We start from the raw sequence: 72,089 nt of genomic DNA on the forward strand, positions 1-72,089 counted from the left end.
ACTTGTCCCAAATATTGACTGATTTAATTTCTTTGTAAACAATTGCATATAGTGACATGGCAACACACTGCTTACCAGCATTCACGCCAAACATTAAGTCATTACCTTGATTAAAATCAGCATGGATTGTACAAGCAGGGTCAACTATATCATTTATAGTCCTAGGACCTGGATTTTCCTCCACATCATTTGAAAGTCTTAGTAATAATGGCACATAAACATTATTATAGTATACCATTTGAACATACCATAAGCATAATTCACTGTTTTTTTGGCTCTTATTCAATTGGCTTTTGAGATAAGGCAAGCAGAATACATTAAGGTAAAACATTAATAGTAATTGATTCCAAAGTATACCTTTAAGACGACACAGACTGTTGCGACAATCTGTAAAATTGTGATGTGAACCAATCCTGGCCCGATAAACTTCAATAGTCACACCCATATTTATGGTCTAGAACTCAGAAACCAAATGTCAATTCTTGACTTTTTAAAGTGTCTTATTTGTCAGTAATTTGCTGCAAGTCGGCAGATAATATTTGGGTATATTATAAGGTCGTCAGTATTTTTGTTAAAAAGTGTTGTAACTGCAAAGTTGGCAGCAATGTCAAATAGTTTGTTTGAGTATACCAGCACAACGGCTGTCGTTTTATATACCCGCACAATGGCTGGGTTCAATTTCAATACCCGCACAATGCCTGGCTGGGTTCAATTTCAATACCTGCACAATGGCTAGGTTTAATTTCAATACCTGCACAATGGCTAGGTTTAGTTTTGATACGTGGCCTTTCACGTAAATAGTACTCTGATCTAAAATGACGACCAGTGCGAGCAACAATGGCTCCAGTTTATTTGATTTTGATACGTGCACCTCCGACACGTAGAGCGCCTGATAAACCGTCAGTGCAGGCAAGTTTGCCCCGAATATATATGTACGCTCCAATAATCCGATTGTGATCGAAATTCCTCGAACACAGTAGAAAAACGAGCGATAAAAATAACAAATGCCACAAAAAATACACAAACTTTAAAGCACTCACCTTCGCTTTAAATTTGACAAACGTCGTCCTTCGAAAAAAACGAAATTTTCCGGAAGTAGAAGAACCATAGGCAATCGTAAAACGAACGTACTGTTCGTCATCTTTCGCATATCCGACGATTGCCGAAGATTGCCACAGACACACACACACAGATCCGGACACTTTTTCGACCACATAGTGGTTAGCCGCGCATGCGCAGGCTACCCACAAAAAGCGTATTTATTAAATGTATTAATTAATTAATTAGTAACAGAATGAACCATTCATAGTCGTGTATTTCTGTGTTAATTAAGATTTAATTACGCAAATTGTAGCTAAGGATTTTATTCAGCTGGCGAACAAATAGGCACAATCATGTTTTGAAATATCTCATAGAGCAGACCGTACAGTATTTTTTAAATTCAATGTGTTGAAACCAATATTTAGGGCATGCAGACTAACATTCAAAAAATCCCGAAACTAGCACCTTTTTGGCTCTCGTAAACTCAAAGTTAAAAAATGAAATTAATTAATGTTTTGCCGTCATGCATATCAAAGCCGATATGCATATTAATTATTATTTGGAACAGCAAAGGTGACGTACTCTGTACTCCTTAGCCAAAACGACTAAAACAATCCAACACAGAGTATATTAGCTGAATATTGACCTGAGCGCGAGGTTTGTAGCTACTGTGAAATATCAGACCGCGAAGCAAGCTTTTTAACATGGCAGGTTTATTATGCTCGTCTACAGTAGTGCCTTTTTAGCCCAATTTACACAACCAAGCCTATTTTCATACACTTCAATGATGCCAGAATTCATACGTCAGGCTCTATCCCAAAGTGAAGACAGACTTCAGACCCTCTGAAAGTATGGTTCGAGATCGTTTTTAACGAAACAAGGAAAAAGTATTTTAAGACAATTTTTGCCGCCTTTTTTGCCGCTTTTTTTCCACAATTATACACCATTTAAAATGTATGTACATGATGACTTACTGTACCTGTTGTAATGGGCACTTTAAACCCAAGAAGAACAATTTTAATAAATTATACATGCAACTTCAACTATCAGTGTTAAAAAACTATAATCTTAAACATGATTGCGTGCTTACTAGCTATATATGCTTCCTTGATATGTATATGTAGTTGTTGAAATAACGCTTGATAGGGAATTGCAGGTGAAAAAATTAAAATGAAATTAAGAAGGATATCACGTATAGTTTATATGATTTCTATATAATAGTAATTACAATATTGAAAACTATAATAATAAGACGTTGTTTTAATTAAAAAGGCTCGTCTAAAAATTAATATTGTTTACAACATCGGCGTATATATTTAATGAAAAATAGAATTGTAATTTTTAAATTTTGCGAACTTTGTCCGTTGAGCAGAGCGATTTGTCAAGTGAGCTTGTGCATTGTGCTTATGAAATGCTATTGGTTGTTTTTTCGCGCCAAAGGGAAAAGGAGTCTAATTGGTTGGAATGATCAGATCAAATGATGTTCGCTTGCGATATCGGGTCCAGTGGCGGATCTAGCGTTAGGCAGAATAAATTAAAAGGTTTGTAAATTAAAGTCTACCAATGCGCGATTACGATTTTGAGCTGTAGTAATTTATTTCGCCTAAGCCAGAATCCGCACTGATTGGATCTAATATGTACTGATGCTTTGGAGCACCAGAACATATGTTTTTTGCCAAAACCGAAGACACACGTTGATCAGTGCGAACATTTCCTCATTAACTTTATTTTATTATTGATATACTAAAACAGCTAAATCTATTCTATTTAAAAATTGATAAAATCAAATGTATTAGTCGCCCTATCTCTTTTGAAGTCTTTGAAAAGTAGCTAGTACTGACTTCATCTTTTTCAAAATCAACCGCAGCCCGCTCAGCAGTTGACAATAATATGTGAGACGTAATAATATTAAATCAATTTACATGTATAAAATAATTAATGGTCATACAGCTCTAAGTTTAAAATATTTATTTCGAAGATGCAATGAGGGCGATTCCCCCTATGATTTTCGAAATCGTAAAACGGATTTAATATTACCAAAATCCAAGTAAGAATTTCTGAAAATAACTTTCAAGTACAATGCATGGAGCTTGCCATTGAAATAATTTACCTTTTGAAGCAAAAACTGCCGATTCTATTCAATCATTTTAAGCGGATAATAAAATCTACTTTGAGGTGAAGCTGACCTGTCCTCATTCTCATTATGTTCTTTGTCTATTGCATGTTTGTTGTATAATCTGTTTGTTATCCCTGTACAGTACGTTCTATGCAATCAATTGTTTGTATATTTTTAATGTAAATACGCCCCTCGAACAAAAACTCGAGCTAGGTCTTGGAGTAATAGCTGCTGATATAAATAACGTGTTTATTTTTTAACCTTGAAGTTGACTGATTTTATTAAACACAACAACATATACAACAAATTTAGTGAGTAAACTATAAAAATTCTAAATTCTGTAGGCCAGATCGTGCAGTTATATCCCTCAGTGGCGGATCTAGGGGTAGTCGGAATAGATTACAAATTAAATTCGGAATCCCATTGGTAGATTTTTGGCTAAAAATATTCTTTTGAAATCCATAACGAATAGCGTTGTTATTAAGGTGTTTTGAATTGAAATTTGGCTAATTTATTTTGACTGCCCCTGGATCCGCCACTGTACACGCCATTATACTTTAGAATTTCAGTGTACGTCCGCAATTCCCTAAAAAGATTTATATCTTAAGGTGTATTTCCACCCAATGTAAAATGTCGTGAGATCGACTATGTGCCATTGTTTTCCTTTGAATTGAATCAAGCTTGAGCTTGATGAGCTTTATTGAACACACCGCAAAAGATAGCGATCGCAAAAAATCAATCGCGCGAAATTTTTAACAATTTAACAGCCTGTCATTGTCATCCGGCAATGAAATAGCAAATATTGTTACCATATATAGCAACAAAATCACGGCAAGTCGGTCGGAAACAGAATGCGGGTCCAATATAGAAAGAATATCCAGATTGTGACGAAATAAAGCAATATTACTGAACGTTTTCATTCGGTTATGTTTATCTTTTGAATATTTTTTATATAATTCATTTTGTTTGAAGATGATATACTTTGAAATTAAAAAGTCGAACATTTACAGTCTCAACATGAATTGATTCATTCCCGTTATGCAAATTTTAAGCCAATTCGTTGCAATCCACACTCGAATCTTCCTCATGACCACAATCGTGATCCGTGACATGTCGGCAATCCCAAATATAAGTCTCGTTTCCAGAACATTGCAGGTCATCCAACAGTATTGGACCATTTCCTTCACCATAACGTGCTTCTTCATAAACCTTTTTAGCTCCACTGTACCCCAGTTGTCGGCAAATTACATCACCATCTTTGATATCGAAATCATCATCACACACTGTCCCCCAACCATTGGACGGATAGTAGACTTCTACACGACCTCTGTTAGCATCACTTGTGCCAACCAATCTTATTGCTTTTGATGAATCTAAAACAGTGAAATTTTGTGTGGGAGCAACAAGAACAATGTCATCACAAACTTGTGCTTCATCAAGGACATAACAATGATACACCCATATTTAGGTTTAGCTAACGTATTAAACTATTAGAAATTGAATGTTCTTACAGTCCACAAACACCTAAATCAGGCGGGTTACAAAAGTTTGGCTAACCTGACGACTTACGCCTGTATTCAAAAAGCTTACTCACACTCACACTCATTGAGTGTGACATATTAATTTTGTTAATGCTGATCAATGAGAAAGTTTTCTCGGAATAGATGGAAAGATATAAGGTAAATTACTGAAAATAGGGCTCCTATTCGGCTTAAAATACCGCCATTCAAACGTTATGAGAAGATTAAGATCGCCCACTCAATGAGTTTGAGTGTGCTTTTAGAATACAGGCGTTAGTCCTACTATATATAGGCAAATTTTAAATTAATATTATTATCCATAGATAGACGGAAACTTAGTGAACAATATAAATTTTCCCGTGAGCAATAATTTTTGCAATCCTAAAAAACAATTCAATATTTCCGTGCAATCATGTATGTTATTCTTTGAGCCCCCCTCCCCTCTCTTTTATCATATTTGAAAAACTCTGTGGATCAGTGGTCATCATTTATCTCGGTATAAACCGAGATTCCACTGTACACTAAGTCTCGAATATTTTCTTAATTAATCACCTTGTGTGTCCTGGGTCAAGACCTTTTGGATGCAGCTTTCATTGTATTCCTATGAAAATAATCATCTTTATTTACAAGATACAGTTGCAAATAGGAATGACCATAATATTTATTCATAAATAATTATCCAGACTGCTTGAAAATAGTAATATGCGTAACCTAGACTGTATAGTTATGTTGGAACCTAAGTATATGTGATGCAGTAAAATACCATACGTACCTTTTGTGGGTTGACGAGGTAAACATAATCATACGCAGAGTTCATTTCTAAAACATCTTTCGAAGAATTGTAAACAACGTCATGTAACATTTCACAATTTGATTCATTCAGGAAACCACAAGTTTTCTTGTAGTTGATTGATCTGCAACATGGCTCGCTGGCACACATTTTTACGCAATATACCCAATCCTCCGCGCTTATATTGTTGAAAACCGTTGCATTCAACCTGAAACCTGGAAACGTGTGAACAACATGAGGCCCTTATGTGAACAACATGCGGCCCTTAAAGATGAGGCCCTTAGAGATGAGGCTCTCACGATGACAACTTTAGGCTGCCTAAATCGCAATCGTACGAAAGGGAGAAACTACGTTTTCCATCAAGGGATAACGAAAAAGAATCACGTAATGTCATCAGGGGAGCAGGCTTTTTGCCAAATCATGCAGCTGAGTTCAGGATTAATATGGCAGAAAGGTTTGCAAGGCTACTGACGATGACGAAACTACAATGCAATCATGCACCACAAAAGCACTGTGCTGGAAAAGGTTCCTATATACAAATAGTCTCACACACTCTAAAAACATCCTGGTTAAATTTAACCAGGAATGGGTCATATCTCGACCCGGAAATTAATCAATATGCCATCGACGCATTCCTGGTTAAATTAACCAGGAAATCCTGGTAGCCTATTTTGACCTGGAAATCCTGGTTGAAGTTAACCAGGTCATGTTGGTCAAACTGTTACGTAAGGTAACCAGGAACCTGGTAAATAGTATGTTTTGCGCTTTCGCATAATATCAATAATATCCAGTTGCGGAATTAATTATGCTGCAAAGCAGTTGCTGCTGCGATCTGCTGCGAGATTATTACATTATGAAAAAATTGCTGGTCAAACTAGAAGCTCTTTTATAAATTGGGCTGAAATTAAATGTCTGGAGCTGACGTACTTATCAAAAGGTGAGCACAATTGTTTCATAATACAAAAAATATATTTTAGTAGCATGATAAAATATCAACAAAAGCATCAAAATGCATACATAAACTTCTTAAAATTGTTCGTTGTTCAAACAATAGAAACAGCATCCTTAGCTTTATAACAGTATAAAGTATTTACAGTGAATAGGTAAGTGTTCTCTATCACGCAACAAATACTTTTACAAATGCAACAAAATGAGTTGGCATGTTAACAAGAAAGTTATTTCATTGCAGCCCTCATAGCAATTACAGCAGGCGAAGTCTTTCCTTTCTGTTTATCCTCAATTCCATACAATACTTTTTGTATGAACTCCCATGTAACAGAACACTGCCATGGGTAGTGTACATCTAAGATGTAGAACAGCTTAAAGCAGACATCAACAGCTTTAACTAGGCTGGTCTGTTCCAAACCTTGTCCATCAACTACAACAAAAACTTGACTGGGAGTGTCTCGAATACCAGTAACCAATATAAACGGTGATCGACTTGCTTCCTCTAGGTACTTCGGCATATTTGTGCCAATCTATATGTAAAAAAATTACTCTTTTGCCACTACTGTAGTACTACTGCGAGTGTAAACAAACTTTATAATTCCTTATGAATGCCATGGAGTGACTGTTTTTTTATGACTGACCACTTAGCAAAAAGCTAGTTAGACTTACAGGTTGAACATCCAAAAAAGATCTCATTGCTTCATCAATGCTGCATCTTCTTTTATTATTTCTTCCAGTGGGAAGAATACATGGCAGGAGATTGATGGCAATGTTCAACTTCTGTTCATCTATATATATAACAATTTGAAAGATTTCTCAAACTTTAAATATACAGGCAGCTTGAGACTGCTGATATGGTTTTTGATAGGTATTGAAATTTGGGACAAACAGTTGATGGTACAAACATCTTCTACTGCTGACCCCAATTCAAAGTAAGAATATGTAAAAATGAAATGTAAAGCAATTAGTGTGGTAGAGAGGGTAAAATATAACCAATTTGATGCTCACCAGATATTAAATTTTCTCTAATGACATTTAGGTATGATATCCACTTTGTTCCAGATTGTAAATCTGCATATGTCAACATCTTTTCAACAAAAGCAGGTACCAACCTAAGAAAAAGGTTCTCTGCCACATCTGGATAGAGACATTTGAAATCCATTTCAACCTAACAAGAAAGATTAAGGTATAATATCAGTAATAACTGATACCACATTTGAATACATTTTGCACTTGCTCATTTATGTTACATAATAATATATAATTATCGTACTACAGTACATGATTTACCATGCCTGGCGTGTCAAACAGTCTGGGATATTCGAGTATAATGCCACGTATAGGTAATTCTGAGTTCTCCCTAATCCACTTAGCTCGATTAAGAACAGTCCTCTTCATGTATGCATTTACAGTTGAGACTGGTTCAGTATGTTGTTTCAGCCACTCTTTCATTCCTAAGTGCTCATTTTCGGTTGTAGTGGATTCTGCTTAAGGTCGAGAATGAGCAATTAGTAAAATAGCAATTTGATCAAATACACAATTGCCAAGTATAGTTGCTAGCATTTATATATTGATGTACCTGGCAATGCTGTTACTGAACTTATTAGATTTGAAGGTGTAGAGATTTTTGGTTGTCTAATTGGGTTGTGTTCATTGCTGCGTTTTCGTACATTTCTTAGCCTTTCTTCCAGCCAACCAGTGGCGGAGTGTATACCTTTCCCAGGTGTGTACCATGCTTCCTAAAAGGCGCATTTAAGAAAAATGTTAATGGTTATTCTCCATTGATATTAAAAATATTAGACTATAGGTTTAAAAAAGTAGCTTTCTTGTTGAACTTGCTACAAATCTGCCTTAATTGCTTCACAAATTTATGTTCTATATTGGTGATTAATAACACAGTAAGATAGATTCACCAGTACGTTTGTGTACAATACATACAAGCAGCAATATATTACAATACTGATCATACAGGTTGTACTGCTATGCATAAAATATGTACATGCAATTATATTGCTGCTGTGGCTTTCAACTCTATACCCCTTCAATAACTTACATAGCCACAACCTTCGTCATCCTTTAAAACAGGGAATTCTGTTATTATTTCTCTTGCCATGCTGATCTTCACCTCTGCTGTTGGCCTATTTTTTAAAAAATACCGCTCCTTTGATTTGACAATATATTTCCTGTTTACATGTTTAAAAAATCTCGTCTACTTGCACTCTGGCCTTATAATTTTTTGGATATCATAAAATATTAACCTGTCTCCATAATTTGCAATAATATCAGCAACAAGTATCTGGACCATTTTGATCCTCTTTTTCCTGCTCAATTCGCCTCTATCAAGTTCTGTCAGGATGGCATCACCTTCTGTACTGCCTTTCAGAATTGATCTGACATTCTTAATGGAATAAACATAGTACATTGTAAAAAATTATGAGCAAATTAGAAGTAAGAGTAATAGTGTAAACTTAAAATGCTAGTTTCCACTTACAAAGTCATGCTTGGATTTTTTAACATGTCGAGCGCAGTTTGTGTCTCCAAGTATTTCGGTATTTAAGGTTACATTTAGAGGTCTCTTGGTGGTTTGCAGTTTCGTGTCATCTCCTCTTTTGGAAGTTGAAGGAGTTGAAGATGCCAAAACAACACATTCTGTGCCCCCCCTTTCAGCAGTCTAAAATGATAAATATATCTATTAGTATATCAAGGGAGCCAGTGTGAATTTCGTCATGCCCATAGAATGTAACAATAATAATTTTTAATGGATGAATAATAATAACAATCCTTTTGAAAATGTTATATTACTAGTGTATCATTTCAATCGGTCAATCACCTCTTCAGTATATATTGTCTTCCATCCTGGGGTATAGTACCTTTGTCATAATTTTTTTAGTTATGCAACGCAACTTCTCTTGTAAAAAATGTTAGCTTTCCTGTCTCAGACCTCTCAAACTACTGCGCAATGCCTAACATGCACGAAATAATGTAATATCCTAGAGGGAACTATATTTTGCTTAAGAAAATTGATGGTTGAGACTCTTAAAAACTTGTGTGACGTACGTCAATTAAGTTGTTTGCAAGAATTTCCAAAACTGACAAGAATGGACCACTTGCATAATAGACCAACTTTTGATTCAGGTGACAAAAAGGGAATTTCCGAAAAGTGCATACAAAACTTGTCAAGTTTGACTGTGGAATATTGTAAAGTGCCGAATATATAGCCATGCAAAGTTGGCGAATTTTGTATACTTTTGTATTACGGCCGGACGTGTGTAGTATTAGTTACACGCTTCCAGTCGTAGTAAAAAAGTATACAGAATTGGCAACTTTGGATGGCTATATATTCCGTACTACTTGAGATTTTGCAACCAAACTTGGCAATTTTACTAATTTTGGTATGCTCTTTTTAGCTGTGGTTATTATTTCCTGCTTGTCACCTGATCTGAAGTTGGCCTATTATGCAAGTGGTCCATTTCCAAAAGAAGTTACGTTTTGGTTAAAATTATGACATAGATACTTCAGTGAATTCTGTGACGAAGAGCAACATAGGAGTGTTGGTCACCCTCGTTGTAAGACTTGGATGCATGATACGGGTAATAATCATATAAGTTGTCAACGGAGACCATAGACCATGAAGTTGCATGTGGTTGGTGAATAACATATGTGTGTGTGTGTCTGTCATATCGGATGGTAAGCCATTCCTCCGTAATTAGCTTAACACTGCTGTTTTCTGTGACCATGACATAAATAATTTTCTGAAATACAGGCAAATAATCAGACTTCCAGTTACAACTAGGAGGTTTTTGCAGTATTTGATACCATGAACTATTGACCATTTGGCAACGTAAACTTCTTCGAATAAACGGATCCCTAATGTTCTGCTTAAAAACTCTGCTCTCTCTAATGAAGCAACAATTTCTATTGATCCAGGACCTATTTCAACATCCCTTTCGACCAGGTCTTTGCCACTGATAATGTTGTAACACAGATACATTTGTTGTCTAGAGCACAATGTTTTCAAAATGTTTCTGTAGTTGCAAACAATATGGCCTAACCGCTTGAAAAAACGGTGTTTGGCCTCAAAACGCATAGTCCAATAGTGTAATAACGGACCAAGCAAACGCATTTGTTCCGGGTAGTGTGTCATAAAGTGGTGTTTAGGTTTAGAGTACGACCTGGGAACAAATCCAAAAAATGCTCATGGTGATCTATGATTAAATGTTTTAAAAAGAATGTCTCTTCAGTGGTGACTTGAGGAGAAAAGATAAAATCCATGCATTCTAATAATAGAAGTAGAAGCTCCAAGTGTTGGTGTCCTTCAGGTACTTTATCACCAATCATCAGCGGCAGGTACCGAATAAGGCACCACATCTGTGACGCCGTCTGTCCCGATGCACTATCTGGGTTTTGCAGTTTGTTGATAGTTATTGACGATGGTTTGTTCTTGAATCTGTAGTGGCATAGTCGAAACTAGTAATTCTACTGTTTAGTAAATCCAAATCGAATAGACCTTCCCCAATTAGATTTGCCAAAACAAGGTGGACCTCTACACCACACACGCCTTCTAACAAATCATGCATGACATCAGGTGCATAGTTTGTAGTAATGTGGAAGTGTTGAATTTCGTTTAAAAGACAAGGTGCTTTCACGCCTGTAACACCTGGATCGTTTATATGTAAGTCTTCTTCATAGTTTTCAACATTCCGAAGCTGGTTAGGACGTGCAGTTGGGCTGGTTTGCATTTCATTTCTATGCATTTTGCAATGTCTACAGTAATGATTGCTGACAAAACTTTCGACAAAACCAAGTATTCCGTTCACCCCTAAGTTGTCACCTGTAAGCTGTGCAACACTAACACGTACAACGCCTTTAAAATCTTCAGAATCAATGTATAGACCTTCTCGCTCGAGTAAGGTGATGTCATCGACAACTGGTTTCAAGATGGGATCAAATCCGTACTGCTTTCACATCAGCAGCATTGTATAATGTAATCAAAAAACAATTACAGAGGGATGAACGAAACCTTGGAGGAATATTGAGTAGGGTACAATATATAACGCCTATTTTATGCAATCCGGCCTTGGAGCCAAGTGGATTTGCAATCTCGCACTCATCTACATACAGCAGCAATCTGATATTCTTTGGATCTGCAAAAAAAATTTGCTCTCTGCAAAAGAGTCCATCATGGAAGTCTCGCATTACACCATCGGTGCTTGGATGATATTGTAAAATTGCCCTCATGAAACCCTTACTTTCCAAGACACATTTCAAGAGCTCATAGATTGGAACGTACTGAAATGTTAAATGCTTGGCAATTTGGTCGACATGGCCTGTTTCAGGGTTGTTTCGAGGATAATATGCAATACCCAATGGGATCTCGCGCGGCTTGACATAATAACCACTCTCACAAAAATATTTTTGTTGTTGGTGTGCAGTTTCCAAGCGTTCAAAAGGATTTTGAAGTTGATCAAATTCATGAAGAAGATTTTCTTTACTAATCTCATCATTGATATTTTGTCCCTGTAAAAATTGCTCAGTTTTTGCTTTCAATGAACCGATAACATCGGAAAACAAACTTGAAGTCTCGGAAACAACATGGTCAACAGTTGACTGCACAGTGCTACTTGATGCTTTCATTTTTGCAAGAAAAATTGCAGCTGTCTTTGTAACATCTTGTGCATAGTCAAGTTGTCTTTGACCTTCGACTGGAGCAGCGGGTATTGGGTTCGGTATTTCAATACCATTAATATTATTATTAAGATTTAGATCAACAGGATCGACATCATCATCGTCATTTGCTCCTCCCTCCATATCTCCATGTTGATTTTCAATATGTTTAGTAAGAGCCGCCGAGTATCGAAATGTTCGCATACAGCCATTTTGGCCACAGGTAATAGGGCACGTAAACATCCGCCCGACCAAAAGGGCATGCTCATTTTTAAGGTGCCAAATCAATCCTCTAGAATTTTCCGAAACAGGCTGGTTGCATTTGGAACACGTGTACCGTGGCATGTCACTATAGAATGACAATATCTTTCGTTATAGAATTTCTCGAAGTAAGTTGTAAAGGACAGAGGTTAACGTTGCCTAATGCGGCATATGACAATGCGTGGACATATGACAGATTTAAATAGTACTGATCACTGATTAGTAAATAGGTAGCGTCCGAAATGATAAACACACTCACCTGATATGAAACAGGTGAGATTTTGTTTGTCGCCTTCCCACCCCATCCCTCCGCCTCTACGCATTAGAAAACCCCTGCCTGTGTATAATGACCACTACCCATTTTTTATTATCTTATTAGTCATGCATCCAATTCATTGAAAAACATCGTTATGCACGTTAATAGTTCTTAGTCACAGAATTCATCAATGCCAAAAATGCTGCTCCCAAAATATTTCTTTCATCTATTATTTTAATAGACAAGTGAGTGAAGTGAAAAAGTCTTTCAAAGATTGCAGAAAATCAGGCTCTCTAGTACACGGTGGTAGTATGGGCTATTTTTTTTTCTACAAAGCGAAGAAAAGAAATCGACCCGGAAAGAGTTCGACAATGGCCCGTTTGATTGGCTAGATTGTGATTGTGCTATGACATACAAGGTTAACTAAAATTCTTCAACTACAGAAATCGATTCCTTAAAACAAAACTTGTCAAATAGCTAATTTCGTTTAATTATGAAATATGCATTGGAAAATATATTGCTAGGGAAAATACCTGAAGTTCTTGTAATTTTTTCTGCAGCTTGATGCGTTGCCCAACTGGCAAGTTCATTTCTTTTAAAACGCTTTCGTTAAGTAACATAAACGCTTCTTCGTCTATCATATTTTCTGCCAAAAAGGTATTTTAAGGCGTTATTAAAAGTCGTGAAGACAACACTGAGATAGCTTTTACGCTTTCGCCGTACAAATATATCAATTTCGTCTGAATGTCAATATTTAAGTTGTTTTTTGGCGACTTGGTACGGTAGAAAGCCATAATATGACGCTTAATATATCTTTAGCTTTGACATTGTTTTCTTTCTAGATATTCTGGCAATTGAAATTGAATATCGACAGAAACAAATCTCTAGACTTCAAATATACCAATTAGTTTCGAAAACGTTCATCCTTCTAGCCTCTTTCGTACAAATATATTTATTACTTTAGGTATTTTTTACAGTGTTAAAACTTCAAAGTTTCGAAAAACGTATCGGGCTTTGTTATTTTTTCGCTTAAAACTCGCTTATACATATGAAATATCGACAGAAACTAAACACTAACCTTCCAATATATCAGTCAATGATGAGAGATTCCATTCCTCGAGCTTTCCTCGTACAAAAATGTCCATTTTATGTCTTTTACGACTACGAATATGATTGATATATCCACTGGCGCTGCGAAGCAGTCGTCAATAGCAAATTGGCGGGAAAAGAAAAAAGGCTATAGGTCCCCCAAGACCTGAATTTTGTATTTGAAAAGCATACCTCATTTCACTGATCTCATTATATTATGATTACATCATTTCAAAACTAAAAGCAGAGCGGAAAATACCGGAAATCAAATCAATCATGTCCATGGCATCATGTCCCATCCCAGTGAACTCAGTTTTTCACCACCCACATTTGTAGCAACTAGCAAGGCAACTAAATAAGCTGCAATATAATGGCTTTAAAAGCGTCATCATTTATAAAAGTTTTCAAAGATCCTATATTGGTGAGAGTATGTTTTGCTTTTGTTACTTTTATAAGTTTCACTATTTTATTTAGTAAATTAGTTGAAGTTTTGAAGGCTTAATATTCGTGCATAAACATGTGGATTTGCAGTCTCAATCACCGTAATTCATTTATTTGTTCAATAGGCCTTTACTGGAAGCTTATTATAATCGGGGAGGGGCGGGGTGCAAAATGTAGGGAGAGTGCTTTCTTAATTATCCGAAACTGGGTACTGTAAATGCACCAATCCACCCATTATGAAAAGCAGAACAGTAATCGATTTCTATCCTGAGATTGTATAGAAATACTCTTTGTATTCATTAAATTTGTAATCCATATACTTATTTATAAAAACAACAAAAGTGCATTTTGTGTAATACAATATTCAATCAGCATTTCATTATCAATTATAGTCCCATGAAAATATTTATATATTGGTTTATATATTGATGCAAAGAATGTATCATCAAATTGATTTTTCACTGACTTTTTCTAAAATGTAAACCCTTGGAATTATTTCCCTTTTATTAGAATTTTTGGAGGTAAATCTGAGAAATGCAGTGCCTGTATGGGATGTATATAGATATATGTAAATATATACATAATATATCTAATTGGACTGCTTATAGGGAATATTGGCCAGGAATAGTAATAGCTGTAGTTAGGCTCAAATACCCCCACTCAATTCTTTCATTGTGGTGGCATCCTTGTTTTAAAAAAATGGCGTGCAGCCTATTAGCATGTTCCCTCTGTCCTGACCAGTACCTCTGCCAGTACCTGCCTTGGCTACCCATATACATTGTCTTTTCAACAAGATGTGCTGTTCTTGAGATCTGCAATATGTAGGCTGACTTGTTTTTTTAATTAAACTATGTACAATTAGTTTCTGGTAATTATCTTGTTATTTTTATTCTAATTATTCAAGATTTTTAATTAATATAAGGCATAGTGTGGCCATTAAGTGTTAAAGTCAGAGGTGTAATCAGATTTAAATGATATCTCCTAAAATTAAGTATGAAAACATGATAATTGATTCAAATGCTATAAGCCTACAAATTCTTGCTGAGCATGATTCTACATGTTATACAAATTAAGTGAATAGTTTATACCCTCACAGAGGAAAGGTCTATTATTCCAAGTTTAATAGCATGAGTATGCTTTAGATAAATATATTGCAGTACAAAAGGAAGGAATATAGCAGTACAAAAGGAGGGAATTGGGCCTTTTTAAAGGTAAAACAGTAGGGAAAAGCCCCTTTCTGTCAAAATTGTAACATTATTATGTAGTGTCCTGGGGGGGAATTATTTGCCACTTTAACCTCTATAACTCTTTCCATCTGTTTCATGATTTCTTAGCAACTTTTTAATGGTTAAGTACAAATGTGCATACAGTTTCTATTGTATGGTAGGCTATACATACAAACTTCACACCTTAAACAATAACCTGTCCTGTAATTTAATAGTTTGTAAGGCTAAAAGCTATATTTTATGTCTTCTATGTTGAGATTCCTTTTCTAATTCAGTTAGGATATTGCTTTTTGGTTGGCTTTTTATTCAACGCAATAAAATGTAAAGTCAGCAAATACAACAGCTATCCCCACGTCTGAGCAGAAATGGTTTAAAACCAAGCAATTAATTTTTCTCATCTATCAACTACCGATATCAACAAATGATGGCGAGATAGCCATGGCTAAATAGACTTATTAAGCGAGAAACTAACTTTTCGCCACTCTTCGCCGGCATTTGAATGCAATATTTTATCAGTATTATCTGGTATTAACGTCAAAGCTGTTTTGTGACACGGAAAAAGTTTCTTCGTGAAAACCTCTCTTCTTTCCTTTGTTTCTAAAGTGAGGTATTCGAAGAAATACAGGCCACTATATCTCTCCATTTAGGCTAAAATTAACAGCCGCCATTTTGTATTTTCGCTTCACCAGGAAACCTGGTCAGTCGGGTTTTTGTTTGTTCTACCAGGAAAATGACCAGAATCCTGGTTGACTGAAATTTATTTGACCCATACGTGGTCAAAAATTTTTGACCAGGATATCTTAACCAGGTTGTTTTTAGAGTGCAGAGTTTGAAATTCCCAAAGGACTTGAATATCGGTTCAAATATTATATCTTACATGCATGCACTTTATTATAAACGTGTTCCTTTATTTTGTCGTCTCTTTGACGATTGGTATGATATAAAAACACCTTTTTTCTGGGACCTCTTGGGGAAGCAGTATGTTTCCGAGCCTTTTAACTTGTGACTATAGTCACATGAGTACAAGATCTTGCGTTCTTGCCAAGCTTTTTCAAAGCAATTATCATACACTTTCAAAATTACTACAATGTATACACATTAGCATTGACTTAAATTTGAGAGGGGTTTGTTTTTTTATACACCCTGTATATTAAGGTTATCAATAATAAATGGTTGAATTCCTGTCGATTAAAAAATAAAATTACGAATTTCTTTCAATGGAGAAAATCCTTTTAACACGTTCATCATTTCGTTAAATTATCTAACATCATCTTCGCATGCTGTCCTATTTCTGTCGACAGGGCGCAATCGCCTGCAGGAGGAACGATAGTGTTATGTCGACATCAACATTAATTTAGACAAAAAAAAGCTGATTAATTTCATATTTAAACAGAGTATTTTAGCTGGGTTTTCGACATTAGAGGTTGTCAAAAGCAGCTAATCCATATTTAATTGATGTCGCATATTCAGTTCTTCAGCATTATTATATCGCAACCGATTTAAATCTATTTTAATTGATATGCAAATAAATATATTTTGATTGATATGCTGCCATCATTCATATCGAATTGTTTCAGCAGCGCTATCATCTTTTTTTATATAATACAATATCATGATTTCAAAGCTATTATTAAAATGAGACATTATAGATAAAAGACATTATGAAAAGAAAGAACTCTGTTAAATTATTTCCTCCATATATTACGGTATATATATATAATGGTCTCATATTGATATAGAGAAGGTCGACTTAATTATTTGTTATTTTATAGCTACTTCATCGAAATAAGTTAAGGCTTACCTTCAAGACTTGAATTGAAGCAAAAGTTCATTTCGTTGTCATTGTGGACAAGTGTAATTACTGATATTTTGAAGTAAATGAAAGCAAAAAAAATGTGATAATAAAATTTCATTTTTGATAAGCTTTTAGATATGTATATGAAAATGCTTGAATTGAAATCTTCTGCCGGCACGTGAATGCATAGAAAGAAAGTTCAACTGCGCCTGAATGATTAGAAAGACAGTTCAACAGCAGCAGCAGCACTTTGATTTTGTTAATTTGTTGATGGCGCAGTGGAGCTCGGTTTATAAAACATATGAAGTTATAGTCGAATACGCCCACAATAATTTTATACACCTTCTGATTCGCTGAAGGATGATTAAATTATAGCCCGGCCCTGCAATAATCTTTTATCATGAAGGAAAAAATATATATTAAAACATGGCTATATTAAAAACGAATCTATCATATATTAGATATATTATATTATTATATGACAAGGGTTCATTCTGGAATTCGATTGGCTGTTGATAGGTCCGGATTTTCCCGCAATGCCCACGGGCATTATACGTAATTCTTATTGCCCTGTGAAAAACAAAGCAAAACTGAAGCAAAAACGTTAAATTTCTGCTAATTGTATGTAGATGAAATAAAAATTGACGAGATGACTGGTGAGAAGCATATTCAAAATGGGAGTTTTATTTGCCTGAAATGCAATGAATATACAGTTGATCGAACAAAATTTTTTAAAACCATTTCAAACTTTACATCCGACTTATCACATTAAATACGGAACTTTTAAGCCAGTTAAAGCATGAAGTTTTATGATTTGTTCAGATCGTTCTTCATAAATATTAAATATGAAGTTTTGATTATATTTTACAAAATAGAGTGTTTTTTCCCTTTTGTTCGCTAATGTCGTCAGGCCGCCTCGAAAAATAATTAAATTACAATATATGCATGAAATATGCCACATAATAAAAAACTTACTAACTTCGACTGTTTGGTCTATATACCGGTGTCGTTATCGCTCGGTCAATACACCAAGACCTTGGTTTGATATTGTATAGACCTCACGCTCAGTTAAGGCTAGTTTCCACTCAGGAAAATTCTCCTTTGGATCGGACAAAACAGGGAAGTTTCCTTTCCTGAGGTTCCTGTCCGTTCCGATCCAAAGGAGAACTTACAGTACTGTCCAGAAATAACCTAACATAACCTCATACTGCGGTTGCAGTTCGGTTAGGTTACGGTTCCTTTGCAGTTCGGTTGTGGTCGACCGATAGAAACCGCAGACGACCGCAAGGGAAAAAATACGTTCGCACAGGCCGTTCGCTTCCGAACGAAATGTTATTAACAATGAGAACGACAACACAATAACCAAATCGAAAAAAATTTAAGAAATGTCTGTCATACCGAGCATGAGGCCGAGGTTTAACCTCCGTCTCACAGCGATTCGACCTCGGTCTGACCTCAGTTCAACCACGATCAGACCTAGGTTTGACCTAGGTTAACCACGGTTTTTGGTAGGTTATTTCTGGTCCACCTTTGGCTTTCGTTCAATTAGCATGTAATCAGTTACGCCAACATTCAAATGTAGCTTAATATTGGCTAAATCAAATTAATTTCCAATTATCTTGAAATAATCTTAGACATGAAACATTAATTTCATCTGTGACTAAGGTCCACATTACACGACACAGGATTAGCTGGTCACGACACTTTCGTTTGCCGTTAACAAGAAATGGTTTGTAGTAAAAGCTCATTGGTTTGATAGATTTGGTGGATTTTTTTGGCTCAGATATAAATATTCACAGCCTTTTAACAGCTTAAAAAATGTGACTGTATTCAATAGCGACCCCGTATAGTGTAATTGGGCCTTACGCGTGAGATTAACTATAGTAATGACATCAGATGACCTAAAATTTAGGTTTTTAATTGATTAATATTTTGCCCTAATTATCGAATGCTAAGAAAAGTATTTGCTCAGGTAACGATCATTTCAATTTTTACGACATTGCTCAGAGTAAACCAAGTTATATATGCAAGAGATCGCAGTAAACAGCCAACTCAAGAAGAAAAAGAAGTGCCAAGCAAGTTAAAACCTTAAACATCAAAATATTTCGTTATAGGTACGCAAAGATTCATGGTCCAGGTGTGTTGTGCATACGCAGACTTATTTACGCGTGCACACATATAATTTTGCATCAAACAATCGGAAAGAAATTGTTTTAGTTGATTTGCGTTTTGACTTTTATATGACCAGTGACGTACCAGAATTATTAAGGAGCACATTTATATATCCATGTATGTTCACTGACCGCTAGAACAATCGATTTGTGTTAGGACTATATGTAGAACATAAATACAGGGGTATCCCCCAACCGAACTAACGACCTGGCGACGTCACATGTATGTGTATGGAAACCGTTTCTTGAATTAGCTGTATATTTGCACGCTTACCATAAGAAACTTCGTAGCAAATATTTGAATCAATCGACTTTTATGCTATAAAGACGATACAAGATTTAGTCAAAAAGCTATTTTTTATTTTATTTAGCAAAATCGGCACAGTTCAAACATTTGGCACATCTTATGATGGTTTTTCCTTGATATTAGGACGTTTATTCAAATTAAGTTCTTGGATATTTTCCGTAAGTTTAATTGCCAATACCTATCTACCTGAACATTTTCTATCAAGAAATAATTTTTTTAGTATTAATTAATGATTCGTGATATTTCCTCATCTAAGACAGAAAGTCGCATTTTCCAGGATCATTACGCTAAGGAAGCGATAAATACTTTTCAAAATTATGAATTTTATAATGTTTGTTACCACTTCTCCCGACGGATAGAAAAGAACAAGTCGATCGCAGGAAAAAACGAAAAAATACATTGGGAGAATGAAAAGGTAGCCGTACGGAAGCTATGATTTTGCCTTCGGACAGCTTAACGAAATGCATCATGTCATCAGTAAAAACACCTACCATTTCGGAATCCATGTAAAAAGCATTCGGAAAAGATTTAAAAGGAAGAGTAAGCACATTTCTCATACCATTTCTTAGAAAGTTCATAGAAAATAAACAAAATTTCCCAAGGTCAGTTAATGCATTCATTTGGGATGACACTAATACTAAACTACGAGTCATATTAGTACCAGTTAAACAGAACCATTTAACTGATTCATTCAACTCTCCCGTTGAACGTACAAACCATCTATTGCCACATTCTATTTCCCACAATTCATAAATTTTCCTGCAACTGCAATGTAACATAACAGCACACCCATCACAACTTATTGCGACAGAAGTGGACTCTTCACCAGGCGCCTCTCCAAGAATCCAAGAAGGTATTTCTTGATGACAAAGATTTTCTCCACAAATTTTCAAAATAGAAATTCTCCCGTCAGTGCTAATTACAAGAACATCTTTTGCAAACTTAACAACACGACTAAAATCTAAAAAAGATTCTTCAGTTTGATTTCCTAAGATATTTGACTTGAAAGGTTCATAAGCATATTTAACAAGCACGCCTTCACAGACCAACCAAAGATACGACTCAGACCACTAACACGCCACTGCTCGTTGTTTCAGTGCAACAGTTTGCAATGTTTCCCCACTGTCGATACTTCTTATTGAAAGAATGCAATTTTCAAAACAGCACGCTACATACAAGGTGTCTGGAGATAATGCACAGCAATCTATTTCGCCGTTGACGACAAAAGAAGCATCAGGAGATTCCAGAGATATAATACATACTAGGCTTGGATCATAATTATGTAAAAAGAATTTTGTCTCTTCTAATTTTGAAATGTGATGGAAATCATATACAGCAGGCAAACAATCAATCTGAAAGACGTCAACGATTTTTTGGTTTAGAAAATCGTATATTATCAGAGCTACAGCACCTTCGGAGGAGTAATCGCGAAATGCTACACACTTTTTTCCCTTCCATGAAAAGGTTTTTGAACATTTTTGATTAGAAAGAAGGACTATCTCACCAGATGGCAAGCAAACATGATCAAAGCTAATCCTACCGGATGGTTCGTCATGATCCAATACATCATCCGGTGAATGTATCTGAATGGAAACTTTACTTGACAAATACGGCGCAACAGAATTCTTTTTAATATACGGCACTTCTTCTAAATTCTTAGAGTGCAAGACATTCCTACACATTGATGAGCCGTAATACCGATTCAAAAGAAGAATGTAGGAGCTGCACAAACTAAACAAACAACAAGACACAGGTCCACAATCCACATTATGAACTTCTGCTAATAGGGTTTTCCTCATTACATCCCACACTTGGATCAATCTCCGCCCTAATGTAGCAAGTTTCATTCCACACGAAGAAAAAGAACAATTCCAAATGTCTTTGGGGCCGTGTGCTATGAAGGGTACTTCCTTTTGTTCTTTAACAAGGACGCATGACTGAATTGAATTTAATAACAAATAGGAGGAATCAGGAGAAAAGGCAATGAAGTAGACAAAATAACCGTGTATGTGTACTTGTATTTTGAAAAGAGTCGCGAGGCTTGGTATTTTAAGCAATTGTAATGTCCGTGTCTCTATATTAAAGAGGGCACACATCGTATTGTCCGGTGAGAGAGAACTGGTATTTGAATCAACTGACAAGGCACAGAAGACATGATTTAAATTATGATTCTCTTCGTTTGTCACACGTTCTATCCAAATCTCATTTATTGTATGCAAGATATTTCTGGCAACATTTTTAGGACAGACTTTATTTTCTGAAAAATCAAAGTATCCGTTTGCAAGATGTTTCAAATAATTGTCACAATACGCTGGAGGGCCTTCTGGCATAAAATATACCTCTTTTATTCTTTCCAAGGAACAATGCAGTTGAATGATGCCATAATAAATATCTTTGGAAAGATCACTACCATACGTGTCAAGGATTTGGTTCAAATCAATATCGGTGGTGCAATTACAAAATTTTAGTCTTAAATAGTTTACGCCAACATGCACCAACCAGTGAAATTCCTCCACCTTACCTGTATTCACCAAATATCCTCTACCATTTTTTAAAGCGTACTTATTCTTGGGTGAAGTTTGAAATTCTAAAACGGACTTAAAACATTCTATCTCACAGAATTCCTTCTCACAAGCATGCCAAAGACGTCTATTTCCATCTTTAACATCTGCAACAAACGCATGTTCCTCATACCCATTCAACGTCATCCAATCCCATAATGACTTATGATAAAGAGTCAGGCAACCATCATAAACTGGAAGAATTTCTGACATAATGTCAATAATCGCCGTGCGTATTTCAAATTCTTTCCAGGGCAGACTCATGCAAGTAAAAAGAATTTTCAGCGGGAGAGGCAGGAACGCAGCGGCAATAACACTGATAAAACTTTTTAAGATAGATGAAAAGGTATCTTGCTTTAAACGTTGGAGGCGGCTTTTCAAACGTTTGAACTGTTTTTCGTAATATCCGGCAATACCATTGGGGATGCAATAACTTAAGTCGGGTTCAATTCCCAAGCCCTTTTTTCTTAATTCATGAACTAAGTGATAAGCGTACAAAAACGATCCCTCACACTTACGAATAACTAACCTTAAACTATCATAATCAAGATTAGGTAAATTACGACGAATAAAAAGCGCAATATCTTGATTGTGATCTTCATCATCAGGACGGATTTCTAACGGCTGTAAATGTTGAAGAACCTTCCGTACTTGTAGCTCCGGTCTGCAGGAAATGAATATCTTAATCCAATCAGGCAGTTCACAAAATTTCTCGGATATCAACTCCAAAAATTCACTCTTCATATCAGTTTTGCTCTCGTCCAAGGCATCAACAATGATCAACATTGGATCATTTCTTCGAAGAGAGTGTAGTGGATCGTTTAAAAGAACACGAAATGCGTCTGACAGCAAGTCCCGAGAATGTTCACGACGAAGGATTTCGGTTAGTTTATCACGGAATCCAACAACATTATCACACATTTGGCTGGCAAGGGACTGGAGGATTCTGTGAGGATTGCTGTAATCAGAATTTCTAAAGTCGCAGAAATGGTGAGCTGCCAGTTGGCCACGTTCTCTATACAGCTCAGAGATCTTTCCAGACAAAACACTTTTTCCAGCGCCTGGACCTGCAGTTAGGATCATAACCTTGGTTTCTTTACTCACAAACCAACTTGAGAGTTTATCAAACAACCATTTTCTAGTTCCTTCATGAAATTTCTTACAAAGGTCGTCAATCTTTCCAGTAAAGTCAAATTTAGCGAGTTTCTCGACATTTGAGTGATGAACATTCTCATCTACAGTTTTTCTTAGCTTGACTACTTCACATTTAACATCACTTAAATCTGATTTTAAATCATCGTTTTGTAGTTTCCATCCAACAGTTGAGTGATGAACATTCTCATCCACTTTTTTTCTTATTTTGACTACTTCATTTCTAACATCAATTAATTCTGATTTTAAATCATCGTCTCGTAGTTTCGATTCGACACTTGAGTGATGAACATTCTCATCTACTGTTTTTCTTAGCTTGACTACTTCACTTTTAACATCAATTAATTCTGATTTCAAGTCATCGTCTTGTTGTTTCCATTCTTTTAATCTTTCAGTATAACTTTCTTCTTCAGAGCTGAGAGGAGCCACTTTCAACTCATCAATATCCTTTTGAGGAATTCCCAAGTTGACCAACGGTACCGAAATTTCTCGCCACAATTTTTCAAACGTTGTGTCGTCTAAACTTGCAGTTGGAATATGACCATACACTTCATTCCTGAACATTTTGACTCTCAAAATGTTTGCTGATATAGATGTATCGCTACCTGGAGGCATAACATTCCACCCAGTCGCTGGTGGAGACAATCCACAAATATTTCGAAGTAAAACAGTCAGTAAGGTGATATCGAAGTTGTTTGAATCTGGTGCACCAGATATTGGAAAGAGTAGATCCCATTGCGGGGCTTTAATTATATTGTATCGTATTCTCTGTAGGGTGGCTCTGTTTGCATTCAATGCGGAGGACAAGGTGGAAGGTGGATGCACCGAATGTAGAGCAAGTCTCAAAGCATCTCCTCCTTTATCTACCAACAGTTGACAAACCCGGGAATAATTAGCTTTGCTTTTTATTGGATCCATTAAACTGATCTTTAACTTGAAAATCCCTGAAACCAGAGAAGCAAATGATTGGGAAATTGTTCTGATAAAAACAAGACACAATATTCAGATAATACTTCCGCTCTACTTTAAAGTCATTGTCAAACGTATTCACAAAATTTACAAGCATGCTACGTTCCTTATACCAGCTACTCAGGGAAAAGGATGACCAAATTCAGTGAGTTAAAATGGAACACCATATCTTCACAAGCATGCGGTCATATATTCGAAGGAAAAACCTTAGTTTGTTTGTTAAGGTGGTTCCCAATACGTGTAAATAGTACAGTTGGTGACACGATCTATAAAGATCAGACGCGCATGGAATAATCGCGATTCGTCAAAAACGGCTTGTATATTCTTATTTATTTTTCGACAATACGTACGGCTAAAATGTGTGACCGACGGCTAGAATGTGTGAAAACGTTTCCGGAAAAGGCTAAAAGACTGTTAAAAATAAAAAACATACCCGATAAACTTCTTAGTTTGGATTATTTACGTTTTTTTCGCCTGGCAATACGTTGTTTTATAATCGAATTGCCGTGACACGTTGCTGTGGTAACAATATTTGCAATTTCATTGGCTGTTTCCCGACTAGGATGTCCTTATAAGGAGTTGTTGACGTATTAAAATTCTAAAATGGCTTGCAGATTTACAGTTTTTATAGTTTATTCCTTAAAATAAATTTGTTGTATTTTTTTGTGTTTGATAAAATCAATAAAGTCAGGGTTAAAAAATACGAGATCTGGGCCTCGCAGCAAATAACATATATATTAATATATATATATATATATATATATATATATATATATATACACCTATTTGCAAAAACGTTGGCCGCAGATAGATAGATAGATAGATACTCGAAGCCTAATTAGAATTGCATATGATTACATTTGCATGGGATTTCAATCATATTACACAACATATGCAATTCTAATTAGATTTCGAGTATCTATCTATATATCTATCTGCGGCCAACGTTTTTGCAAACGGGTGTATATATATATATATATATATATATATATATATATATATATATATATATGGCTCCCAATTAGTACAGTTTGTGATGCGATCTATAAAGATCAGACGCGCATGGAGTAATCGCGATTCGTCAAAAACGGCTCGCTTTGTTTAGACTTTAAAGGCGTTGGTAGAAGTTTTTAATTCGAAGTGTATATTCTTATATACGATCGTCTTATGCTGCACTGATTCCATTTCAAGGCTATTGTTTTTAGGGTAAGTGGATATAAACATATATGAACATACTCCCCCAATGCAATTATTGTTTCAAGCTAAGCGACTGGTTTTTATCGCTAAATACTGGCAGAAAAAGACATGTTTTTCTATTATAATGGCATTAAACAGCTAGTGCTAAACAACTTCCTACGCCTCATCTGGAGCTCCTCAGCCCTTTCACCCCGCAACAAACTCAGAATCTTCAACACAAATGTGAAGTCAGTGCTGCTGTATGGTTCAGAAACATGGAGGAAAAAAAATACCATCACCCACAAACTACAAACTTTCATCAACAGATGTCTCAAAACCATTCTCAATGTTTGCTGGCCAGATGTCATCTCCAACAGAGAACTATGGGAGAGAACGGGACAAAGCCCCATTGACGTTGACATCAAGAAGAGAAAATGGGGATGGATATGTGAAACCCTACGAAAAACTAAATTCCAACAGCACAAAACAGGCCCTAGACTCAAACTCACAGGGGAAAAGACTAGGGATCCAAGGATAGTGCAAAGGCTATGCCCTGTAATACCTAAGCAACCAGACGTTTGTCCCAACATAAACATTTTGACTTATGCCAGTAAAAATATAATGAACTAGCTCAAAGTACTCAAGTTACGTTATAGTCGAAGATATTGTCACTATTAAATTATAATTTTAGTTGCCTATGTAAACCGGGCGCGATTTTCTCAGTTTAGTCTATTTTCTCATCGTCAAACAACTGTGACTACATTCAATGATGGCAACAATTTATCCGTCATTTCATAAGAATAGCCAAAATAGTTGCGTTGTAAATAATGTAAATAAACCGACCGCGGTGCATCTTATATGTCTATGATGTGGATACTTCGACGCGTAAATCTATATAAAACAATACACTTATAATCAATAGTGTAGACCAAAAACCATGACCATGAAAAAGCATGAAAAAGCAAATTTCGAATAAACAAGACATATTGAGAATCAAAATATAATTCAAACAAGACACAGATTGAGACTGTAAATTTTCGACTTTATTACAAAGTCATCTTCATATAGAATACTTTGTAATAAAGTCGAAAATTTACAGTCTCAATCTGTCTTGTTTGAATTATATTTTGATTCTCAAGATGTTTATTCAGAATTTGCTTTTTACTTTACAATACTGTATACCGCCAAAATGATTTGATTACTGCACGAAATGTCCGTTTTGTATAGTTAACAATTATTGGATGAGGTTGAGTGTGATATCGAGAATTATCAAGCCGCAGTTTGCATTATTCGCCGAAGCGAAGCTCAGGCAGATAACGCAAACTGAGGCTTGATAATTCTCGATATCATGCGAAAACCGAATTCAATAATTGTTTTATTATGTATTTCCTTTTTAGAGGCGAAGCCTGCGCCATTATTGACAACAAACTAGCGGCAAAAAATTACGTCACCTACAGATAATTTTCAATGTCGTGTAGGTGGCAAGACATTGAGAATTATCTGTAGGTTTTTAGACAATCACAATCGAGATTGCATTAGTAATGCATAATAATATCATTTATGTACTGTATGCGGAATATCAGGTATCGACTTGCCATCGACATAATATATATTCGTGTTAGGGATCTATCAATACATAAACAACACAGCGTCGTTTCTTTCTAACCACTTAGATCTATTTATGGAATAAACCTTCCAAATTATATTTGTGTTGAATTGAATGCTCCTAATTAATAACATAAGTTGATAAATTGGGTAGATTCTCAAAGAATTGCTCGATTTTTATACGCCCGAAATGTTTTCAAGCAATGCTCGTCGTCTACTAAAAGGTAGACAGACCAAAGCAGACTTGGCGAAGAAGCATAGACATAGACGCAGAAGTGAAGGCCGCCGGGATGACGTGGGCTCAGCCAGGGCGCTGTAAAACAAACCTCGCAAGCCGGGCTCTTTTACCAACGCTCCACGGCCCACGCTGCGGCAAAGACCCTGGTCAAGGCTGGTCATGTGATTCTCTTGTTAGGTTTATCCCGTGTGGGGATGGGTTGGAACACAAGTAGACGCTGGGGTGGAACACAAGTAGACACAAGTATATATAGCACACAACGTTATCCCAACGTTGGCCAAAGGTTGTATTTTGGTTAAGTCATGACTAAACCTTAATACAACGTTCTCACAACGTTGTTTGTCCTAATTCATTTTACATCACGTTAGATCAACGTTAGTTGAACGTTGGATTCAACCTGGCAATCACGTTTATCTGAACGTTATATTCTGACGTTCCTGTAACGTTGGTTTAACGTTGCGTTTAACGTTCGTTCAAGGTGATATTGTTCATTGTATCAACGTTGCATCGCAACGTTGTGACAACGTTGGTTGAAAGTCCAGATTAACGTTCCCTCAAGGTGACAGTTTCGTCGTATCAACGTTACATCGCAACGTTGTGACAACGTTGGTTGAAAGTTGAGAATAACGTTTGATCAGGGTGAAGCTTTCGTCGTATTAACGTTTCATTGCCACGTTGTGGCAACGTTGTTTAAAAGTCGAGAATATCGTTTGATCAGGGTGACATTTTCGTCGTATTAACGTTTTATTGCCACGTTGTGACAACGTTGTTTGAAAGTCGATATTAACGTTCGATCATGGTTACATTTTTGTTGAATGTGTCTATATATGTTTGAATATGGAAATGCTATTAACGTTATTAACGTTCAGTTCGAACATTTCACATTGCGGTTTTTTGAATTTAAAATTCAATTTATCATGAAATCGCTGCGCAATGTACGTCCATCACCCAAACGGTTCAGTTAGCGAGTATCTGTGAGTCTTAGTGAGACAGTTAGGAACATGCAGGTCGCTCATGAATTACCGGTAAACCATACTAATTATTCCATATTGCGATGATGGACGAAATGCTATATTATATAAAAATATATTAATATATACGATTAAGACGACAGAAACATTTCAATACTGAAATCCGAATAGATGCTGCGAGCCTGTGAATGTGTGATGCTGTTATATGTCAATACCATATATGGTCAGTGCTGGGGACCAGTCGATAAAATTCATAGGCTCAGATTGCGATCACACATACACCGCGCGTTCGTTTCCGTTTGAAGCTTTACTTTGCGAGAAACAAATCTCCCTTTATTTCAAACATAATCTACCTTAGTTTTGTTTGAAATTTTCTTTCTGTTGGAAAAACTGAAGTATCAAGGTCATCAACGTAAGTAAATATTGTTTTATAGTTTGTAATAGGAATGAAAATTTGCGTAAATGATGAAAATGTGATATAAGCCAATAAGGTCAAAGGGCACCAAATTCAAATGTGTCTTTGACTAAAGTATTTTTCATTTACCGTTTTACAGCTTATCTGCGTCGATTGTATAAAGAAAAGGTAAATTTGATTCCCGAGTATTCATATACCTGTCGCAAAGGTAAGAAGAGATTCTCGATTGTTCATTATTCACAAAATATATGACATGTTTTTTTCCTTCAAATCCCAAGGGGGGAGATGGCCGAGATGGCATATAATATGATGTCAATAAGTGTACTGCGTTGTATTATTGTATTATTACCTATCTAAATTATAGAATAATTTACATGTTTATAATTTAATAATTTCGTTTTCCGATTTCCTAGGCTTTCAAAGGTCCGTCTTAACGAAGCTAATCAGCTAGACACCCTCATAGATAAACACGAAGAAGCTTTATCCATATTGCGCGTTCTCCTAAGTGCTACCGGCCAAAGGCGTAAATAACGAAAATATCACTGGAGATATCATTCCAAATGGATCGAAAGTAGGAATCAGAGAAGCAATAATTTTGCATGCCAATTCTGTGTTTTAAAGAAATATGTTAGCTTGTAAGGTATTAATTTGAATGAAATAAAATATTGAACTGATGAAACGTATATACTGTGGTGTGTAAATTTAATTGCGACTTCGGAGGCATTGTTCGCCAGCCTGTGAATACATGTAGATTCTATGTCATTGGCATTGATTAAAACATTTCTTCTAGCAAATTGGCGAGACGGCTGATAACTATAAGTTATCTGTATTCGAAAGCTCGCAGAAATTTTCAAATACCTCGAAATAATTAACGTTGTCTCAACCTTGATATCCAACGTTATCTTAACGTTGGTTGAACGTTGTTCAAACGTTGTTCAAACGTTGGCCGAACGTTGGCGCCAAACGTTAGCTGAACGTTGCATTAACGTTGGAAATTAGGTTATATGAACATTGAGTTGAACCTTGTACTGACGTTGTATTAACGTCGCGCTGTAACGTTAATCCTAACGTTGATACCACGTTCCTACGAGTTCACAAAAAAACGTTTACCCAACGTTAATCAATAACGTTATCCAAACGTTCGACGAACGTTAATAGAACGTTCATACAACGTGATTGTGCTAAAAGCTGGATTGAAAGCAATACATTTACAGAGAAACAGTGTGTGAATTATGTAATTAGCACATAGCAAGATATGTCATTTAGTGAGGGAACTGGTAATTTTAGCAACTAAAGTTTCATCAAACGTTGGGTTATTGACTTTCTCACTGACAGACAACAAATTAAGAGTGAAATTAGAAAGAGATTGTTTGTCCGAATGGTTACATGTTCCTTCTGGTGTCCCCAGGGAACCATATTGGGACCGATCTACCCACTTAATTGCTATGCGGATTGCTTAGAAAAATGTGGCATCAAGTCATTAAGTGACAGGCGCGTGAAAACATGCGAAAAACTATTTAAAGAATTAACTACAGAAGCAGTGGAAAACATTTATGTTATACCATCTAGACACTTCCCATACTATAATCTGAGACTTTCTAGAAACTTTGTTGTTCTGAAGACTAAATTAAACAAACAGATTTAGAAACAGTTTTTTTCCCCTCACCTCCAAGCATTTTATTGCATGCTTAATTGTTTTTAACCTCTTTGTAGTTTTGTAGTTCCATATATATTAATACATGCCTGTAAAATAGTTTTGTTTTTTCATTCTAATCAACCATTGATAATGTAAATTAGCGTACGCAATTCAGCCTTTTGGCTGCAACCTGCCCTTTTAATTAAAGGATCTATCTATCTATCTAGTTTAACCAGAAACAGTTCTTTCATTCTCAATTAACACTCATGTATCACCATAGGAAAGATCTCGCCACAATTGTCATGACAATGCAGTGATATGACACCGCGGAAATTGGTATAGGCTTAGCCGCAATTCTCGATACTTAGACTTCAAACTTGGTGAGGAAAAAGATTTATAAATATTCAAGAAAATATGTCTTGCACAAAAGATTTGAAGCTTGCTCACGGTAAAAACGAATCGTCTGAATTAATAACCTTGTGTATACTTTAAGCCTCAAAATGGCCATTTCACAGCGGTCAGATGTGCATGATGAGCTGTCAAAAGATTGCAGAATGCGTATTCAGAAGAAAAATTGAACTTTTTTAAGATATTCAAAAGGTTTCTCTTTGATAGGGCGATACAGAAATGCACAATTGTGAACCAGCGATTAGATTTTCGGGTTGAAACGTCTTAAACACCAATTTCTGCGGTGTCCAGTGATATCCACATGAAAATAGTTTCTGTCAGTCAACTTTACATGTTACAAAACCTCAAAATTTATATTTTGGTCATCAACTTTTTCTAAAACTTCCTCCAAATCTCAGCACTTCCCCAATACAAATTTTAAGCCCTTAGTGGTTAGTGATCTCCCGTATTTGGAATTTTACACTAGTGTTCACTTTTCCACTTCATAAAATGAGAATTTAATATGATAAAGATATTTATATATGCACATCTGCTGATATAGTTATTAAATGAATGAACAGAAACTGGAGATACAAAATGTGTAATAAACCACAATCCCTTACCTTCCCATTCAATAGCAGAGCAAAGATATCATTCAATATTTGGAACATCGTTAACACACACAGTGAAAATGAATCCAGATTCTTAAGGAAAAAGGTAAGAAAATCTGTCAAGTTTTAGATATGAATAGTTTAAAATTTTGATCGCCACTGTGAAAAAATCACATTATTTGCATTCAAATTATGTAAAATGCCATTTTGAATTCCTGCTTGGGGCAGTATATGTGTGCTTGGAAGCCATCTTGGGAGCCAAAAGTTGCACTAGAAATCGATCCTTGAACATAATATGGTTTCAACCAACGCTGAATTGCGAACAAGTGGTCTAGCCAATATATTTTAAAAATTCTGACTATGATTGCAGTTGTGCAGGTGCCCTAGTTGTTACCACGCAGCACTTTGGTGACCCTAGAGACGATGAAAATCCTTAGAAGTTGGCTTCCACAACTTCAGGATAAATGTTTTAATTTATCAGAATTATGTTTTAGCCTGAGAAATTATTTTATACACCTCATGCAGTATGCATGTGTTGGCATATAACCGCTAAGATGTTGGTGTGTAATAAAACAAATCATTCCATTGTCAATGGTTGAAACAGCTAGGGTGCCAAAAATTTAAACAAGCAATCTAGGTGTAACACTCTTATTCATCTTGCTTAATTTCACCAGACATTATCACTACATAATTATATTTGATGATTGCCAAATAATTAAAACATCTTGACATAAAAACATAATACATTTCTAAACCTTCAGCATGGCAATTGCATGGATGTACCCTAGACTGGTATAAGCACTATGTTAATACAAATAGGTAAATTTATGCTATGTACAATAGCTTCCACTTATTTAAGCTGGAGAAATAGATTTGTAAACCCTTTTATTCTGAGTAAAACTTTCAAATTATTATGCATATTTGGGCTGCCTATGATAAAATCAATATTTTGGGGGAATCATATATTCATATGACCATGGCAGTTTACGACCCCAATGACAAGGTTGTTAAGATAACATGATCCTTCTAATGAACTTAAAATAAATACTTACAGCAATAAATATCTTGATATACTCAAATATTGTCGTGAAGCAAATTGACAACAGGGGCGTAATTCGGAATGCTGGCTTGCTGGGCACATAAATTCCTCTTGAAACTAAAATAGAAAATAGTGTTAATATTGTGAAAAAAGGCATGTCTTATTCCCAAATGAACATCTAAAGACAGGTGAAAACTCAAAAATTAAATATCACTACATTCTGCAATAGTACTACAGTTCTCTACAGTAATTTTGCGTCGTTTGCAATTTCTAACACAACACCTACAATGATAAATACCTTGATATTTAATACAATTTTAACAGTAATACCTTTGTTTATTCCTGAATGTTATACTTCGGAGACGAGAATTATGAAAACAGATTCAATATTTAAAAAACATTGGAAGAAAAACATGTCGTGAAGTGTTGCAAACTGTTATATTGCGGTTAAAATATAGGGTTATATAGGGTACCATGGCCATAATATTATGCTTGATCTCCGGTCGGCACGAAGGGCCGAAAGGCCGGTCAAGGGAACTAATTCCGTAATGGTAAAAAATAGGTACTTTTAGCGTTCATGTTGAGAGCCGCAACCGAAAGAAGCCTCACGAACGAAAGGTCTGTTTTTAGGCTACTAGAAGCCAAGAAGATAGCACCAAACTAACGAAGGTTTATGTTTCAAAGAGGCGATAGACTGAGCTATCACCTGAAGGAACTTTGGTTATAATTCAGAACTAGAATTAAAAACATTATATTTCTGTAAATATATTTCATATCCCTTATTTCATATGACATCGGCACTGGAAAACTTCAATTAATTCTATTATTTTTTGTGCAGAAACGCTCTGTTTTTCCCAACTGAAAATTTAAATTATTCGCCCTTTATATAAAATATGAATTTCAAACGGAGGAAGACGTTTCATCAATCAAATTAAAGAGAGTTAAAATATTCATGAAGTCTGTGAGTTCAAACAATGTTTGGAAACGATTAAAAAACAATAATTTGATGTGTTTGCCAGTATTTAAAACTTGTGATAAAGAGTTTTGACAGGCATATACTGTATCTCAAAAACTCGCACCTTCACAGGATATTTTGCTTTTCATCTTTGTTGTTTTTAATTGAATTTCACCAAGAAGTTTTTGCATAAACTTGTACCTCACAATATTTATTGATTTTACAGCTAACTTTTACAAATGATTTTACAAATAACCTTTACAAAAGAAAAGTTATGCAATTTGATAGATATATCAACATACCTGAAATACTATATTCATTGGAATTTCCGAAATTTTAAACGATTTTAAACTTTAAGGCCATGTCACACTGTTGCGTATCGCATTAGCGTATGGCAGCGCATGATAAATATTACGCATACGCCGGAATACGCTGAAATATGCTGGTGGTACGTCGTGCGTAAGTTATACACGTTCCAAGCACGGTCACATACGCTGGTATACGCCGAGGAAGAAAATTTTTTTTAAGCATGCTTAAAAATCTTGTGCGTGTTTGGACGTATGGTTTATACGGTAAAGATAAGCTAGTCATACGCTGAATACGGCAGAAGGACGCTAAATGTACTGTACTAATAGGTTGAGTACGCTAATCATACGCAAATGAGTAAGTGTGCCGTACAACCAACGTGTTGATAGCGCATCAGTAACGAAGGTCTAACTTATGTGTGACGTATGTTTAACGTCTATAGAGGGCTTAGCGTATGACTGACGATTAAGTAACGCATTTACCGTACAATTAGCGTATAGTTAATGCCTGGTCGTCGTATCCTCAGCGTATTGCAAACGTTACGAAAAAGGGTATATAAATATTATAGCATGTCATTTATTGTGTATGATATATATTTATGTTGGATGCCTTCATATCATCTTGTACCGTCGAGGATAAAGGATGGAGTTAGCTGTTCTTGAATACCAGTTTGATCTCATAGCTTTGACGATTCGTCACATAGAAAATAACAGAAGTAAAAGGAGAAAAAGAAAAAGAAAAAGACGTATGGATGGTATGGATGAGATCATGGATCGGAAGGCGAAGGCAGTTTGGCATTTACGACCAACTTCTGGTGGAACTCCGAAGCGAGGATACGCGATGTTTCAAGAACTTTATGCGGATGGTCCCCGAGATGTTTGATGAGCCTTTGGCAAGAGTGAGTCCCAGGATCACCAAGAAACATACCTGGTATAGGCGACCCCTGGAGCCTGGGCTGAAGCTCTCTTTGACTTTGCGACACCTTGCCTCTGGGAGCACGTATTCAGCCATGAAGTACGGATGGAGGGTCCACCACAACACCCAGTCACTTATTGTCAGAGAGGTTTGCCAAGCCATCATCGACGAATACATGTCCGAAGTAATGACCTGCCCTACCACGCCAGAGGGCTGGCGTGCCATATCTGATAAGTTCCTCAAGAGGTGGAACTTCCCCCATACATGTGGTGCTATAGATGGAAAGCACATTGCCTGCAAGTGTCCACCAAAAAGTGGATCCCAATATTTCAACTACAAGGGACTCTACTCTGTTGTACTCATGGGCCTTGTAGACGCAGATTATAAATTCATCTGGGCAGACCTCGGAGGTAAAGAGTCATCATCGGAAGCACAGATCTACAACAACTCTGAAATCAAAGAATTAACAGAAGATGGAACTATAGGATTCCCCGTCCCCGATGCTTTACCAAATGACTATCAGAGTGTCCCCTACTTCTTTGTAGGTGACGATGCCTTTGCCCTCCGAGAGACAATGATGAAGCCATACAGCCGCCGTGGTCTACACTATGAAGAGAGGATATTTAACTACAGGATTTCCCGCGCCAGAAGAGTAGTTGAAAACGCTTTCGGTATCCTGACGAATCGTTTCCAGGTTCTGTTAACTACAATGCAGCATCACCCTGATACAGTGAAGCTCATCGTTAAAGCTTGTATTGTCCTGCACAATCTCATGAGGATACGCTATCCTGAATTACAAAACCAGCATCTAGACCATGCAGAGAACATGAACAACAACTTCATTCCTGGATCATGGAGACAAGACAGAAATTTGCTCGACACACATACAGTTGTTGGGAGAAACACATCCACCAACAAAGGAAAGGGGCTAAGGAATCTGTTGAAGCACTGGGTCAACTCAGAGGCAGGTGCAGTTCCATGGCAAGACAGAATGATTTAGATAAAATTATTGTAAACGAAACTAAACCACAACAAAACTTTTTGTAGGTGTCGAAACACATGTTAATTATATAGTCACTCCAACATTAATACTGCAAGATTTTAGAATATATACAATGTTGTCCTTTAGACAAGGGTGTAAATGCAGTGTGTATTATGAAATTATGAGAAACAAAAAATGAGAATTTAATTTTGACAATTCGATTATCGTGAGAGTTACTACAGTAACAAAATAGTCAATACTTCTTTCACGTTGGTGGTCGAAGGTTGAGAACCTCATCCTGAAATCCAATATCATCAGTTGATTCCATGATTTCTCGAAATCCTGAAAGACTAGTAATGTTCGGGTGACTTTGCTCAAAGGCTGAGCTTGGACTGTGCGGCGTTGGGCTAGACGTTTCCGTTATTAACTCTGTTGCAGAAGCCAAAGAGGCACGAACCGGGCCTTGCTGCAACGGTTGCTGAGCAAGTTGTTGGGAAGGAGGAATCATCTGCTGTTGTTTAGTGGTAGTCTTGTGATGATGTGGATACTGAAATAACTGCATGTACTCCATGGGCTGAGAGCCTCTCACCAACGGTGCCGGAGGCATATTTATAGGCATGTTGCTGGGTTTCGGATAATGCTCAGAGAAGGATGGTGCTGATGCTCTAAATGAACAGAAGGGAATTCTTGTAGTGGGGTGCAAATCGTGGGGTGGTTGATCCCTTGTTGGTTAACTTTGATAGATGGAGCCGCCATTGCACTTAGAAATTCATCATCGCTGTCCTTATCCATGAGTTCAGACAATAACCTATTGATGGAGGACATTGCCTTCTTGTACTTGGACTTGGACATAGTCAAAAGGCTCTCTTTAACATAATTTGCAAAGACACTTCGTGCTGTAATGGGCTGTTGTTTGGCTTTGTAGATGTCTTTGACTATGGTGCCAGACTCAGCAATTCTCTTCTGTAGAGCCTCAAGGACGTCACTCTCTGTGTCCTGTGTCACTTTCTGTCTCTGTCGCTTGTGGGACTTTCCAGCGGTAGATGATGGTATTGGAGTGACTTCATCTAAGACATCCTGCATATCAGCGCAGGCGCTCTCGGCAGCATTAAGATCTCCTCTGTGAAGCTGGATGGTTTCCTTCACCTAGAAAGACCAAAAATATCATGTGGAAATTGTCTCAAATTACTTGGTCATCATGTTGCTAAGGTAATATGGCTGTCTACTTACACTCTGTATGGGCTCCGGTCGGTGGCGACCACAGGCGAGTGACAGTCTTCAGGAAGGCAAACTTTGAGAGGATCCACTGTTCTCTCTCAGTCAGGTTTGGAGCACTATCCCCGCTTTTCTTCTTGTCAAGGCACGTATAGGTGAAGTCATCAATGCTTTCAGATGATAAAGCTGATGAATTATGGGAGTCTTGGGAAGGTTGTGTTGGAGATTTTGAGAACTCAGGAACATGTCGCGCATTATTCAAAGATGTCTTAGGAATAAGTGCATCATCATCAGGTGGTTCAAATACATCTGCAGGTGCACAAACACGTTGTTCGTCAGCTTTGGCAACGGCTGATGATGGAGTCCTCTTTCCTTTTCTTCGTCCGCGGGTAGATGATGTCTTCTTATTTGCCATGGTGTCTTCTTCTTTTTTCACTTGTAGGTTTGACATTTTCTCGAATGGAGCCGTGTGAAAATACTGCCGCTTATATACGATTAAAGTCTGTGAAACGCCAGTGGTATACTTGACATGCGCATTCCAAACGCTTCTCGTAAGCTATTCATACGCTGGCATACGCCAGCGACAGGCTACTCATACGATACTCATACGTTTAATAAGTTAATTTTATGCAAAATGTCCTATTTTTACGGACTTTTTCGTGCGTATAAAAATGAATGAAATGATCTTTATACGCGACTCATACGTTCCTATCATACGCAACAGTGTGACAGTGCCTTTACATCCGACTTTAATCACATTTAATACGGATCTTTTTATAAGCCAGTTAAAGCATGAAGATTTATGATTAGTTCAGATTGTTCGTCATTAATATTAAATATGATGTTGTGTTTATTAGTATTTTACAAAATAGAGTGCTTTTTTTCCTTTTGTTCCCCAATGTCGCCAAGCCGCCTTAAAAAGTATTTAAATTACAAGATATGCATGAATTATGCCATATAATAAAAAACTTACTAACTTCGACTGCTTGGTCTATACGGTATCGGTATCGCTCGGTCAATACAACAATACCTCGGTTTGATATTTACCGTATGGACCTCACGCTCAGTTAGAAAGTAGTTATTACATATTTGATACAACAGTTATGACATAGACGTTGACAAAACAGACGGTTTTAGGTACTAAGAGCATTTGGGAGTTTTTGAACCAGAAGATGAATTTTAGTTGGAATTCTTAAGGTATGGGACGAGTATCATGGTCGACTATACTGACACGCGTTGGAATTGAAGCTGTTGATCACACACAGTTGACACGGATAAAACATTTATTTTATATTAGTATTATCGGTATTTAGCTGTAAGATGTTATCAGAACAGGGATGTTGTTCATTGTACTTTGGTCGCCAAGTTTCCCTTTTGGGTCTCTTCCAAATTACGGGTGTTGATTTGTTTTTCATGCCCATTTGATTTCCATCGTTTACATCTTACAAATTTCGACCAAAAGGATTCATTTGGCATTAAAGAACAATCATGCAGCTGCTGGGATGTTGATCTTTACAGAGAGAATACTTTGCGCTTGCTTTTAAAAAAGAGTAAGTAGGTAGGTTTTACTTTACGCTCTTCCAGACAAGATATCATTTGACTTTCGCTTACCTTGTTGTCGATTCCCGACAAAAATATTTTTTGTTTTTCTTTGCCTCTCTACTCCAATAAATCCATCTGCGCTTACATTTTGGTGACTCTTTATGAAATTGAAGATCTAAGAAAATTCTTTAATGCACGCCGGAATAAAAGAATTTAAAAATCTATCTTTTTTTATCTTTGGAAGTTCAAACTTATTAATGACTTGCAACACGCGATCGATATAAGCTATCAGGAATGTGTAGAACATTCACAGCTGAGAAACAAATTGCCTGATTTTTTTGAGATTTTTTAGACTAATATTTTGTCATTTTAGGCATTATGTATATATATTCAAGAATCATAAACAAGTCGTAAGGTTTATTTATTCGCAATAATCCCGAGAATCCCCGAGTCTGTGCGGAGTACCAGGTGAGGGTACTAATTCCGCCCGGAGATTAGGAATTACACCCGGAACCGGAGTGCATAGCGGAATCCAAAGTTTTCCAAGGCCGCAAAGCCGCAAGAAAAACCTAAAGCATGCCACTACTGTGGGCAAGAGACAAAGGCGTCTGTAATAGAGCATGTTAAGAAGTGCAGCTTCTGTCCTTGCCGACCTTGCGGACACGGGAGAAAGCATTAGTGTGTGTGGAAAGAAAGAGGTCGAACGATGGAATCTCGCACAGAAAATGGTTAACACAAACGTCAAGATCAAACCGTACGACAGCCAGCAATACCAGTGGCAGGTATTGCAAAATATGCTGTAACTTTCGGAAGCTCGACAGTTCCTATGGACTGGCATATAATTAACAGTCCTTGTGAGCCGGTTCTCGCGGGACAAGCAGCAAAACAGTTAGCAGCAAAACCTGCCGTTTCCGGTGAAACTGATACAATCTAACGACAAGTCTGCTCTTCAAGATATATTACAACGGTTTCCACAGAATTTCATTGGCCCAGAAAAGCTCGGAAATCATCAAGTAAAACCGCATGTTGATATATACGTCAGTTAAGCCAGTTGCCAATCCTGCAAGGCCAGCACCTTATCATCTTTTAGGAACGAGTCGCAAAGTTATCGAAGAAATGGTGAGTCAAGACGTAAACGATGAACATCCACCTATAGAACCAGAACCTTGGCGATAATTGCATCCAAACCAGACGGGGCTATACGCATGCATGACTCTGGATGCGCGTAATGTTAACAAGGCCATCCAGGCGTCAAATTTACCTATTCCAAGGCAAGAGAATATTAAAGCAAAGCTCAGCGGGGCAAAAATATTCTCAAAGATGGATTTCAAGTCTGCATTCTGGCAAATTTAGCTTCATCCGGATTCAAGATATCTGACAGTATTCCACGCAAATGGCAAGCTGTAGAGGTACAAGTGTCTTACAATGGGAATGAAACCGACGCAAGGCGAGCTTAACGTAGCCCTTCAACCTTTATTTACAAATATTCCGCAAGTTCGCCTCATACATGACGACCTAATCGTAGCGACAAAGAATAATGTAGAACATAACAAAGCAATTGAAGACGTCATGAGAGCAATATCCAATGCCGGCATAACTCTTAATCCAAGTAAATGCATTTTGGGATCATCAGAAATTGAATTCTGGGGACTGCAAATTAGTTTTATCGGAGTTAGACCGAGTCCTGCTAAAGTGGATGCGCTCAACTATATATATATATATAGTTGGACTTATAGTAAATTTCCTATGTATGATGCAGTCATATGCAGAGTTCATCTCAAATTTCGCAAAGCAAGCAGCGAACGCTACTATAATATTTTGATATGGGTAAACAAACATTTATATTCACCGATGCCCACAAGACAGGCCCTGCAGCGATGTTGGCACAAGGGAATAGCGTTGAGAACGCAAGACCAGTGGCAATAGCATCAAGAGCAACGAACGAGTATCCCGCCATCCTCAGATTGATCTGGAAGCCCTTGGCATCGACTTCGACTTGAGAAGATTCCGCAACTACGTCGTCGGTGTTCCAACAAAAATAAAGTGATAACAGACCATCAAACAACATTCATGCTCAATTTTAAGCGGTAAACGGCACGGTTCACTTCAAACCGAAAGAGTCAAGATGAGACATCAAGACATTCGGTTTATCTTGGTTTACCAACGAGGGAAAATTACCCAGTTGGATTACATATCACGGCATGCAAAACCGCTCCAAAAGCTGCCACAGTCAGAGCAAGAGGAAGCGGACGACTTAAATAATCTATTATACATGCTCCACAACACTTCGGTACTTGACTGCATCGGCTATGCAAGAATTGCACAGTGTAGGAAAGAAGATCCAACTCTTGTAAAGATCGGGAAGCCTATAAATAAAGACTAACCTGGATTCCGAAGACGGAGGCAAGCGATGTGCAGCGTTTTAAGGAGATCCTACCACAGCTTACGGTCACTGGAAATGGTATAATATTGAAAGATGAAAGAATCGTTTTACCGGAGAAGCTTCAAGAGATGACAATTAAAGCCACGTTTACACTACACCGGATTTATTGGCACGGCACGGCTAAAATGGGTACCCGTGCCCATTTCATCTGTGCTCGGCCTTTGTTTCGGTGGCCTGAACGCCAATAAAATTGAGCACGGGTACCAATTTTAGCCGTGCCGTGCCAATAAATTGAGTGTAGTGTAAACGGGGCTTAAAATTGCCCACAGAGGATCGCATCCCGGCCAAAGCGGACTAGAAAGAAGGCTTAGATACCACTTCTTCTTCCTTGATATGAATAGGAAAGTGAAGGAGTTGGTTGAGTCATGCGCGCGACGGCTGTACTATGTTTGTAGATAAGACTAAAGAACCAACCAAGCCAGACAAAGTCCCAGAAAAATGTTGGGACACGGTAGCAGTCGACTTGTTTGGACCGATGCCATCGTCAAAGCACGTTGTAGTCGTGCAAAATCTAGCGTCGCGATTTCCCGCAGCCAAACTGGTCACATCAACGAAAGCAGATAGAGTCATTCCAGCACGGAGTGAAATTCATGAAGTTTATGGACCAAATCAAGAGGTACAGATATCGGATAATGGCCTACCATTTAATAGCGCTCGAATGCAGAGGTTCACTGAAATAGATTAATTAAACTGCGGTACACACCTCCACTACATCCCTCTTCGATCCCTGTAGTTACATTTATGCGGCCTTTGGGTGAAGCCATGAAGAATATGCATCAGAAAGGCGTGGCCGACAACGAAACCTTGAAAAGAGCAACGAAAAATTACCGGCAAACACCTCATCCAGCAACCGGTATGCCTCCAGCAGTCATGCTCTTTCGGGATGGGCAACGTTCACGGTTTCCAAGAAAATATGCAACCCAAGAAGAAGTGAGGAAAGCAAAGGAAACGGATAAAAATAGAAAAGCCAATTACGAGAAGGAGGTCAATATCTCCAAATACAAAAAGAAAACAAACTTTAACGTGAGGGAGAAGGTGCTGATCAGAAAATACCGCCGGTCAGCGAAATTTCATCCGGTTTTCTTTGACCAACCTTTGATCATTGATATTAACGATGTAGGGAACAAGATTATCGTGGAGCAAGGGGAAACCTGACTGACGTTGTGCCGGCTCCCAGTTTTGAAAATAAGAGAGCAGAGTTATGAAGATTAACTTGAGGTTATTGAAGGTACTGAAGAAATTTAATGGCCTTAAGCGAATCCAGAAGAGAACGGACATTGCTGCTTTGAAGAGAAGCAGGCTACACCTTCATTACGGGGTAACGAACGAACCCCTAATAGAAAGTTACTTCATTAACATTCATAGATAGGATTTTAACATATTTAATTTATAAAAACTTTAAAAAATAGGGGATGATGTATGTTAATTTATTTAGACATTCTAATATTAATTTATTCGAATTAGATAGGGAGGATAAATTTGGACGTTGGTGGAACATGGGGGACTTTTTTCCGAGATGGTGAGCAATATAAACATGTAAAACCAGAGAAGGAATAAAATAGAAAAATTACAAATTATATTTCTAACCGACTATTCTTGAGACTTTGCATCATCGTTTTAACTTCAAAACGAGTTTTTGAAAGTGTAATTCGTATTTTTGATATGACAAATATCGCTTTAAAGCTTTTATAGAGTCGACTGCAATCTTTGCATGAATTCAATAATCGAAAAACAACACTCGACGTTTAGTGCTTGAAGAATGAGGCTTTAAACTATTTGTGCTGTTTTGATGTTTTGAAGGCTCCTAAAGGGCCTGTTTACATGGAGCGAGTTATCCAGGGTAGGCGAGGTAAAAAACGCATCACATCAAAGACTTAACCTGATTAGTCTTTCATTATAAGCAGTTTTTACCTCGCCTAGCCGAGATAACTCGCTTCATGTAAACAGACCCTAAGATTCGGGGATCCATTGTAGCACTTTCCGATAGACAAAGCATTTTGTGCACCAGCGACCTCAGACAAAGAGAATCACAGATTCTTAGGACAAGTGTGTACGAGGCCGAAACTGTGAAAGTCTATAAACTGCATTCAACATAGTTAACGCAGCAGGATTTTACTTCACCTTTTATATGACTGTGTTTGCTTCTGAAAAATTTGAAACATTAGCTATATCGGCCTTTATTTTTCAAAAGTCATTTCATAATAAGCTTAGGTTAGGTCTGGTTAACTCAGGAAATATTTAATTTGCTTCGTTTGAAATGGAGAGGGGTTGTGCATACATGTATTTCTATAGTATAAGAAATAAATTGTAACAAAGATACAATTCTTTTCAAACTTTTAACCATGGAACTCTTCTTACGTAAACAATTGTTTTTATAATATAACATTTATAGTACGCGCGTGCTGATTGGTCGAGAAGCGTGTTTCTATAACTCTATAGAAACACGGGAATTTTCCCGCCGAACTTGACAAGCGAAGCGATGTAATGAGAATTTGTAATTGAATCGAATTATAATATTTGTACAAAATCTTTTTATTGAGTTATATTATAAAAGAGATAGAAAACATTTTTTCCTGTGTTTCTATACAGTTATAGAAACACTAGTGGGAGTTTGGGAGAACTCGAAATAACGTGGAAAAACTCGCCCTACGGGATCATTTTCCCACTGATTGTTTCTCGTTCTCCCAAACTCCCACGCGTGTTTTTATAACTGTATAGAAACACGGAAAATGTTTTCTATTTCTTAAATGTTACACTAACTGTTATGCTTTTTGTTACTCACTTGTCTGATGTCAGTGGACTGAATTGTCGCCCTTGACCTTGCTGCTGTCGTCATGCTCCGCGAAGGTTGACGTGGGCGCGCCTTTGAATTCTCGTACTAGGTACAACTAAGTCTGGTAGCAGGCATTTTAAAAGACAAAACTGAAGAACGAGGGCATTGGTTGTGCAGCACTAGACCGAGCTATTTGTATATTGTTGAACATATGATGATCCTAAAAATAGATATTCAACAAGATATATAACTCTAGTAGCAGAATTATCTTGACGTACTGCCGCGATAGTTTGTTCTTCGAAGCATCTTTCCTCTTTGAAATCTTTTTATAACAAACGCAAAGACAATCATTAACGCATTTATTTATTTTATATATTCATTTGTTGCTAACACAAATGCTACACACATATAATCTTAATCATAGTTCTATTCAATTGCCTAAAATCAAAGAGAGTAATAAGACTTATACCATCATAAAAAGGTTGACTCCCGGACTACGACGTGTTTAGACACACATGACAGATGTTGATTTACCAGTAGTAAGAAAAAGGTAAAAAAAAACATTAATAACCAAAATATTAGTCATTATTTAGTATTTCATATTGTTGCTGGTTGAAGCTCTTCTACTAAAAAGAAAAGAATACCAGTTAATTAAATTGACTTAATTCTGGCAAACATTATAACTTTTCAATTGTTTTTTCTTCTATATACCCTCTAAAGCTTCCTTAAGGTCTGTTCTCATGCACGATCCAATTTTGTCGCATCCAATTCACTTCTGATGGATGTTTAATAGTCTGTTAACTTGCAACGTATGTGGACAACAAATGAACTAAAGTCAATGCACTACAGCTTTATCAATAACCAACTACATTCCATACGTCAGAAGTGAATTGGATCCGATATCGTGTAAATGGGCCTTAAGCAGTTTATCTCTGACAGTATCTAGGGAATATTGGTTCAACCAAATCATATTCGACCATCCTCGTTTCGAAGGTTTTTGTCTCTGTCTGTTCAATTTTTATTTTTGCTTTGTTTTTAACTGATTAAATGAATATAGGAATACACGAAAGTCTCTGCAGTTGATCTAATCGCCTTCAACATTATCTCTAACTTCATTTTTTAAATCTGAAGACAAGCATAAAAAATGTTCGAAAAGTAGCCAATAATAAACAATTTTTATTCCTAAAAAATTAATGGACGCAGAAAAACATGCAGGGTTTTGGAACAATAATTTTCAAACAAACACAATTATTAAAATGAGTATACCGAAGGTGGTATAAATTGGCCACTATATGATCTGGGATTAAATATGATCTAGCCTCAAGATCTCCAGGATAAAATCAGAACTGCACAAACTTACAGTACTGTCCAGTAATAACCTAACATAACCTAACACTGCGGTTGCAGTTCGGTTAGGTTACGGTTCGGTCGCAGTTCGGTTGCGGTCGACCGATAGAAACCGCAGACGACCGCAATGGAAAAAATACCTTCGCAGGTAAGAAGCAATACAATAAAACAACACAATAAAAAAATCGAAAAAACCTTAAGAAATCTCTCTCATACCGAGAATGAGGCCGAGGTTTAATCTCCATCTCACAGCGATTCGACCCCCGTCTGACCTCAGTTCAACCACGATCAGACCTAGGTTTGACCTAGGTTAACCGCGGTTTTTGGTAGGGTTTTTTTAGGACAGTACTGTAGGTCCACCTTTGTTATCGTCCAATTAGCATGTAATCAGTTACGCCAACATTCAAATGTAGCTTAATATTGGCTAAATCAAGTTTCCAATTATCTTGAAATAATCTTAGATACACAAGTAACAGTAATTTTATGTGACTAAGGCCCACATTACTCGACACAGGATTAGCTGGTCACGACCTTTCGTTTGTCGTTAACAAGAAATGGTTACTAGTAAAAGCTCATTGGTTTGATAGATTTTTTTGGATCAGACATAAAAAATTTGACTGTATTCAATAGCGACCCCGTATAGTGTAATTGGGCCTTACGCATGAGATTAACTATAGTAATGACATCAGATGAACTAAAATTAAGGTTTTTAATTGATGCATATATTGCACTTAATTATCCAATGCTAAGAAAAGTATTTGCTCAGGTAACGATCATTTCAATTTTTACGACATTGCTCAGAGTAAACCAAATTATATATGCAAGAGATCGCGGTAAACAGCCAACTCAAGAAGAAAAAAAAGTGCCAAGCAAGTTAAAACCTTAAACATCAGAATATTTCGTTATAGGTATGCAAAGACTCATGGTCCAGGTATGTTGTGCATACGCAGACTTATTTACGCGTGCACGTATAATTTTCCATGAAACAATCGGAAAGAAATTGTTTTTGTTAATTTGCGTTTTGACTTTTATATGACCAGTGACGTACCGGCATTATTAAGGAGCACATTTATATATCCATGTATGTTCCCTGACCGCTAGAACAATCGATTTGTGTTTGGACTATATGTAGAATATAAATACACGAGTATTCTCCACCCGAACTAACGAGCTGGCGACGTCACATGTATGTGTATGGAAACCGTTTCTAAAATTAGCTGTATATTTGCACGCTTACCACAAGTACCTTCGTAGCAAATATTTGAATCAATCGACTCTTATGCTATAAAGACGATACAAGATTTAGTGAAAAATGGATTTTTTTATTTCTTTTAACAAAATCGGCACAGTTCAAACATTTGACATATCTGATGGTTTGTCCCTAATATTAGGACGTTTATTCAAATTAAGTTGTTGGATATTATCCGTAAGTTTAATTAGGCAACTTTTATCTACCTGATCATATTCTATCGAGAAATCAATTTTTAGTATTAATGATTCGTGATATTTTCTACTAAGACAGAAAGTCGCATTTTCCAGGATCATTACGCAAAGGAAGCGATAAATACTTTTCAAAATTATGAATTAAAACGTTTGTTACCATTTCCCGACGGATAGAAAAGAACAAGTCGATGGGAGGAAAAAATGAAAATATTCATTGGACAATGAAAATGTAGCCGTACGGAAGCATGATTCTGCCTTCGGACACTTAACGAAATGCATCATAACATCAGTGAAAACACCTACAATTCGGAATCCATGTAAAAAGCCTTCTGAAAAGATGCAATAGGAAGAGTATGCGCAATTCTCACACCATTTCTTAAAACGTCATAGAAAATAAAAAAAATCCTCATCGTAAGGTGATGACATGTGTGGATGACACTAATACTAAACTACGAGTCATATTAGTACCAGTTAAACAGAACCATTCAACTGATTCATTCAACTGTCCCGTTGAACGTACAAACCATCTGTTGCCACATTCTATTTCCCACAATTCATAAATTTTCCTGCAACTGCAATGTAACATAACAGCACACCCATCATAACTTATTGCGACAGAAGTGAACTTTTCACTATGGGCCTCGTCAAAATTCCAAGAAGGTATTTCTTGAAGACTGAGATTTTCACCACAAATTTTCAAAATAGAAATTCTTCCATTAGTGCTAATTACAAGAACACCTTGTAAACTTAACAACACGACTAAAATTTAAAAAAGATTCTTCAGTTTGATTTCCTAAGATATTTGAATTCAAAGGTTCATAAGGATATTTAACAACCACGCTTCACAGACCAACCAAAGATACGACTCAGACCACCAACACGCCACTGCTCGTTGTTTCAGTGCAACAGTTTGCAATGTTTCCCCACTGTCGATACTTCTTATTGAAAGAATGCAATTTTCAAAACAACACGCTACATACAAGGTTCCGGAGATAATGCACAGCAATCTATTTCGCTGTTGTCGACAAAAGAAGCATCAGGAGATTCCAGAGATATGAATACTAAGTTTGGATCAACTAAAAGAATTTCGTCCCTTCTAATTTTGAAATGCTATCGAAAAATATCCAACAGGCAAACAATCAATCTGAAAGACGTCAACGATCTTTTGGTTTACAAAATCGTATATTATCAGAGCTACAGCACCTTCGGAGGAGTAATCGCTAAATGCTACACACTTTTTTCCTTCCATAAAAAGGTTTTTGAACATCATTTATTAGGAAGGAGGACTATCTCACCAGATGGCAAGCAAAATGATCAAAGCTAATTACGGATGGTTCGTCAATCCAATACATCATCCGGTAACATCTGAATGGAAACTTTACTTGACAAACACGGCGCAACAGAATTCTTTTCAATACACACTTCTTCCAAATTCTCTGAGCGAAAGAAACGTACATTCTAATGAGTCCGAGTCAATATCCAAACTAAAAGAGAATGTAGGAGCCACACAAACTAAACAAACAACGACACAAGTTCGACAATAAATGTCAACTTCTGCTAATAGGGTTTTCATCATTACATCCCACACTTGGATCAATTCCGGCCCTAATGTGCAAGTTTCATTCCACAGAAGAAAACGAACAACAAATGTCTTCGGACCGTGTGGAATGAAGGGTACTTCCTTTTGTTCTTTAACAAGGACGCATGACCGAATTGAATTGCATAAAAAATAGGAGGAATCAGGAGAAAAGGCAATGAAGTCATAAATATCACGGTGTCTTATCTACTTGTATTTTGAAAAGAGTCGCGAGGCTTGGTATTTTAAAACTTGTATGTCCTGTTTCATATTAAAGAGGGCAAACATCGTATTGTCCGGTGACAGAGAACTGGTAAATGAACGAACTGACAAGGCACAGGAGACATTGATTATGATTCTTTTCATTTGTCACACGTTCTATCCAAATCTTATCTATTGTATCCAAGATATTTCTAGCAACGTTTTTAGGACAGACATTATTTTGTGAAAAATCAAAGTATCCGTTTGCAAGATCTTTCAAATAATCGTTACAATATGCTGGAGGGTCCTTTACCGTTGAATAAAGCGCTCCATATATACTAAGGAAAATGCAGTTGAATGATGCCGTAATAAATATCTTTGGAAAGAACACTACCGTACGTGTCAAGGATTTGGTTGAAATCAATATCGGTGGTGCGATCACAAATTTTAGTCTTAAATAGTTTACGCCAACATGCACCAACCAGAAATTCCTCCACCTTACCTGTTCCAAATATATTCCACCATTTTTTAAAGCATACTTATTCTCCGGTGAAGTTTGAAATTCTAAAACAGACTTTAAAGATTCTATCTCACAGAATTCTTTCTCACAAGCACGCCAAAGACGTCTATTTCCGTCTTTAACATCTGCAACAAACGCATGTTCCTCATACCCATTCAACGTCATCCAATCCCATAATGACTTATGATAAAGAGTCAGGCAACCATCATAAACTGGAAGAATTTCTGACATAATGTCAATAATCGCCGTGCGTTATTTCAAATTCTCTCCAGGGCACCCATGCATGTAAAAAGAATTTTCAGTGGGAGAGGCATGAATGCGGCGGCAATAACATTGATAAAACTTTTTAAAATAGATGAAAAGGTATCTTGCTTTAAACGTTGGAGGCGGCTTTTCAAACGTTTGAACTGTTTTTCGTAATATCCGGCAATACCATTGGGGATGCGATCACTTAAGTCGGGTTCAATTCCCAAGCCCTTTTCTCTTAATTCACGAACTAAGTGATAAGCGTACAAAAACGATCCCTCACACTTCCAAATAACTAACCTTAAACTATAATCGTCAAGATTAGGTAAATCACGATGAATAAACAGCGCAATATCTTGATTGTGATCTTCATCATCAGGAAGGATTTCTAACGGCTGTAAATGTTGAAGAACCTTCCGTACTTGTAGCTCCGGTCTGCTGGAAATGAATATCTTAATCCAATCAGGCAGTTCACAAAATTTCTCAGATATCAACTCCAAAAATTCGCTCTTCATATCCGTTTTACTCTCGTCCAAGGCATCAACAATGATCAACATTGGATCATTTCTGCGAAGAGAGTGTAGCGGATCGTTTAAAAGAACACGAAATGCGTCTGACAGCGAGTCTCGAGAATGTTCACGACGAAGGATTTCGGTTAGTTTATCACGGAATCCATCAACATTCTCACACATTTGGCTGGCAAGGGACTGGAGGATTCTGTGAGGATTGCTGTAATCAGAATTTCGAAAGTCGCAGAAATGGTGAGCTGCGAGTTGGCCACGTTCTCTATACAATTCAGAGATCTTTCCAGACAAAACACTTTTTCCAACGCCTGGACCTGCAGTTAGGATCATAACTCTGGTTTCTTTACTCACAAACCAACTTGAGAGTTTATCAAACAACCATTTTCTAGTGCCTTCATGAAATTTTTTACAAAGGTCGTCAATCTTTCCAGCGAAGTCAAATTTAGCGAGTTTCTCGACAGTTGAGTGATGAACATTCTCATCTACTGTTTTTCTTAGCTTGACTACTTCACTTTTAATATCACTTAAATCTGATTTCAAATCATCGTTTTGTAGTTTCCATTGAACAGTTGAGTTATGAACATTCTGATCTACTGTTTTTCTTAGCTTGACTACTTCACTTCTAACATCACTTAATTCTGATTTCAAGTCATCGTCTTGTTGTTTCCATTTTTTTAATCTGTTAATATAACTTTCTTCTTCAGGGCTAAGAGGAGTCACTTTCAACTCATCAATATCCTTTTGAGGAATTCCCAAGTTGACCAACGGTACCGAAATCTCTTGCCACAATTTTTCAAACGTTGTGTCGTCCAAACTTGCAGTTGGAATATGACCATACACTTCATTCCTGAACATTTTGACTCTCAAAATGTTTGCTGATATAGATGTATCGCTAGCTGGAGGCATAACATTCCACCCAGTCGCTGGTGGAGACAATCCACAAATATTTCGAAGTAGGACAGTCAGTAAGGTGACATCGAAGTTGTTTGAATCTGGTACACCAGATATTGGGAAGAGTAAATCCCATTGCGGGGCTTTAATTATATTGTATCGTATTCTCTGCAGGGTCATCTTGTTGGCATTCAATGCGGAGGCCAAGGAGGAAGGTGGATGCACCAAATGTAGAGCAAGTCTCAAAGCATCTCCTCCTTTATCTACCAACAGTTGACAAACCCGGGAATAATTAGCTTTGCTTTTTATTGGATCCATTAAACTGATCTTTAAATTGAAAATCCCTGAAACCAAAGAAGGAAATGATTGGAGATTGTTCTGATGAAAACAAGGCACTTACTTTACTTTATTTTAAATCCATAACGTATTCATAAAATTTACAAACATGCTACGTTCCTTATACCAGCTACTCAGGGAAAAGGATGACCAAATTCAGTGAGTTAAAATGGAACAGCACATTTCCACAAGCATGCGGTCATATATTCGAAGGAAAAATAGGATATCCCAACAACGGAAGCTAATATTTAGGACATTTAATTCGAAGTGTATATATTAGGAAGCTAATATTTAGGACATTTAATTCGAAGTGTATATTCTTATATCTGATCCTCTTATGCTGCACTGATTCCATACAACACAAATGTGAAGTCAGTGCTGCTGTATGGTTCAGAAACATAGAGGACATCACCCACAAAGTTTACAACACGGGAAGTTTACAACTTCGGTGTATCGTAAAAACCTACGTTTACTGGTCTCTTCACGAATTTCCATAGCTTTATACCACTCAGTTATAAACGCTGCTTAAAAATATCATGTTTACTCCATCGCATTTTCAATCTCTGCTCGAGTTATGAAAACTTCCACGTCCAACTCGAAATTGTTAGAAAGTTATTCCAGGTCAACGGGTTTCCTTCGCATTTATTCGACCGTCTGGTCCGAAAATTTCTCGATAATACGTTCGTTCCAAAACCGCCTATCCTAACAGCACCTAAGAAAATCATCTATTTTTGTCTCCCTTTTACTGGGTTACGCTCTATTCAGATTCGCACCCAAATCAACCGTCTTTGTAGCGCCGCTTTTCCGCATTTGGATGTTAGATTTGTTTTTCGTTCCACTAGAAGGCTCTCTTCACTCTTTCCGTTTAAAGATAAAGTCCCTAAGTACCTGAGATCTGGTGTAGTTTATTTATTTAAGTGTCGATGCTGTTCCGCGTCGTATGTGGGTCAAACCACGCGTCATTTACACACCAGAATATCCGAGCACTTGGGAATATCACCCATCACTGGTAAACACACCTCAAGCCCTGTTATGTCCAGTATACATTCGCACCTAAAGGCTTGCGGACACCCGGCTAGCTTTGACGAATTTAGAATCCTCTCTTCCTCATCTGACTCTTATGAGCTAATGATACATGAGAGTCTCCTCATCACCAAACTTAAGCCTTCTCTTAATGTTCAAGGCAACTCTATCCCTCTCAATTTATTTTAGTCCTTATTTCGTATTGTCATCGTGTCGTGACGTCTCTGTCCCTTGTCCTCTCATGTACCGCTTGTTCTTACGTTGTCCTTGTTATCACCTTTTGTAAATTGATACCTTGTAAATATATTACTAGTCTACATATTCAAATTATCATGTAATTTATCATTTAGTCTGAAGATGTCTTAAGTTAAGACGAAACGTTACTACCAAATATATTTTTATTATTCTCAAATGGTTTGATTGTCTCTTATGGCTTTACTGAAAGCACTATGTTGGGCTTTAATATTTATACTTCGAATACGCTTCCCGCCCGGCACTATAATGTTCAAGCTCACGGCACATGCGCAGTTGCGACGTACAAGAAAAAATCGGCTGTTCCGGGGAGAAAATCTGGGAAAATTCCTTTAAAACAAAACCCAAACCGCAATGCTTCAAAATTTACAAGGGTCAAAATTCCTCAATATCCTGGTGAACTTAGCAAAAGGGATAGTGCATTAATAAATAAAGCAAGTTAAACTGATTTACAAACTGATCTGAAACTGATCACGTACAAAAAGTTACAATAAGCATAAATCAACCTACCCCTGGAAAGTTTACACTATGACTGACTGACCTCCTCGTTTGAAATTTCGCAACTCATCACAACAAACTTTCTTTGAAAGAAACTTTGCACTAAAAATGTTCGGAGGGTACGCACATCGCACATAGATCAGGGGTGATACAGCCGTTTCCCCGCCCGTGTTTCACAGCGCCCTGGCTCAGCTGAAAAGGAATGCGAGGCAATCCAGAGGCTTAAACACTTGAACAAATGTTGCTAAACAGCTTCCTAGCGTTTAATCAATGTGTTCTTGTTCTGTTAGCATAAATGCTCAACAAAATATAGTTTGAAAACAAAAGATTTGAAGCTTTCACACACGGTAAAAACGAATCGTCTGAATTAATAACCTTGGGCCGGTTGTATGAAAGCTGGATAGCGCTATCCACTGGATAGAGATTTTTTAAACCGTTCTAAAATTGGTCGAAAAGTGATAAAATTCCTCGATTTAGGAACACTAAGATTTAATCGAAGTAAAGAGAATGCCAATGGCTGATTTTAAAGCGATTGAATAAATCACTATCCGGTGGATAGCGCCATCTGGCTTTGATACAAACGGTCCCTTGTGTATAATTTAATCCCCAAAATGGCCATTTCACAGCTGTCAGGTGTGCATGATATGAGCTGTCAAAAGATTGCGGAAGGCGTATTTCGAAATTTAACTTATTCTCCATGATAGTGATACAAAAATGCACAATTCTGAACCAGTGATTAGATTTTCGTGTTAAAACTTCATAAACACCAATTTCTGCCGTGTTTGTTTATCATGTTGTACCTTTGTGAGTTCCTGAAAATCAGGGCGTGGCAAACGAATTAAGGGATGTCATGTGATCTTCACCAACTTTTAGAAATAATAAAAGTATCTAAAATATCCAAAATGGAACATGTTATAGATCTATGTATTCAAAGATTATCCACTATGTGTTGACTATTGTACCAAAGTTTTCATCTCTGCTTTTCTGATGAATAATAACACTTTGATCAACTTCAAACATAGCCCCACACAACTCAGTCCCAAACTCCTTTGCTATATTATAATGATGTATTCCTTAAAAGATTATCGCAGCGAGTAATTTAGATTGATTAAAAGATAGCTGACATTGATTGTCCTATCTATAGTCACTTATGATGTTGCTACATACATGTACTGTACATGAACCATACATACAGACAACTGGTTGTTGACTTTTTCAAGAGTTGGACTGAAAGCAATACATTTACAGAGCAACAGTGTGTGAATTATGTAATTAGCTAGATATTGTCATTCAGTTTAACCAGAAACAGTTCTTGGTCTTGACGATGCAGTCAGGGGCGTAACTAGAACGATAGTTCAGGGAAGCTCGCACACGCTGGTTCTTAATTCAAGGGACTGTATCTTTCGTATTTTCGTTTATTTACGTTTAATTCTCTATCTCATTACATTCAATTTTCGGTTCTAACAACAATCTATTCACGATCAGTTCACAATCTATTGACAATCTACTCACAATCCCCTCATAATCTGCTCACAATCTCTCGCTCATACAATTTAGCTCTCTATTTATAAAAACTGGTGACTCCCTTTTGGCACATACAATTTGCAGTTCCGTTCTCTTTTGCCCACAAGGGAGCATTTCTGCGTTATCTTGTTAGGTCCATCGTCCGTTCCAACATAATGTTGGCAAAAACAATCTTTTACTTCACAAACAAATTTAACATAAAATTCTACTTGGCAATAACAACTATTTCACATAACAAACAAATTTAACATAACATTCTACTTGCCAATAACAACTATTTTACTTTTACGCAACTTTTATGACACATGTTACAAAACCTCAAAATTTATATTTTGATCATCAACTTTTTCTAAAACTTCCTCCAAATCTCGATCAGCACTTTCCCCAATACAAAATTTCAGCCGTTAGTGGTTAGTGATCTCCTGTATTTAGGATTTTACACTAGTGTTTGTTAACATTAACAGTTACACTCATCAACGTTAACATTAACAGTTAACAGTTATACTCATTAACATTAGTATTCAAGTTTATATTATTAGCATAAATTATAGAGAACATTACAGTAATATATAGAGATCATCGGACACGTTGTTTTAACTTTTATAGTCGGCCATTGTTGATAGATATTGTTTGCTTAGCGAGAACAAAAGACACAATTCTTAAATATACTCCATTATTATTCGAAATAAACCAAATAATCTGACAGTGTTCACTTTTTCACTTCATAAAATGAGAATTTAATATGATAAATATATTTATATATGCACATCTGCTGATATAGTTTTTAAATAAATGAACAGAAACTGGAGATACAAAATGTGTAATAAACCACAATCCCTTACCTTCTCATTCCATAGCAGAGCAAAGACATCATTCAATTTGGAACATTGTTAACACAGAGAAAATGAATCCAGATTCTTAAGGAAAAAATCAGAAAAAATCATGAAAAAATGAAAATATCAACTTATTCACTACATGGGGGAGATCATGCATGCATGCTTGGAATCCATGTTGGGAGTCAAAAATTGTGCAAGATATCTGTGAATAAAACATGGTTTCAACTAAAGCTGTATGGTGAACAAAGGGTGTAAGCAGTATACTTTCAAAAAATTACTTCCTCTTAAATCTAACTATAACTGCAGTTGTGCATGTGCACTTACTGTTACCCTGCAGCAACACTTTGGTAACCATGGGGGTGATGGAAATCCTTAAAAGTTGGCTTCTGCAACTTCCGGAATCATCACATTTTAGCCTCAGAAAGTATTTTACACAGCCTTAACTTTTGGTATTAAAAATGCACCTCATACCTTAATTACTATTGATATGAACTTTATTGAAATGAAACCACAGATGTCTTTTATCCTCAATGCTTAAGATAGTCACCAAAAATCCAAACAAGCAATCTAGGTATGCAAATAACACACTTATTGATCTTGCTTAATTTCACCTGACTTTAGTGCTACTATATTACACTTTAATCAAACTTCTCTGCATAAAAAATCTTACATTTAGAAACTTTACACTAGATAAATTTACACTTTGTAAACCTAGTTTCCAGTCAACTAAACTGCAGAAATACAGGGTGAATATAAAAATGCAGCCTTAATAAATAATAATTCCCAGGGGCCTGCAATCTCTTGTTTTTAAATAGAAGCGAACATATATGAATACTAACAATTCTTCTTGCAACTTGCAATGTAATTCTACTTTTGAGAGATTTGGCAACTACAAAACTTTCATGTTCATTACACTCCATGTTCATTTCTTACACTACATTGTGAATACTTGATGCTAGTCTCTAAAAGTAGGATTGCATTACAAGTTGCAAGAAAAAATTGCACAATGTAACATGGCCTTAAGTGGTTGCAGTTATTTTATACACCATAAAGAGTGGAAGAAAACAGATTGAGTCATGAATATTTATAGTGGGTGCCTTTCTTTTATACACCTGGTAGAAGCTGTAAAAAAGTACCCCTATTGCAATTGAAATGAAGCTGTTGATGGAGTTTGAATGCATGATCAGCGCACTGGTGTAAATGACACATTGTGATTAGGTTGAGGCATTCGAATTAAGCGTCTCCCTTAAAATTTTACGCACAATAGGTTTAGCATAATAAATAGCGCATTGAAATTATAACAAAAGCTTGTTTCATAGGGGCACCTTTTATACCCTTTAGATTTGTAAACCTTCTTACCATTATATTCCTCGTAAGTAAATATTAAATGCTAGCAGAAATATTTAAATGTGTAAGCAATAAAAGTGCTCAAAGCATTCGAAGTAACGGAAACAAACAGAACCAATAAATTGTTCTTAAAAGTATGATTAATTCCTCACGGGAGAGGTATAAACAGCTTTTTGTGAAAAAACTTGTCTTATTCCTGAATGAACAATTAAAGGCAGATGAAACAGCTCAAAGTTGAAATATAAACACTAACAATGCACCACAGATATTTCCTACGTCGCACAATGACGTTGTAAAGGCGTTGTAAATTTGTAATTACGTTGTAAAGGCGTTTAGCTTAAACGGTGGATAAGTTCAAAATAGAAAACAAAATTATCTATTTATTGAACGACTGAGCTGAAATATTTCGATTTAAATAGTTAAATTTTCAATGGAAGTATATATTTAATGCATAAAATGTCGTTTCAGTCATTCACAAAATGTATGAGAGTATTTTTAAACTTTTGCTTATCGACCGTTTAGCAGTTTAGCTAAACGCCTTTCGAACAACCGGCCCCTGATGCCCAATAAAGGCACCCACACAGTGGCGTAGCCAGCCTGACGAATTTGTCCCGCTATGTAAATTTCGTGTTATTATAATTATTCCTTTCCTTAGAATTTCATTGTTTTCACAGTCAATAAACACTAAAATATTAGCATAGCGGGACAAATCGTCAGGCTGGCTACGCTACTGCACCCACACCGACAAATACCTTGATATTTACATACAATATGAACACAGTAATACCTTTGTTTATTCCTGAATGTTACACTTCGGAGATCAGAATGAAAATAAGAAATTTTTGTTGAAGAACAGTGTGTACATAACCGAGTAATATAGCTGCTGTATCGTCGTTTACTCATTAAATAGTTCCCTTGCCCATCCCTTCTTGCCGACCGGGGATCAAGCTCATCAAGCACGCAATATTAACAAATGAGTCATTTGTTAATATTGCGTGCTTGATGAGCTTGATCCCCGGTCGGCAAGAAGGGATGGGCAAGGGAACTATTTCCGGCAATGTTAAAAAAATAGGTACATTGTGCGTTCATGTTGGTAGCTCCTGACTGAAGACAGCACCACAACAAAACTTGCAATTTCTAAGAACTAAGAAATTAATATTTATTTTCATAAACCGTAAACGCGCACAAGGCCGATTTTAAGACTTATAGTATATGATCTCCAATTCTCTATCGTACGTCAGGCAAATTGCTGATCTCGAATTAGAAACGCTTTAAAGTGCCTATATCACTTGTGGGATCTTTACGGATTTGAATAGAGCTTGAAAAATTAGTTTATAAGTTCTACAACGCTTTTTGATATAATTAAAATAGTTTCCGTCGTGCTCGGGGCCTGGGACTCAGGAACCGAGTTCTTGTCAAACGTAATATAATCAATTGTAATTTTACTTCGATCTTCCAATAACGTAAATATTTTGAGAAAAACTCGCCCAGTTGCTACAGGCATACACAACGTACCGTTCCCGCATTTTTTTCTTGAAAAGCGCAAACTATATCGCCAGTGAAACTCTTCATGTTTATATTATAAAAGACGGCGTGTTTGCAAATCATTCCTGAGTCCCAATCCCCCAACCGACGTATTTTCGAAACTATTTAATTATATCAAAAAGGGTTGTAGAACTTATAAACTAATTTCTCAAGCTCTATTCAAATCCATAAATATCCCACAAGTGATATAGGCACTTTAACACTTGAAGGACCAAAATTTGTTTGCACCATAATACAACTAATATTTGATAAATGCTTACCATGATATAACTTGGGGGGCAATAAAGAAAATTTTGTATTTCCAAATTTTAAACCCTGATTCCATGGCGAAATTTTCAAGCGAAATTTTGAATTGTGAGAAATTATAAGGAATTAATTTATTCAATGGGTTGAAGTTGTGGAATCGATTGGGTGCGTCGTTGAATTCTCGTACTAGCTCTGGTAGCAGGCATGCTGAAAGACAAAACTGAAGAACGAGGCCATTGGTTGTGCAGCAATAGACCGAGCTATTAAAAAAACGTTGCGTTAATGTTGAAGAGGTAACTGCGATATCGTGCATGTATGCCGTTGAAATATGATGAGCCTAAAAAATAGACATTCAACAAGATATAACTCTAAACAAAGCCAAAAACCTTACAAATAAATTGTATCAAACATCTCTTGTAGCAGATCTATCTTAGCGTACAGTCGCGAAGGTTTTTCTTCGAAGCATCTTTTCTTCTTGATCGTAAAGCCTTTTTATAACAAACACAAAGACAATCATTAACGCATTTTTAAATTTTAATTCATTTGTTGCTAAACTACCCGCTCATAATCTTAACCATAGTTCTAAATTCTCTAAATCAAAGAGTGTAATAAGATTTATACAATCATAAAAAGGTTGACTTTCGGACAACGACGTGTTTACATACATACGACAGATGTGGATTTACAAGTAGCTAATAAGAAAAAGTTAAAAAAAAACATTAATAATCAAATATTAGTCATTATTAAGTATTCGATATTGTTACTGGTTGAAGCTCTTCTACTAATAAGAAGTTAATTAAATGCACATAATTCTGGAAAAACATTACAACTTTTCAATTGTTTTTTCTTCTATATAACCTCTAAAGCTTCCTCAAGGTCTGTTCACACGATCCAATTTTGTCGCATCCAATTCACTTCTGATGGATGTTTTATAGTCTGTTAACTTGCAACGTATCTGGCAACAAATGAACTAAAGTCAATGTACTACTGCTTTATCAATAACCAACTACATTCCATACGTCAGAAGTGAATTGGATCCGACAGTTGGATCGTGTAAATGGGCCTTAAGAAAGTTTATCTCTGACAGTATCCGGGGAAACTTTGTCCAACCAATCATTCGACCATCCTCGTTTCGAAGGTTTTTCTCTTTCTCCGTTCACTTGGTATTTTTACTTTCTTTTTAACTGATTAAATGAATATAGGAATACACGAAAGTCTCTGCAGTTTATATCTAATCGCTTTCAAACTGAACTCTAACTTCATTTTTTAAATCTGAAGACAAGCATAAAAATGTTCGAAAAGTAGCCAATAATAAACAATTTTTTTCTTATAAGAATTTAATGGACGCGGAAAAACATGCAGGGTTTTGGAATAATAATTTTGAAACAAACACAATTATTAAAATGAGTATACCGAAAGTGGTATAATTGGCCACAATATGATCTGGGATTAAATATGATCTAGCCTCAAGATCTCCAGGATAAAACCAGAACTGCACAAACTTGCAGTAGTGTCCAGAAATAGCCTAACGTAACCTAACACTGCGGTTGCAGTTCGGTTAGGTTACGGTTCCGTCGCAGTTCGGTTGCGGTGGACAGATAGAAACCGCAGACGACCGCAAGGGAAAAAAATACCTTCGCAGTCGCCATTCGCTTCCGAAAGAAATGTTATGAACAGAGAGAACGACAACACCATAAGAATATCGAAAAAATCTTAGGAAATGTCTGTCATACCAAGAAAAACCGAGGTTTAACCTCCGTCTCACAACGATTCGATCTCGATCAGACCTAGATTTGACCTGGTTTTTGGTAGGTTATTTCTGGACAGTACTGTAAGTCCACCTTTGTTTTCGTTGAATTAGCATGTAATCAGTTGCGCCAACATTCAAATGTAACTTAATATTGGCTAATTAGCTAAAATCACGTATAAACTTCGTTTTAATCAAATTTCCAATTATCTTGAAATAATCTTAGATATACAAGTAACAGTAATTTTATCTGTGACTAAGGTCCACATTACACGACACAGGATTAGCTGGTCACGACACTTTCGTTTGCCGCTAACAAGATATGGTTGGTAGTAAAATCTCATTGTTTTGATACATTTGGTAGATTTTATTGGATCAGACATAAATATTCAAAGCCTTTTAACAGCTAAAAAATTTAACAGTATTCAATAGAGACCCCGTATAGTGTAATTGGGCCTTACGTGTGAGATTAACTATAGTAATGACATAAGATGACCTAAAATTTAGGTTTTTTATTTATGAATATATTGCGCTTAATTACCCAATGCTGAGAAAAGTATTTGCTCAGGTAACAATCATTTCAATTTTTCGAACATTGCTCAGAGTAAACCAAGTTATTCATGCAAGAGATCGCGGTAAACAGCCAAATCAAGAAGAAAAATAAGTGCCCAGGAAGGTAAAACCTGAAACATCAGAATATTTCGTTATAGGTATGCAAAGACTCATAGTCCAGGTATGTTGTGCATACGCAGACTTATTTACGCGTGCACATATAATTTTCCATGAAACAATCGGAAAAAAATTGTTTTTGTTAATTTGCGTTTTGACTTTTATATGACCAGTAACGTACCAGCATTATTAAGGAGCACATTTATATATCCATGCATGTTCACTGACCGCAAGAACAATCGATTTGTGTTAGGACTATATGTAGAACATAAATACACGAGTATCCCCCACCCGAACTAACGAGCTGGCGACGTCACATGTGTATGGAAACCATTTCTAGAATTGGCTGTGTATTACACGCTTACCACAAGTAACTTCGTAGCAAGTATTTGAATCAATCGACTCGTATATGCTATAAAGACGATGCAAGATTTAGTCAAAAATGGATTTTTTTATTTTATTTAACAAAATCGGAACAGTTCAAACATTTGCCACATCTGATGGTTTTTACCTAATATTAGGACGCTTGTTCAAATTAAGTGGTTGGATATTATCAGTAAGTTTAATTGGCAATACTTATCTACCTGAACATATTTTATCGAGAAATAATTTTTTTAGTATTATTGATTCGTGATATTTTCTCATCTAAGACAGAAAGTCGCATTTTCCAGGATCATTACGCTAAGGAAGCGATAAATAGTTTTCAAAATTATGAATTTTAAAATGTTTGTTACCATTTTTCCCGACGGATAGAAAAGAACAAGTCGATCGCAGGAAAAAATGAAAATATACATTGGGAGAATGAAAAGGTAACCGTACGGAAGCTATGATTCTGCCTTCGGACAGCTTAACGAAATGCATCCTATCATCAGTAAAAACACCTACCATTTCGGAATCCATGTAAAAAGCATTCGGAAAAGATTTAAAAGGAAGAGTAAGCGCATTTCTCATACCATTTCTTAGAAACTTAATAGCAAATAAACAACTTTCCCCAAATTTATTTATTGCAGGGTGGAATGACACTAACACTGAACTACGAGTCATATTAATACCAGTTAAACAGAACCATTCAACTGATTCATTCAACTGTCCCGTTGAACGTACAAACCATCTGTTGCCACATTCTATTTCCCACAATTCATAAATTTTCCTCAAATTGCAATGTAACATAACAGCACACCCATCATAACTTATTGCGACAGAAGTGCACTCTTCCCACTTTTCAAAATTCCAAGAAGGTATTTCTTGAAGACTGAGATTTTCACCACAAATTTTCAAAATAGAAATTCTTCCATTAGTGCTAATTACAAGAACGCCTTTTGTAAACTTAACAACACGACTAAAATTTAAAAAAGATTCTTCAGTTTGATTTTCTAAGATATTTGAATTCAAAGGTTCATAAGGATATTTAACAACCACGCCATCAGAGACCAACCAAAGATACGACTCAGACCACCAACACGCCCCTGCTCGTTGTTTCAGTGCAACAGTTTGCAATGTTTTCCCACTGTCGATACTTCTTATTGAAAGAATGCAATTTTCAAAACAGCACGCTACATACAAGGTGTCCGGAGATAATGCACAGCAATCTATTTCGCTGTTATCGACAAAAGAAGCATCAGGAGATTCCAGAGATATAATGAATACTAAGTTTGGATACAAACTTAGAATGAATTTCGTCCCTTCTAATTTTGAAATGTGATCGAAAACACATCCATCTGGCAAACAATCAATCTGAAAGACGTCAACGATCGTTTGGTTTACAAAATCGTATATTATCAGAGCTACAGCATCTTCGGAGGAGTAATCGCGAAATGCTACACACTTTTTCTCCTTCCATAAAAAGGTTTTTGAACATATCTTGTTAGGAATGAGGACTATCTCACCAGATGGCAAGGGAACATATTCAAAGCTAAGCCTATCATGTGATTTGTCTTCATCCGGTGAACCCATCTGAATGGAAACTTTACTCGACAAACACGGCGCAACAGAATTCTTTTCAAAATACACTTCTTCCAAATTCTCAGGGCGAAAGACATCGGTATATGTTGATTTGCAAAAGTCGTCATCCTCAATCTCATCCCAACTCAAAAGGAGAATGTAGCAATATGTAAAAGGAATTTCGTCCCTTCAAATTTTGAAATGTGATCGAGTTCATATATAGCTGGCAAACAATCAATCTGAAAGACGTCATCGATCTTTTGGTTTACAAAATCATATATTATCAGAGCTACAGCGCTTGTGGAGGAGCAATCGCGAAATGGTACACACTTTTTGCCCTTCCATAAAAGTTTTTTGAACATTTTTTATTAGAAAGGAGGACTATTTCACCAGAAGGCAACCAAACATGACGAAAGCTAATCCTACGGGATGATTCGGCAATATCCGGGGAATACATCTGAATGGAATCTTTACTTGACAAACACGGCGCAACAGAATCCTTTTCGACATACACTTCTTCTAAATTGTCAGAGCGCAAGACAATCCTACATATTGATGAGTCCGAGGCGTCATCCAAACTCAAAAGGAGAATGTAGGAGCCACACAAACTAAACAAACACGAAGAAAAAGAACAACTCGAAAAGTTTTCGGGGGCGTGTGGAATGAAGGGTACTTCCTTTTGTTCCTTAACAAGGACGCATGGCCGAATTGAATTGCATAAAAAATAGGAGGAATCAGGAGAAAAGGCAAAGGAGTTGTTAAAATAATTGTTTATCTGATCTACTTGCATAATGAAAAGAGTCGTGAGGCTTGGTATTTTAAGCACGTGTACTTCCCTTGTATTAGTATTAAAGAGGGCAAAAATCGTATTGTTCGGTGACAACTCAGAACTGGTAGATGAATCAACTGACAAGGCACAGGAGACATGATTTAAATTATTATTCTCTTCGTTTGTCACATGTTCTATCCAAATCTCATTTATTGTATCCAAGATATTTCTAGCAACATTCTTAGGACAGACATTATTTTGTGAAAAATCAAAGCATCCGTTTCCAAGATCCTTCAAATAACTGTCAGAATATACTTGGGGGTCTGATGCCGTTAAATACACCGTTCTTAACTTCCTTAAGGCCGGCGCACACTAGAGCTATGTGCTTAGCAAAAAGTCATTCGTGGCCATTGGCGTAAGCCAGTTGCTCTCGTGTGCGGGCGACCTTTCCGGCGACTTTGGTCATTCGTGCCACTTACGGCAAATATCTAGCATGTTTGATAATTTCTTCCTCGCGTGCCGAAATCTTTCCGTGTGCGGCAAACTAAAAGCTATCTGCTTATGGATTGTCTTAACAGCGCATGCGTAATATACGAAAGTATACATCCAAGATGGCGGACAGATTGCAAAAACAAAATTATGGATGGAAGTGAAGACGAAGAGGTGCTGTTATTTTTGTTGCTGTTGCGTCGGACTAGACTAGACTTCCACTTTAAACACCGTTACCCAAGTGCTATTAATTATATTACCTGTTTGAGAAAGCTTACTAGTTATTTCTGCAATAGCGCATTCCCGTTTCTCTCTTTTTCTAAAATTTGTAGAATTCACATCGTATAAACACCTGTATTCTGGCCAAAGATCAACCAGTTTTTCTTCCAATATGGCCTCAGCCACCAATTCGTTTTGCTTTGTTTGCACCGCTATCTTGGATGTTTACTTTCGTATATTACGCAAGCGCTGTTAAGACAATCCATAAGCAGATAGCTTTCAGTTTGCCGCACACGGAAAGATTTTCGCACGCGAGGCAGAAATTATCAAACATGCTAGATATTTGCCGTAAGTGGCACGAATGACCAAAGTCGCCTCAAAAGGCCCCCAAACACGAAAGCAACTGGCTTACGCCAATTACTCACGAATGACTTTTTGCTAAGCACATAGCTCTAGTGTGCGCCGGCCTTTAAGTAGCAATGCAGTTCAATGATGCCGTAAAATGATTTGGAACAAATAACTATTAATAAAGGAGTTGCGCTCGGAAAATTGTAGTCTTAAATAGTTTACGCCAAAATGCACAAACAACTGAAATTTCTCCATCTTACCTGTTTTCTTAAAATATTCCACACCATTTATCAAAGCGTATATATTCTCGAGTGAAAATTGAAATTCTAAAATAGACTTCTCACAAGCACGCAAAAGACGTCTATTTCCGTCTTTCACATCTGCAACAAACGCATGTTCCTCATACCCATTCAAAGTCATCCAATCCCATAATGACTTATGATAAAGAGACAGGCAACCATCATAAACTGGAAGAATTTCTGACATAATGTCAATAATCGCCGTGCGTATTTCGAATTCTTCCCAGGGCAGACCCATGCATGTAAAAAGAATTTTCAGTGGGAGAGGCATGAATGCGGCGGCAATAACATTGATAAAACTTTTTAAGATAGAAGAAAAGGTATCTCGCTTTAAACGTTGGAGGCGGCTTTTCAAACGTTTGAACTGTTTTTCGTAACATCCGGCAATACCATTGGGGATGAAATCACTTAAGTCGGTTTCAATTCCCAAGCCCTTTTCTCTTAATTCATGAACTAAGTGATAAGCGTACAAAAACGATCCCTCACACTTACGAATAACTAACCTTAAACTACGATCATCAAGATTAGGTAAATCACGACGAATAAAAAGCTCAATATCTTGATTGTGATCTTCATCATCAGGACTGATTTCAAACGGCTGTAAATGTTGAAGAACCTTCCGTACTTGTAGCTCCGGTCTGCTCGAAATGAATATCTTAATCCAATCAGGCAGTTCACAAAATTTCTCGGATATCAACTCCAAAAATTCGCTCTTCATATCAGTTTTGCTCTCGTCCAAGGCATCAACAATGATCAACATTGGATCATTTCTGCGAAGAGAGTGTAGTGGATCGTTTAAAAGAACACGAAATGCATCTGACAGCGAGTCCCGAGAATGTTCACGACAAAGGATTTCGGTTAGTTTATCACGGAATCCATCAACATTATCACACATTTGGCTGGCAAGGGACTGGAGGATTCTGTGAGGATTGCTGTAATCAGAATTTTGAAAGTCGCAGAAATGGTGAGCTGCGAGTTGGCTACGTTCTCTATACAGCTCAGAGATCTTTCCAGACAAAACACTTTTTCCAACGCCTGGACCTGCAGTTAGGATCATAACCCTGGTTTCTTTACTCACAAACCAACTTGAGAGTTTATCAAACAACCATTTTCTAGTTCCTTCATGAAATTTTTTACAAAGGTCGTCAATCTTTCCAGTAAAGTCAAATTTAGCGAGTTTCTCGCCATTTGAGTGATGAACATTCTCATCTACAGTTTTTCTTAGCTTGACTACTTCACATTTAACATCACTTAAATCTGATTTTAAATCATCGTCTTGTTGTTTCCATTCTTTTAATCTTTCAATATAACTTTCTTCTTCAAGGCTGAGAGGAGCCACTTTCAACTCATCAATATCCTTTTGAGGAATTCCCAAGTTGACCAACGGTACCGAAATTTCTCGCCACAATTTTTCAAACGTTGTGTCGTCCAAACTTGCAGTTGGATTATGACCATACACTTCATTCCTCAACATTTTGACTCTCAAAATGTTTGCTGATATAGATGTATCGCTAGCTGGAGGCATAACATCCCACCCAGTCGCTGGTGGAGACAATCCACAAATATTTCGAAGTAGGACAGTTAGTAAGGTAATATCGAAGTTGTTTGAATCTGGTGCACCAGATATTGGGAAGAGTAGATCCCATTGCGGGGCTTTAATTATACTGTATCGTATTCTCTGTAGGGTCGCTCTGTTGGCATTCAATGCGGAGGCCAAGGTGGAAGGTGGACGTATCGAATGTAGAGCATTTTTTAAAGCATCTCTCAAAGCATCTCCTCCTTTATCTACCAACAGTTGACAAACCCGGGAATAATTAGCTTTGCTTTTTATTGAATCCATTAAATTGATCTTTAAATTGAAAATCCCTGAAATCAGAGAAGGAAATGATTGGGAGATTGTTCTGATAAAAACAAGACACAATATTCAGATAATACTTCGGCTCTACTTTAAAGTCATTGTTAAACGTATTCACAAAATTTACAAGCATGGTGCGTTCCTTATATCAGCTACTCAGGGAAAAGGATGACCAAACTCAGTGAGTTAAATGGAACATCATAATTATCTTCACAAGAATGCGGTCATATATTCGAGGGAAAAATCATAGTACGTTTCATAAGGTGGTTCCCAATACGTGTAATTAGTGCAGTTTGTGACGGCTCGTTCTGTTTAGATTTTGGGGCGTTGTTAGAAGTTTTTAATTCGAAGTGTATATTCTTATATATGATCGTCTTATGCCGCACTGATTCCATTTCAAGGCTATTGTTTTTAGGGTAAGTTGATATAAACATATGAATATTCTCCCCCAAGTTCAATGACGGATCTACTTCCCAAATGCAACTATTGTTTTAAGCTGCGCGAGTGTTTTTTATGGCTATTGCTACGGTATTATAATGGCATTAAACAGTGCTTATGTTTCTAAACAACTCGCTACACCTCATCTGAAGCTCCTCAGCCCTTTCAATGGGACAAATCCCCATTGACGTTGACATCAAGAAGAGAAAATGGGGATGGATATGTGAAACCCTACAAAAAACCAGACCAACAGCACAAGACAGGCCTCAAACCCACAGGGGAAAAGACTAGGGATCCAAGGATTGTGCAAACTTTCTATGCCCTGTAATACCTTAGCAACCAGACGTTTGTCCCAACATAGACATTTTGACTTATGCCAGTAAAAATTTAATGAGGTAGCTCAAAGTACTCAAGTTACGTTAGTCGCGGATATTGTCACTATTAAATAATAATTTTAGTTGCCCATGTAAACCGGGCGCGATTTTCTCAGTTAGTCAGTTTAGTCTATTTTCTTCGTCAAGCAACTGTGACTAATAGCCAAAATAGTTGCGTTGTAAATAATGTAAATAAACCGCGGTGCATATTATGTCTATGATGTGGATACTTCAACGCGTAAATCGATACAAAACAATATATTATAATCAATACTGTATACCGCCAAAATTATTTGATTACTGCACAAAATGTCTGTTTTGTATAGTTTTATTTATGTACTGTATGCAGAATATCAGGTATCGACTTGCTATCGACATAATATATACAGTAGAAACGCTTCCTATTTTTGATCTGTTTGCGCAAATACATTCGCCTAGTGGAGAACGGGCTTAACATCTCAGCGTGTTTTAATCATAGGTTACCCGAAAATGTGTTTTTTCATGGCATTAATCTACAATTAGCGTTTTGATCCGTTATAATTTGCATTACATGAAGTAGCGCACGCACTCATAATTAAAAAATATCAATGATTTCTTATGTATAAAATATATACAAGGTTGGCAAGTATATTACTGTATACAAATTATATATCAATAAAAAAATACATCAAAAACACTTCAATCTCTTAAAAAACACAGATCAGTATGAGCACGAGTAAATTTGAAACATGTATCCTGTAATTTTTTGGTCTAAAATCACACCAAAAAGGCTGAATTTATCGAAAATTCGTCAAAATTTTAGTGAAATTTTTTCAAAACTATGCGGGATGATAGCTGCCTGCCTTACGTACAGATATATGCCCTGTGATTGGCTGACTTTAGCGATTCGCTCAAGCAACGCCCACGTGAACCCAGTGGAATACTGTCCACCACGAGAACAAGAAAGAAACATGTCTCAAACTGACTCGGACAGTCAAGAAAGAGATTTCCAAGATGATGTCTCCAGAACTTCCACTCAGCAATCTGGAAATTCGACGGCGACTGAATCAGAATCTGGAGAAGAAATGGATCCCTGGATACCGTTAATACAAGAAGCAAGACAAAGAAGTAACACAGCTTTTCGGGGGGTACGCGCATCGCACATAGATCAGGGGGAGCACTGCCGCTTCCCCGGCCGTGTTTTACAGCGCCCTGTCTCAGATGAAAGGAACGCCCAAAACAGAGCCCGTTGGAGGAGCGCCGTTGAGGCCCGATGTTCCGCAGAGAATCCAGAGGCTTAAACACTTAAACAATGTTGCTAAATATAACAAAATATAATTTAATATAATTAATGAACAAAATATAATTTGAACACAAAAGAATTGAAGCACTGCCCAAATTTAATATATTGTAATGATGTATTCCTTAAAAGATATCGCAGCGAATAATTTCAAAAGATAGCTGACATCAATTGACTGTCCTATCTGGTCTGAGTATATATATTTAGGTTTTGGAATTTTGGAAATATGCCATAAGAACCGACATACTACAAACACTTATGATATTGCTACATACATGTACTGTACATGAGCCATACATACAGACGGTTGGTTGTTGACTTTTTCAAGAGCTGGACTGAAAGCAATACATTTACAGAGCAGCAGTGTGTGAATTATGTAATTAGCAAATAGGAAGATACTGTATGTCATTTAGTGACGGAACTGGTAACGCGATTTTTAAACGAAAGTTTCATCAAATGTTGGGTTATGGACTTTCTCACTGACAGACTACGAGTGAAATTAGCAAGAGATTGTTTGTCCGAATGGTTACATGTTTCTTCTGGTGTCCCCCAGGGAACCATATTGGGACCGTGGCTCTTTATTCTAATGATAAATGACCTCCATTCTCCCCATCACGAACGATGGAAATACATTAATGATACCATCATATCCGAAATTATTTACACCTAGTAATATTCAGGATACAGTAAAATATGTTCAAACTTGGTCAGAAGATAACAAGATGCAATTAAACGCTTCTAAGTGTAAGGAAATTGTTATTAGCTTTACAAAACCTGAGAAAGTTTTTCCTAATCTTAATGTTAACTCAGATCTTATCGAGACAGTGGACCATGCCAGAATGCTAGGATTGACGATATCCAAAGATTTGAAGTGGAATCAACATGTAACCAACACAATTAAGAAAGTTAAGAAGCGTATCTATATTTCATTATTCAGTTGAAACGTGCTCACATAGTCACATTCCTGAAGTGGACATTATAAACTTCTACACTACCTGTGTTAGACCAGTTTTGGAATTTACATCATTTCTCCCTTCCAACTTATGTACCTATCCAATTCCCTTGAACGAGTTCAAAAGCGTGTCCTATCAATTATCTATCCACTTAATTGCTATGCGGATTGCTTAGAAAAATGTGGAATCAGGTCATTAAGTGACAGGTGCGTGAAAACATGCGAAAAACTATTTAAAGAATTAACTACAGAAGCAGTGGAAAACATTTATGTTATACCATCTAGACACTTCCCATACTATAATCTGAGACTTTCTAGAAACTTTGTTGTTCTGCAGACTAAAACGAACTAACAGATTTAGAAACAGTTTTTTTCCCTTCACCTCCAAGCATTTTATTGCATGCTTAATTGTTTTTTAACCTCTTTGTAGTTTTGTAGTTCAATACATATAAATATAAAAATAGTTTTGTTTTTTAATCAACCATTAATAATGTAAATTAGCGTTCGCAATTCAGCCTTTTCTCTGCAACCTGCCCTTTTAATTAAAGGATCTATCTATCTATCTATCTATCTAGTTTAACCGGAAACAGTTCTTTCATTCTCAGTTAACACTCATGTATCACTATAGGAAAGATCTCGCCACAATTGTCATGACAATGTGGTGATATCCACATGAAAATAGTTTCTGTTAGTCAACTTTACATGTTACAATACCTTAAAATTTTGGTCATCTATCTCAAATCTCAGCACTTTCCCAATATAAATATTAAGCTCTTAGTGGTTAGTGATCTCCCATTTTTGGGATTATACAGTAGTGTTCACTTTCCCACTTCATAAAATGAGCATATTATAATATAATAAGGATATTTATATATGCACATCTGCTGATAACTGTAGTCATTAGTAAATGAATGCAGAAACTGGAGATACAAAATGTGTAATAAACCACAATCCTTTACCTTCCCATTCAATAGCAGAGCAAAGACATCATTCAATTTGGAACATCGTTAACACACACAGTGAAAATGAATCCAGATTCCTAAGGAAAAAGGTAAGAAAATCTGTCAAGTTTTAAATATGAATAGTTTAACATTTTTATCGCCACTGTGGTCTAGCCAATATATTTTAAAAATTCTGACTATGATTGCAGTTGTGCAGGTGCCCTAGCTGCAGTTGCCATGCAGCACTTTGGTGACCCTAGGGATGATGAAAATCCTTAGAAGTTGGCTTCCACAACTTCAGGATAAATGTTTTAGTTTATCAGAATTATGTTTTAGCCTGAGAAATTATTTTATACACCTCATGCAGTATGCATGTGTTGGCATATAATCGCTAAGATGTTGGTGTGTAATAAAACAAATCATTCCATTGTCAATGGTTATAAAATGGTCACCAAAAATTTAAACAAGCAATCTAGGTGTAACACTCTTATTCGTCATTCTTAATTTCACCAGACCTTATCACTACATAATTACATTTGATGATTGCCAAAAAATTCAAACATCTTGACATAAAAACATAATACATTTCTAAACCTTCAGCATGGCAATTGCATGGATGTACCCTAGACTGGTATAAGAACTATGTTAATACAAATAAGTAAATTTATGCTATGTACAATAGCTTCCACTTATCTAAGCCGGAGAAATAGATTTGTAAACCCTTTTATTCTGAATAAAACTTTCAAATTATCATGCATATTTGGGCTTCCTATGATAAAATCAATATTTTGGGGGAATCATATATTCATATGACCATGGCAGTTTACGACCCCAATGGCAAGGTTGTTAAGATAACATGATTCTTCTAATGAACTTATAATAAATACCTACAGCGATAAATACCTTGATATGCTCAAATATTGTCGTGAAGCAAATTGACAACAGGGGCGTAAATCGGAATGCTGGCTTGCAGGGCACATAAATTCCTCTTGAAACTAAAATAGAAAATAGTGTTAATATTGTGAAAAAAGGCATGTCTTATTCCCAAATGAACATCTAAAGACAGGTGAACACTCAAAGATGAAATATCACAACATTCTGCAATAGTACTACAGTTCTCTACAGTAATTTTGCGTCGTTTGCAATTTCTAATGAACTATAAATGGGCTATTCCATTTAATATCCGCAACCCCCCTATCGAGGAGCTTGCTTTTGGCCAACTTTACCCCTGAGGAAAATAAGATTTTTTTTCATACCCCTAAAGAATTCCTGACTTAAATATGTCTACCCCAGAAGAATTCCTGACTTAAATATGTCTACTTCTAAAGAATTCCTGACTTAAATATGTCTACCCCTAAAGAATTCCTGACTTAAATATGTCCACCCCAGAAGAATTCCTGACTTAGATATGTCTACCCACTGAGCTATATAATAATTCCTGGAGGACCGGTTCGTCATTTTTCGGTAACTTCGCCGCCATCTTTTTGCACAAAAAAACATGGCGGATTTTGCCTTCTGCGCACTGCGCAGAAGTTTTGCTGACGCCATATGGTCCCCTTTGCCCAGGGTAATTACCACTGACCAGGCTCAAATCTGAGCCCGCTACGAGAGATGCTCCCCCCTGGTTTATCTAAACAACAGTATTTCCCCCCTGGTTTTTTATGAATATTTTTTTTGCCGTGAAACATGAATTGGAAACCTTGCTGTTTTGTATTTTTCGATTTATTTTTGTGCTACAAAGCGTTGCAATAAGGCGTTTATTTCAGTTCTATACAATCGTGGACGCTGTTTTGCGAATGCCAGAGAAAATATTAATATTAAAACGTAAAAAAAATTCTGGACGAAGGATTTTTATACGATTAGCTGACAGGTTATTTTATTTATTTATTTATTTTCAT

The 72,089-nt window shown here is 36.6% G+C and overlaps 4 protein-coding genes and 1 long non-coding RNA gene across 7 annotated transcripts; 1 reads left to right on the forward strand and 4 right to left on the reverse strand.

Moving 5' to 3' along the window:
• Positions 1-6,319: 6,319 nt before the first annotated feature.
• On the forward strand, positions 6,320-13,135 carry LOC114540250. The gene is made up of 3 exons (XR_003689014.1): positions 6,320-6,404; positions 7,455-7,601; positions 12,838-13,135. It is a non-coding gene; the product is annotated as an uncharacterized LOC114540250 (long non-coding RNA).
• Positions 7,612-13,257, reverse strand: LOC114540249. The gene is made up of 6 exons (XM_028560533.1): positions 13,130-13,257; positions 8,907-9,086; positions 8,674-8,813; positions 8,469-8,553; positions 7,995-8,154; positions 7,612-7,899 (listed from the first exon to the last, which is right to left on the reverse strand). Exons 1-6 carry the CDS (start codon positions 13,235-13,237, stop codon positions 7,688-7,690), a joined length of 885 nt encoding a protein of 294 aa, XP_028416334.1. The 5' UTR covers positions 13,238-13,257; the 3' UTR covers positions 7,612-7,687.
• Positions 13,258-17,833: 4,576 nt separating this feature from the next.
• On the reverse strand, positions 17,834-32,871 carry LOC114540246. The gene is made up of 4 exons (XM_028560528.1): positions 32,716-32,871; positions 32,399-32,502; positions 31,359-31,439; positions 17,834-24,282 (listed from the first exon to the last, which is right to left on the reverse strand). Exon 4 carries the CDS (start codon positions 24,254-24,256, stop codon positions 20,696-20,698), a length of 3,561 nt encoding a protein of 1,186 aa, XP_028416329.1. The 5' UTR covers positions 24,257-24,282; positions 31,359-31,439; positions 32,399-32,502; positions 32,716-32,871; the 3' UTR covers positions 17,834-20,695.
• Positions 32,872-48,860: 15,989 nt separating this feature from the next.
• LOC114540252 lies at positions 48,861-53,180 on the reverse strand. Its single transcript, XM_028560534.1, has 2 exons — positions 53,174-53,180; positions 48,861-50,608 (listed from the first exon to the last, which is right to left on the reverse strand). Exon 2 carries the CDS (start codon positions 50,580-50,582, stop codon positions 48,861-48,863), a length of 1,722 nt encoding a protein of 573 aa, XP_028416335.1. The 5' UTR covers positions 50,583-50,608; positions 53,174-53,180.
• A 6,052-nt stretch (positions 53,181-59,232) lies between these two features.
• LOC114540248 lies at positions 59,233-71,401 on the reverse strand. Of its 3 annotated transcripts, XM_028560531.1 has the most exons (4): positions 71,095-71,401; positions 70,210-70,289; positions 64,856-66,218; positions 59,233-60,301 (listed from the first exon to the last, which is right to left on the reverse strand). In XM_028560531.1, the coding sequence occupies exons 3-4, from the start codon at positions 66,190-66,192 to the stop codon at positions 60,199-60,201; spliced, it is 1,440 nt and encodes a 479-aa protein (XP_028416332.1). In that variant the 5' UTR covers positions 66,193-66,218; positions 70,210-70,289; positions 71,095-71,401; the 3' UTR covers positions 59,233-60,198. The 3 variants fall into 3 exon arrangements, with proteins under 3 accessions (XP_028416332.1, XP_028416330.1, XP_028416331.1); XM_028560529.1 differs by lacking the exon at positions 59,233-60,301 and having other exon boundaries at positions 64,179-66,218; XM_028560530.1 differs by lacking the exon at positions 59,233-60,301 and having other exon boundaries at positions 64,179-66,218; positions 71,083-71,401.
• Positions 71,402-72,089: the final 688 nt, after the last annotated feature.

Source organism: Dendronephthya gigantea, unplaced genomic scaffold (genome assembly GCF_004324835.1).
Source record: "Dendronephthya gigantea isolate DGI-Jeju-01 unplaced genomic scaffold, DenGig_1.0 000226F, whole genome shotgun sequence".
Lineage (NCBI taxonomy): Eukaryota > Metazoa > Cnidaria > Anthozoa > Malacalcyonacea > Nephtheidae > Dendronephthya > Dendronephthya gigantea.

What these genes read in the sequence shown, in the direction of transcription:
- LOC114540249 (XM_028560533.1), bottom strand. Translation starts at nt 13,237, where the DNA reads ATGATAGACGAAGAAGCGTTTATGTTACTTAACGAAAGCGTTTTAAAA. An exon ending in ATTGCAAATTATGGAGACAG is followed by an intron (nt 8,554 to 8,673) that starts GTTAATATTTTA and finishes TTTAAAAAATAG; the next exon opens with GCCAACAGCAGAGGTGAAGA. An exon ending in ATGACGAAGGTTGTGGCTAT is followed by an intron (nt 8,155 to 8,468) that starts GTAAGTTATTGA and finishes TGCGCCTTTTAG; the next exon opens with GAAGCATGGTACACACCTGG.
- LOC114540252 (XM_028560534.1), bottom strand. Translation starts at nt 50,582, where the DNA reads ATGGATCCAATAAAAAGCAAAGCTAATTATTCCCGGGTTTGTCAACTG.
- LOC114540246 (XM_028560528.1), bottom strand. Translation starts at nt 24,256, where the DNA reads ATGGATCCAATAAAAAGCAAAGCTAATTATTCCCGGGTTTGTCAACTG.
- LOC114540248 (XM_028560529.1), bottom strand. Translation starts at nt 66,192, where the DNA reads ATGGATTCAATAAAAAGCAAAGCTAATTATTCCCGGGTTTGTCAACTG.